Source organism: Brassica napus, chromosome A1, assembly GCF_020379485.1.
Source record: "Brassica napus cultivar Da-Ae chromosome A1, Da-Ae, whole genome shotgun sequence".
NCBI lineage: Eukaryota > Viridiplantae > Streptophyta > Magnoliopsida > Brassicales > Brassicaceae > Brassica > Brassica napus.
In genome coordinates this window covers 14,522,621-14,593,874 of record NC_063434.1, presented here as the reverse complement: position 1 = coordinate 14,593,874, position 71,254 = coordinate 14,522,621, and the positions used below count along the sequence as shown (strand labels likewise).

The 71,254-nt window shown below is 36.3% G+C and overlaps 6 protein-coding genes and 2 non-coding genes across 8 annotated transcripts; 5 read left to right on the top strand and 3 right to left on the bottom strand.

Annotated features, from left to right (window-relative positions):
• Positions 1-6,307: 6,307 nt before the first annotated feature.
• LOC111215524 (protein BUNDLE SHEATH DEFECTIVE 2, chloroplastic) lies at positions 6,308-7,260 on the top strand. The gene is made up of 4 exons (XM_022719071.2): positions 6,308-6,586; positions 6,690-6,753; positions 6,835-6,931; positions 7,013-7,260. The coding sequence occupies exons 1-4, from the start codon at positions 6,419-6,421 to the stop codon at positions 7,089-7,091; spliced, it is 408 nt and encodes a 135-aa protein (XP_022574792.1). The 5' UTR covers positions 6,308-6,418; the 3' UTR covers positions 7,092-7,260.
• Positions 7,261-25,668: 18,408 nt separating this feature from the next.
• Positions 25,669-31,485, bottom strand: LOC125607229. The gene has a single exon (XM_048777099.1). The coding sequence runs from the start codon at positions 31,428-31,430 to the stop codon at positions 25,770-25,772; it is 5,661 nt and encodes a 1,886-aa protein (XP_048633056.1). The 5' UTR covers positions 31,431-31,485; the 3' UTR covers positions 25,669-25,769.
• Positions 30,727-30,833, top strand: LOC125579442. Its single transcript, XR_007317472.1, has one exon. It is a non-coding gene; the product is annotated as a small nucleolar RNA R71 (small nucleolar RNA).
• A 1,803-nt stretch (positions 31,486-33,288) lies between the features above and the next one.
• On the top strand, positions 33,289-39,256 carry LOC106412449 (ABC transporter A family member 7). Its single transcript, XM_013853368.3, has 16 exons — positions 33,289-33,896; positions 33,978-34,365; positions 34,447-34,526; positions 34,623-34,767; positions 34,925-35,044; positions 35,148-35,272; positions 35,352-35,510; positions 35,701-35,863; positions 35,944-36,069; positions 36,157-36,240; positions 36,321-36,667; positions 36,748-36,948; positions 37,072-37,181; positions 37,323-37,407; positions 37,517-37,645; positions 37,912-39,256. The coding sequence occupies exons 1-16, from the start codon at positions 33,825-33,827 to the stop codon at positions 38,404-38,406; spliced, it is 2,829 nt and encodes a 942-aa protein (XP_013708822.1). The 5' UTR covers positions 33,289-33,824; the 3' UTR covers positions 38,407-39,256.
• A 3,816-nt stretch (positions 39,257-43,072) lies between these two features.
• LOC111215525 (putative DNA glycosylase At3g47830) lies at positions 43,073-44,599 on the top strand. Its single transcript, XM_022719090.2, has 4 exons — positions 43,073-43,567; positions 43,723-43,923; positions 44,078-44,134; positions 44,212-44,599. The coding sequence occupies exons 1-4, from the start codon at positions 43,205-43,207 to the stop codon at positions 44,446-44,448; spliced, it is 858 nt and encodes a 285-aa protein (XP_022574811.1). The 5' UTR covers positions 43,073-43,204; the 3' UTR covers positions 44,449-44,599.
• Positions 44,600-49,213: 4,614 nt separating this feature from the next.
• Positions 49,214-50,819, bottom strand: LOC106412025 (dnaJ homolog subfamily B member 1). The gene is made up of 2 exons (XM_013852915.3): positions 50,133-50,819; positions 49,214-49,949 (listed from the first exon to the last, which is right to left on the bottom strand). Exons 1-2 carry the CDS (start codon positions 50,672-50,674, stop codon positions 49,505-49,507), a joined length of 987 nt encoding a protein of 328 aa, XP_013708369.1. The 5' UTR covers positions 50,675-50,819; the 3' UTR covers positions 49,214-49,504.
• Positions 50,820-54,733: 3,914 nt separating this feature from the next.
• Positions 54,734-59,476, bottom strand: LOC106414122 (protein NRT1/ PTR FAMILY 2.10-like). The gene is made up of 4 exons (XM_013854831.3): positions 58,752-59,476; positions 58,175-58,392; positions 57,543-58,096; positions 54,734-57,474 (listed from the first exon to the last, which is right to left on the bottom strand). Exons 1-4 carry the CDS (start codon positions 58,903-58,905, stop codon positions 56,553-56,555), a joined length of 1,848 nt encoding a protein of 615 aa, XP_013710285.2. The 5' UTR covers positions 58,906-59,476; the 3' UTR covers positions 54,734-56,552.
• An 8,434-nt stretch (positions 59,477-67,910) lies between these two features.
• LOC125579313 lies at positions 67,911-68,017 on the top strand. The gene has a single exon (XR_007317299.1). It is a non-coding gene; the product is annotated as a small nucleolar RNA R71 (small nucleolar RNA).
• The last annotated feature ends 3,237 nt before the right edge of the window (positions 68,018-71,254 follow it).

Below are 71,254 nucleotides of genomic sequence, written 5' to 3'. Positions count from 1 at the left end.
GATCAGAAAGCTAATATGGAAAGAGCTTCGAGAGATGAAAACAGCTACATATGCCTTCCAAAACATGCTAGCTCATTCACACAAACCAAGATAGTACCAGAGATGTACACCAAGGACGAGATCAATGAAATGTTCTATGGAATCTGCAAAGAACAAGAGAAGAACAAATAAGACTTCCAGATGAAGTTTGATGGAGTCTACTATCCATTGAATGATTGTATCAGTTGGCTAACTACTTGCATGGAAGAGATGAGGCAAGGCATAGCCAGAATTCAGCGTGCGAACGACGTGTCTCGTTCTATATCGATCGACATACATAGACAGGTATCGATCGATAGTCGCTTACATGCATCGATCGACAACCGTGTACCAGCATTGGTCAACGATAACCCACCACACTCACATACGATGAAGTCTCAGCCAGATTTTCACACCAGGGGAGAGATAGATCAGTTGGGACAAGAGATCTACAGAGCTCTGGAAACTACAGAAGAGAGGCTTGGTAGGAGATGTGATGACATATATTTCCCAATAGATCTTAGCATTAGTGCTTTGACTTCCAAGATAGAAGTTATTCAAGGGGAATTAATGGAGATTCAGAGTTACATTGCCCGTTCACACCAGGGGAGAGATAGATCAGTTGGGACAAGAGATCTACAGAGCTCTGGAAACTACAGAAGAGAGGCTTGATAGGAGATGTGATGACATATATTTCCCAATAGATCTTAGTATTAGTGCTTTGACTTCCAAGATAGGATTTATTCAAGGGGAATTAATGGAGATTCAGAGTTACATTGCCCGTTGACCAAAGGCATCCGCATCGCTCGACAGAAGTAACAACATATCGACCAACATAAGTAGACAGACATCGGTCGACGACGGTACAAACCGAGGCCGGCTAGTACAAAAGGTGACATTATATATGTCTAATACAAACAAGCAGGGAGAGGAGATCTCAGCTGACACATACGCCACAGTTATGCGACATCAGTTCAATCTTGAGAGTCTTGGAGATATATTGCAGAAGATAGAAGATGCAATTACAATAACTAAGGACAAATAACGAAGAGGAGATGAAGCAATGCGAGACTTCACTGATATATGGTTCAACAAGCACATAGAAGAGATGTCCCAACAATTCGAGACTTCACTGGTATATAGTTCAATAATTTTTCAATCATTTATGGCAGTTATAAACGTTAGCACAGTTCTGTATATATATATTTTTTTGTTTTGAACAGTGAACCAAGTAAATGATAATCCTAAGTGAAAATTTAATGTTAGGCTGGACATATCTTACAATATTAAAAGGAGAATAAGCTCAAAGGAGAGCTATGCCACATAGGACTAAAAAATCGACCAATTATGAAGCTCTATTATGCCATGTCACTCATTTTGCAGTCGAAATAAAATGTTAACTCTCATATGGGCTGATAATAATGAAAATTGGCCCATTATTAAAGAATCCAGCTCTTCATCCAATTTCAATTTCCATCACCGTAATCTCCGACTCTTACAATTCATGGGCGACGTTTCCAATCGCTGCAATTAACCGTTTAATTACGACCCATTCGATGTCATTCAATTACATTGTTTAATCCTACCTTCATGACTCACTCGCTCTCATTCGGATTTTTCTCTTCGTCTCCCCAGAGTGCTTTGAGAGATGAAATATAAATATCAAAACTCTTCTACTTACAAAATAAAAATAAAAGTCGCATCCAAGAGGAAGAAATAAAGAAGTTCGAGTTTTAGGTCTTTTAGTTCTTTGATTCTTCTACTCTTCTGATTTTATTATTTTTTCATTCTTTGATTCTTTATTTCAATTAGGTTAAACCCTCGTGTCATTATGTTTATTTCTTTGAGAGGCTTTCAGGTGATTCTAAGACGAGGGATATGCTCTTATATCTTTGAGATCCTCTTCACCTGCTCAAAAATCTCTTCCCCTTCAGGTATGGATTTCCTTGGTCGTTTGTTTTCGTATTTAGCTATCACTGCTATCACAAAGATTGAAAATATATGTTCTCTCTGTGTGTCATAGATCATTTGATTTGATGTGTAATTTGAAATTGCTCAGACTTTTCTCAGTTTTACACTATTGCGAGGGAATCTCAAGACTCAGCAGATTACCCAAGTGTAAGCTTAATAATAATATTAAAAAGTTACCCTGTTTGATGTGTGTTTTGCTTCTCTGATCCATCTATGGTTTTTATGACGATATTTCAGGAAGTACGAGAATGCACCTGAACCTTTTCGATTATCTTCCCCTCATCAGGCGTAATTTTCAACTACACCATTTATCACCTTCTCCCTTTTTCCTGCCCAGGTCCTTAGTTCGGATTGAATTTGAATATGAGTTTTTGATGGGTCTCTCCCTCCTTCCGCTCTCAAGGTTCAAGTGCTAACTTCCAAATTACTATTAGGTTGTTTTCTCAAAAAGCAAAATAATAACTTATTGGTTATCTATTTGGAGTATGTCTAGGTGCAACACGAAGGACCAATTTGTGATTTATGGTATGGTCCCCTTGATCGATGTGGGTTATCTCCACTTGGTGATGGTTATTATTTGGACAGCTCGATTTCAGTGACAACAATGGACGCAGTCTCATAACATGAGCACATCAGCTTCTCATGGAAGGATTTAACTGGTGGCATGTCATGTATGCTCATCTCAATTGCTCAAGGCTCTGCCAAAGGCATGATTGGTCAGTCTATTTTATCAGGAACTGTGGATTGAATCACTGATCTTTCAAAAAAATTTATGGTAACAGGAAAAGAATGTGGTGACAGTGTTTAGTGCACCAAATTATTGCTACCGGTGTGGAAACTAAGCAACGATTCTAGAGATATGAGGAGCAGATTTAATCCAGTTTGATCCAGCTCCTCGACAAGCCGAGATACCGCTGATCCTAAAACCTACACAACGGCAACTGATCAGCATGGAAAAGAGAATCAGGCTGGGTTACTAAACACAACCGAGAGCTTTCCTTTATCTCCATCTGGTATGTTTCTAACATCAATATTCTCCAAGCGAACTAGCATGTCTTTAAAAAAACATAAGACTGAATTATAAACAATAAGAAACCCTGAAGAAACTAACTCAACAACTTTCACCTCTTGAAATTGAATTAGATGTAGGGAATTCTCTTTTGCGGTTGATTCTTTGGCAAAACATTAGAAGCATAAGGCAAAGTTGTGTCATGTGCAGGTATATTGCACCGGCTTTCCAGTAACTTCTACCAAATGTTTCCTCCCATTGTGCAGTTGTACTAAAAACTAAGTATCGAGGTTGTTACCTTTTCCTCGGTCAGAATCTTTGTAATCATGCTTCTCCAAATTATTACAGTAAGCTACCGGGTGGAGCTGATGTGTGTGCCAAATAAGATCAACATCATAAGTCGGAATGCAAAACCATTTCAAAAAATGTACCACAGAACCGTTCTCAGTTTTTTACATATAGAAACATCGTGGATTGTTTCTTTAGTCTCACTTATTTTAAAACAGAACCAAAACTGGAGAAAACAGCAAGTGATCAAAGCTCTGAGCTTTATTCAAAATGTCTCAATAAATTTACCATATTGAACTTAAATTGGATTTTTTTCCCGAAAATAAGAATTTTTTATAGAAGAGGAACTTCAGAGTTTGGCTTGGTTAATCTTCTGGTCTTTTTCTGTGCTGAGAAAACATAGACCAGACAGCAAAGAATGAGGACATATTGGCTTCTTGGGATGATGATGATGATGTGTAGGTCTGCCATTGCCATGAGGAGCACGACAAAGAGATCTAATAACCACAATTCTTTAAACTCTGATTAGTCTTAAAATTAGGCTAAATTGTTTTTACTGCGAAAAAAATAAACCACAAGAAACAGAGCAGAAGAAAAAGGAAGTATAGTAATAGAAAAGCTAGATTTTACACAGGGAAAAAGATTCAGGTATTCATTTCATGTATACAAACAAGGTTTTCATCAAATACGAGGAAACACAGAAATGATTAATTTAATTACATTGGAAGTGCATAACACAAAGGAAACGCGTCGTTACATCTAAATGTAGTTCCCTTTGTTAAATTATTTTTATATTTCAATGTAACTTTATATTTATTGGATATTGTATAAATTATGTAAATTACTGTGTAATTGATTAAATTTATATATTAAATGACAGTTTTCTAAAGTAATAACTTTTAAATATTACAGCTTTTAATTAAAATTAATTACATTTTGAAACAAGTAGAGTAATTTATAAACTAACTCTATATAGATATGAGGACAAAATTGTAAAGTGGTATCACCTTGAATTTTTCTCATTCTGTGCATTTTTAATTAGGAGGAGATAATCAACATCTAATTTTATGTTACTCTCAGCATATAAGAAATAGTCGAACCGTAAACCAATTAAAGATGATGTAAGGAAGACATAAAGATGTATTTCCAGTTATCACAAATATAGAATCAATTGATAACAACTTAATTATGTCCAACGTAGGATAACATAGAAGAATTTCCATACCTTCTAATATTATAATATCTCACTATATTAGTGGCTAAATCAGTTTCCTCTAGCACAAATACTCACTCCATTCTTGGAGTTTAAGTTTTTATATCTGATGATATTAGTAGTTTGATCCAAAAAAAAAGAAACGGTCGAACTGTACACTATAATTGGAGAAAGAAAACAAACAAAAATCAACCGAAGACTTTTAAGGTATATGAAACAAAAATTAGAAATATCAATTCTCTGCAATTAAAGAATAAGGCAATAAAATTGTAAAACTACAAAATAAAACAAAAAATATACATAGAAAGAAAGATTTAGTAAAATAAAATCATAATATAATTTCCATAATTGATAGTGCTCAATTACGCTAAAAAGACTAAATTTACAACATACACAGTTTTATTTACATCTTTAAACCTATTATCTAATTAAAATGATTCTAAAAAAGTGCCAGCATGAAGAGTTAAAAAATATACTATAAAATATAATGCATAACGTTCAAAATACATTATCAATGATCACTAAAAAATCATGTTAGTAGTAATAAAAATAAAATGACAACACATTTATTAAAACCATAGAACGACACGCAATAAGGTGTTATTAAATATACAAATTACAAATTAAATATGCTTAACGCAAACACACATAAAAATGAGACATCATATTTGGATATATTTAAATAAATAATTTTAAATATATTATATTCTTGATCATTTTAAAATTACTTAAAAAGAAACTAAATTATTTAAAAAATAATATACAAAAAAAAACTAAAACAAAATTTTGTAACGTCAAAATAATAAATGAATAAAAATATAGTATGTTAATAAAATAGATTTTAGATTTTAAGGACTTCTAATTCATGTAATATTACAAAATTCAAAATTTGTTAATTACAATTAATATTTTACCCTTAGATATATTAAAATAATATTCTAGATCGATATTAAATTGTCAGTTTTCAGCTATTACACGTAAAAAAATATTATTAAGTACGCTTTTTTTTTTGAAAAAGGAGTTTTATATTTAAGTAGGTTATTGGAGTATTTTTTCTTTTTGTGAATTTATTCGAGATGAGATTTCGATCTGTTAAACTAAGATAATTTGTGTTCTATACATAATTATTATTTTTACATAACTCTAAAATCTCGGACTTGATTCTTCATATTTTATTAGTTAATTGTGTTACATATAATAGAAATATTTACTTCAAACTAAAAATATAAAAAAAATCAAATATAAAAATTAGTTATATATAATTTAATATTGAAAAATTCACATACACATAAAAATAATAAATGTAACAAAATTTAAATATATTATCCGCGCGTTGCGCGGAGAAATGATCTAGTATATCATAAAAACTAAATATAGGCTATCAATGGGATTTAGTGGTATATTCTAAAAGTTGCTAAAAAAAGGGTATATTCTGAAGAAGTGCAACCTCAAACACAACTCCACATTTATTGTCTGGATAATAGTCAAGATATATTGTTTGGATATTATTTGGTTAATATGAAAATACAATTTAGTGAAAAATGTAGGTGTGTGGTTCAAGTAAAAAATTACACATAAAAAGGTTGTATATTTATGTTTTAATAGATAAGATAATTTGAATTTTTTAACAGATGTAAATTATATTAAGAATTTTAGAAAATTATTCCTTTTACATTTTGAAAAAGGAAATCAAAATGAAATAAATAAAGAAAATGAATTGTAAAGAAAAGGAAAATTGAGGAATGAACTTGGCAGTAAAATGTGAAATTGGGTTTAAAGGAAACCGATATAACAATTGATTCTGGTCTGGATCGGTTTAAGTGGGTAAGGAAACTGATATTTTGCAAAGGACCAAAAAAAAGGAGACATCTTATCTAATATCTCCCCTATCGAGTGGGTAAGAAGAAACTGAAACAGAAATGGCGAATTCACTATGCTTCTTCTCTTCTCCTCCTACCTTTTGCTTCCCGTCTCCCATCAAAACCCCTAAGCCTACTCACTTCTTCCCATTAGGTGATAAGAAGTCGTCGTTGGTTCAGAAAGGAGAAGTGTTTCAGACTTCCAAATCCAAAAGCTTCGAAATTCAGGTTAGGTTTTTCTAAAACTATGTTCTTCTCTACCAGCTCTGTTCTTATTCCATTCACCGTTTCATAACTAAGAAAAAAAATCATATTCTGGAATCAACAACAGGCCACAGACGGTACTCAGACCACTAAAACGAACAGCATAGTTTGTCAAAAATGTGAAGGGAATGGTAAGTGCATATCTTAGTTTCTACAACTGAATTCTTTGATAAACTTAACAAATATTTTGTGTAAAATGTGTTGTGTAATAGGTGCTGTGGCATGTTCTCAATGCAAAGGGGGTGGTGTGAATTTGATTGATCATTTTAATGGGCAGTTTAAAGCTGGTGGCCTCTGTTGGCTTTGCAGGTTTTGCTCTTCTTCGTCTTCTTCCTTCTCCACAATAAACAAACTCATATATTAATATCCTCTTTAATTAATCGTGGGCAGAGGTAAAAAGGAGGTTTTGTGTGGAGAGTGCAATGGAGCTGGTTTCCTTGGTGGTTTCTTGAGCACCTTCGACGAGTAATAGAGAAAAGCTTCTTACAAAATGAATTTTGTGCTATTATATCACTCATGAACACTCTTTATAAACCTTAGAAGAGGTTTCTCTCTATCAACGCTCTTCTTCTAAACCCATTATGTATTACTATTTGTTATTTGAACACCATGTTTTATTGTACTTTTTTGTTTCTTTAGATGCCTCCCTCACATTTCATGTTCTGCCTCTCTCATTTTTTCTTCTATAGATTGAAATATATACTGTTAGGTTTAACAACATATCTATATATCGATTAGATTTTAGATGGACATTTTCAAATGGTTTGTAGGATAAATAATTTCAGTTTTGTATCTAACCCAATGATAAATGTATTATGTAATTTTACAGAAATAGAGTTTCCCATTTCTTATCTTTCTTTTTGTCGTCTAGAAGATTATAATGAACATGAACCAAGTCAAAGAACTGATGAGATAAAGTTGGCGAGTTAAGCTGATCCCGAAGACTAAATCCAGTGGAAAGAACCCTGGAGACATAAACCAAATGAATAAAATGATTCTTTGGAAACAAACCAAGATAGATCAAATGCCACCTAAGAGTATAGAGTATACACAAAAAGCAGAACCATCATAATGAAACGAAACACCCTAGCAAGATAAACCACCAAGGATGGAAAAAAAGAGAGGGGGAAAGCGTCCAATGCCAAAACTATTGGAGATGAACCAAAAGCCACAACTCATTGCTCTGGAACACACTAAGAGCTACGATAAAATTATTATAATGGCCACATATAAATTATAAACTATTGTAAATTCAGTATGATATAAATAAATTAAGTTGGCTAGAATTAAAATAAATTGAATAAATAAAATTTTATCTATATTTTCGTCTTCGTCGGGTCACACCTCCATTGTTTTGTTTTTTTCTTTTCTCTGCACAAATCTGAGTGATTCTCGAGAAGGCCAAGCTAGAAACATCAACGAGTAAACTCAGGAAAGCAGTACCGTCTTAACCAATATAATAATTCTGGGCGAAACACGAAATATAGATTGTCTTATAAATATTTTCTATATTTTTTCTTCACTGCATTTTTTATAACTTGAGTTCTAGCATCTTCAATGCAATACTACATTTTTTTGCACTATAATGATACAACACCAAAATGGATTTAGATTTTACTGCAATATATTACTCCATTTTTTACACTAAAAAGAATATTTTAGATTGATCCTACTTTTTTTTGCAATCAATGATCCTACTTTTATTTAATTAATAATTGTTATTAATACTTTCTACTTATGAAAATTTTCAATTAACTCCAACTATCTATATTTACAGAACTTCCATAAAAAATAATTCATTTAAATTAAACATTTATTATTAAAAACTACAATAATATATATAAGATATCATATTTTGGTTCAATAGTGAGCATTGGAATATTTTTCACAATGAATAATGAGCTTCTTTATCTTTGATTTATCTAAATTGAAGAATAAAATTTTAAAATCGGTCATTTTCATCGTTTGGACGATACTTCACTGATCTTAGCGGTTCCAAAAATGATTTACTGGATTATTTTTATGATTACTTATTTTATGATTTTTTATTTTTTATGTTTAGTTTTGATATTTTATTAGTTTATGCATCATTATGTAAAATTATTAATTAATCTCTTATGAAAATCATAATTTTATGTTATTGTACTATTTTTAAATATTTAAGTATGAAATAAAAACATTCAAGATTTAAAAGATCATTCTCTAAAAAAAGGTTTCAATGGAGTAACCCTAGCCATTACTCCTTTTGGAGTTGAAAATAGAGTGGGGTTGGAATATATTTTACTCAAATATGATGTTTGCAATAGAAAATAGAATATGATTGGATATGACTTAAGACCTTAAATAAATAGAAAAAAATATATCAAAACTAATGGTGAAAGTATAAATTTCTTCTTATTTTATTTTTAATAAATAAATTAAATTTACTTAATTATATATCTTTTTTAATAATTTAACAAACCTATTTTTCTGGTACAAATTAAAACGACGCAAACAGATGTTGAGGGGGAGAGGAGCTCCGAGACACGAACTGATATTACAGCTATTATCCTTTACTTTTCTGCAGGGGCTCTTATCCATGGCAACATGGATATTTGCCATGGGTCCATAAATATTTTTTGTGTTGTTTTAAAGGTTTATTTCAATTTGGTTTCACATAAAAAAACAAATTGAAATAGACCTTTAAAACAACACAAAAAATATTTATGGACCCATGGTAAATATCCATGTTACCATGGGTAAGAGCCCCTGCAGGAAAGGAAAGGATAATAGCTGTAATATCAGTTCGTCTCTCGGAGCTCATCTCCCCCTGAACATCTGTTTGCATCGTTTTAATTTGTACCAGAAAAATAGGTTTCTGGAATTGTGGCGTGATGACCAAGGAACTAGGTGCGTCTCTATCTGGATCTTTGATTATTTATTATTGTCATTGTATTACCGATTGATAAATGATTGATTCCCTTTTTGTTTTATCTCTTGCTTCCTACTTTTTTTTCTTCAGTTTCTTTAAGTGTGTCTCTGATACAGAGAAATAAGAGTGACACGTGGCAGAAGAATAAAAGCGAAGGAGGTTTGTTACGGGTTGTTACAAAAGGACGGAGAAGAGGCCAAGTGTCAGCTCATTAGTTGTTGAGTTCATCTCCGTTGACTCAACTATAAACAAAAACGAAAGTTCATTTTGTTAGATTCATTCATGAAAATTGTATTATGATTCTCTTAATCTGGACTTATCTCTGTAATACGTATTTGGAGCTTATAATTGGAAAGGATCATTCTCTTTCGGGACTCTTTACAAATAAGCTACGATTTGGTGTTTGTAACGAACGTCAGATCGATTCTATATCGATAGATACTTTTATCGCTATCAAGTGGTATCAGAAGCCGTCGCATCCTCGACATTTTTTTTCTCGTGGTGTGATCGGAATCTATGGCGGGAACGAGGTTGCAGGCGTTATCAGACGGTTTGGCGGCGAAGGAGATGGAAGGCACGTTGGCAAATCGATTTGAGGCACTGGAAAAGGCGATCGCTTCTCAGATCGAGCAGAATGAGCGTCGTGATGGCAACGTGAGGGAGATGATTGAAGCTTTCAAAGTAATGACGAAACAAAATACGGCGAATGCTTCGGCGAGTGGTGAGCTGAATCGCGGCAAAGTTCAGGGTGTTGGTGCGATGAGAAATGAACCATACCGTTACAATCGTCACAATCAGGTACATACGTATCCAGGAAGAACGCGATTGACGAAGATTGATTTTCCAAGGTTTGATGGTGGTAAAATCAATGAGTGGTTTAGTAAGGCGGAGGAGTTCTTTGCTATTGATAATACACCGGAGGAGGCTAAAGTGGGGATTGCATCTATGCATTTTGATGGTGCTGCATCAACTTGGCATCAGGCTTTACGTCAAGAGGATGAAGAAGCAGTGGTATTGTGTAATTGGAGAGCTTACAAGAACAGACTCAAAGAAGGTTGTGCTAAATGGTTTGCGACCGGGGTCAGTGAGAGAAGTGAAGTTTAATAAGAAGGATAAGTGCGGTGATTCTACAATACAGTTGAATATGATTTATACATATAAGAATACTGAAGATAGTCCATTGTCCTTGAGGGTATTGAGTAGTGAAGCAGGACAGAAGAGTTTGAAAGGAGGTATTGAGAGACTAATACATGAGTATGGGGACATATTCACAGAACCTACATCCTTACCACCTTTCAGAACTAATCACAATCACAAGATAGTATTGAAGGAGGATCTGACCCGGTGAACCAAAGACCTTACAGATATGCGGTTCATTAGAAGAATGAAATTGATAAAATGGTGCAAGAGTTATTGAAGGCGGGAACAGTACAAGCTAGTTCAAGTCCTTATGCATCACCTGTTGTTCTTGTGAAGAAGAAAGACAACACTTGGAGACCGTTTTCCTATACCGTTGATCGAAGATTTGATGGACGAGCTCGGCGGTTCACGTGTGTACTCAAAGATTGATCTGAGAGCAGGCTATCATCAAGTCAGAATGGAGGAGAGTGACATTCATAAAACGGCTTTCAGAACACACAGTGGTCATTTTGAGTATTTGGTAATGCCCTTTGGCTTAACCAATCCACCAGCAACGTTTCAAGGCTTAATGAATCATGTTTTCAGTGAGTTCCTCAGAAAATTTGTGCTGATCTTCTTCGATGACATATTGATCTATAGCTCATCTAAGGAAGAACATGAATTACATTTGGAGAAGTTTTTAAGCTGATGAGAGCTAACAAGTTGTATGCTAAAAGGAATAAATATGAGTTTGCTACGGATCGTGTAGAATACCTTGGCCATTTCATTCAGGCAAGCGGAGTCTCTATTGATCCACACAAGGTTAAGGCAGTGGAGGAGTGGCCTCAACCGAAATCAGTGAAAATTCTTAGAGGGTTTTTGGGTTTAGCGGGGTACTACAGACGCTTTATGAAGGATTTTGGTATCATTGCTCGACCCTTGACTGCATTAATGAAGAAAGATGGATATGAATGGAATGGGGAAGCACAAGTAGCATTTGAAGAACTGAAGAAAACGCTATGTAATGCTCCTGTTCTAGCTTTACCTCAGTTTGATAAGCCTTTTGTAGTTGAGACAGATGCTTGTGGCAACGGTATTGGTGCAGTACTGATGCAAGAAAGGCACCCTTTGGCTTATATCAGTCGTCAACTAAAAGGAAAACAATTGCATTTATCAATCTATGAGAAGGAGTTGCTGGCAGTGGTATTTGCGGTTCAGAAGTGGCGCCACTACCTTCTCACAAAGCACTTTATGATTAGGACGGATCAAAGAAGTATTAAGTACTTGTTGGAACAACGATTAAACACTCTAGTGCAACAACAATGGCTTCCTAAGCTGTTAGAGTTTGACTATGAGATTCAGTACAAACAAGGGAAAAACAATGTAGCCGCAGATGCTTTAGCTCGAGTAGAATGATCTGAGATATACACATGGCTATGACTGTTTTACAATGTGATTTTCGCCAGAAGTTATGAGTGGTTATGAGCAAGATCAGTTGTTGCTGGAGATAATCGAGCAGTTACAGAAGGATCCGAAAGCTAAGAAGCATTTCTCTTGGTCTCAAGGAATCCTTAGGAGGAAGAATAAGATTGTGGTACAAAATGATGGAGAGTTACGAAATTCAATACTGGAGTGGTTACATTGTTCAAGTCAAGGGGGACATTCGGGAAGAGATGTGACGGTCCAATGAGTTCAGAGTTTGTTCTATTGGAAGGGATTGGCTAGGGATATTCAGGCTTACTTAAGAGGCTGTGGTGTGTGTCAGAGGTGAAAGTATGGTAATGCCGCATCACCGGGTCTCTTACAACCATTGCCTATTCCAGAGGCTGTGTGGGTGGATATATCAATGGATTTCATCGATGGTTTACCGGTTTCTTATGGGAAGTCGGTCATCTTTGTCGTCGTTGATAGATTGAGCAAAGCAGCTCACTTCATGGCGTTATCACACCCTTACAATGCTGCTTCTGTGGCTCAAGTCTTCTTGGATACAGTCTATCGTCAACATGGATTCCCTCGTTCAATTGTGAGTGACAGAGATGCTGTATTTCTCAGTGAGTTTTGGCAAGAGTTGTTCACACTACAGGGTTGTTCTCTTAACCTTTCTACGACTTATCACCCACAGAGTGATGGCCAAACGGAGGTGGTCAATTGTTGTGTGGAAACATATTTGAGGTGTATGACAAGTGATAAACCGCATCTCTGGAGCAAATGGTTGCCATTAGCCGAGTTTTGGTACAACACAAACTTTCACTCTGCTACACAAACTACTCCTTATGAAGCTGTTTATGGTCAACCACCACTAGTACATCTTCCATATATGGCTGGAGAATCCATGGTTCAAGTGGTTGCTAAGTGTTGGAGGATCGTGAGAAGATGATTTTAATCCTCAAGTTTCATTTGTTGTGGGCATAGCATCGCATGAAACATGAAGCTGACAAGCACCGCAGTGATAGGAGCTTCGAGATTGGAAATTTAGTCTTTGTCAAGCTGCAACCTTATCGTCAAAAATCTGTTGTCTTGCGTGGATCTCTGAAACTTGCCCCTAAGTTCTATGGTCCTTACAAGATCCTTGATAAAATGGGAAGTGTGGCATATAAGTTGGAGTTACCTAATTCCTCAAGAATTCATCCGGTGTTCCACGTTTCGCAGCTCAAAAGGGTGATTGGCACTGCGACATCAACAACACAGCTCCCTACTATCTTGACTGACACGGTGATCAAGGTTCCAAAGACTTGTTTGGGAAGGAAGTTTGTGAAGCGGCAAAACAGAGCAGCTACGATGATTCTTGTGAAGTGGAGGGATGAGAGTGAAGATACTGCAACATGGGAATTTCTTTATGACTTGCAGAAGAAGTTTCCAGATTTTTCACCATAACCTTGTGGTCAAGGTTCTTTCGGAGGGAAGGATTTGTTACAGAGACATAAGAGTGATCGATAAGATGTCTTCATCAGGAAAATGCCTTTTTTTCTTCTTGAAAAAACCTTTTGAGAAATTTCTTTCCCCACAAAGACCTAGTTTGCAAAACCAGGTCTCTACAGTTGCCGTGGAAATGGAGAAGCTAGATGTCATTCAGGAGGTATAAGTCACAACACATTCCATGTTCTTTAGTTCTCTACTTGTTTCTGATTATAACATTGTTGCAATCAGAGTGAAAAAGTTGAGAAACTGATGCTTGAGCAGAGCATAAGCCATACAATTGTATGCAACAAAATGAAGAAGGAGTATCCAGGTAGGGATGGAAACCCGCCAAAAATGGCGGTTCAAGGGTTGTCTTTTGCTGTTCCTTCGGGAGAGTGCTTTGGTATGTTAGGGCCCAATGGTTCCGGGAAGACCTCATTCATCAACATGGTCAGTACCCAAATGGACAGAAAATATTTTGAGCTTAGCCTCTGCCTAGAATAAGATAGTTTAGTATTGTTGTACTTTTGTGGCCAGATGACTGGGCTTGTGAAACCGACACCAGGGTCAGCGTTTGTACAAGGTTTGGACATATGCATGGATATGGACAGAGTATACACCAGCATGGGTGTATGTCCACAACACGAGTAATTGTTTAAAAATTTTTTTTTGTTATGTTCACTATAAAGAAAAAAAATCATCTTGTTGTTTTATGATTCCCTTATGCCTACTGTAAACCATCTTACTCTGGGAAACACTGTCAGGAAGGGAGCATCTGCTCTTCCATGGGAGACTTAAGAATCTCAAAGGCTCTGATCTAGACCAAGTATGTTATCAATCTGTTTTAGTCCAAAAATATCAAAGCCTAAATGATTGATATTCACCATATTAGGCTGTAGAAGAGTCCCTTAAGAGTGTAAACCTATTGCGTGGAGGAGTTTCTGACAACCCTGCTGGAAAATACAGCGGAGGTATGAAAAGACGGCTGAGTGTAGCCATTTCACTTATAGGGAGTCCTAAGTATGCATTTGGTTTACTCATGTTCGTGTCTTAAGTTTACAAGCTGTAACTATTCCTTTTTTCACGTAAAAGGTGGTTTACATGGATGAGCCGAGCACATGACTTGATCCAGCTTCAAGAATGAACCTATGGACAGTCATCAAATGCGCAAAAACAAACTCTGCGATAATCCTCACGACTCATTCTATGAAAGAGGCAGAGTTTCTATGTGACCGTTTGGGGATATTTGTAGATGGAAGGTTACAATGCATAGGAAACCCAAAAGAGCTAAAGGGAAGGTATGGTGGATCTTATGTGTTAACTATGACAACAGCACCAGAACATGCGAAAGATGTAGATGAAAGTGTATAAGACTTGATGTCTTTCTCATTGATCACAAGAGAATATATATACAACGTAATCATATCTACGTATCACAACTATACATAGAATATTCTGATTCTCTAAAGATTGGATATTATCATATCCTAACTAACACTCCCCCGCAGACTGAGCGGAGGTTGGCGAACGCTCAGGCTGGAGCGAAACTCTGTGAACAATGGTGTAGGGAGGCCCTTGGTGAAGATATCGGCATATTGGAGATGTGAAGGCACATGAAGAACTCGAACATGACCAAGGGAGACTCGTTCCCGAACAAAGTGAATGTCAATTTCAATGTGCTTAGTCCGTTGATGGTGAACCGGATTTGACGAGAGATAGACTGCAGAAATGTTATCGCAGTAGACAATGGTCGCCTTAGTTAGTGGACACCCAAGCTCAAGTAACAAATTACGTAGCCAAGTGGTTTCTGCAACAGCATTGGCAACACCACGATACTCTGCCTCAGCACTAGACCTTGACACTGTCTGTTGACGCTTGGCGGACCAGGCAATGCGACTGTCACCAAGAAAGACACAATATCCTGATGTGGAGCGTCTGGTGGAGGGGCAGCCTGCCCAGTCAGCGTCGGAGTATGCAACAAGATCTGTGGTGGAGGATTTGTTGAGCTGGAGACCGTGAGAAATAGTACCCTTGATGTACCTCAATATGCGCTTGAGTGCTGCGAAGTGAGGTTCGCGAGGATCATGCATGAACAAGCATACTTGTTGCACAGCGTATGAGATATCTGGCCGTGTAAATGTGAGATACTGAAGGGCACCAGCCAGGCTGCGATATAGGGAAGGATCAGATATGGGTTTGCCATCATTATCCGCAAGCTTCGTCTTTGTATCAACTGGTGTAGAACAGGGGTTGCAGTTCGTCATCGAGGCACGGTGGAGAATGTCAGCACTGTAATTCTGTTGACTGAGGAACAGTACCTTGTCATTGTGTGTTACCACAATCCCAAGGAAGTGATGCAGTTGTCCAAGATCTGTTATATCGAATGCAGAGCCGGGTTAGATGCCGTAAGGATGATGTCATCGACATATAATAAGAGATATGCCATATTAGAGCCCTGGTTAATGATGAACAATGAAGGATCGGATCTGCTTTGAACAAACCCCACTGTTTTAGCAACCGACGCAAACCTAGTGTACCAGGTCTGAGGTGCTTGTTTAAGTCCATAGATAGACCGACGAAGCAGACAGACATGGTTAGGTTTTGATTTGTCGACGAAACCAGGTGGCTGGTGCATGTACACAGTCTCTTCAAGGTCACCATGTAGGAAGGCGTTCTTGACGTCGAGTTGACGCAGTGGCCAACTACGAGCTAGCGCAAGGTGGAGGACTGTGCGAATGGAGGCCGGCTTAACAACCGGACTGAACGTTTCCAAGCAGTCAATCCCTAGCTGCTGTGATTTCCCATTAGCCACCAGTCGCGACTTGTGCCGTTTAATCGTGCCATCTGCATTAAACTTATGACAATACAACCACATAGACCAAATTATGTTAGTTCCCGGAGGGCGTGGTACTAAATCCCACGTTCCGCGTTTAATATGAGCATTGTATTCCTCAATCATAGATCCATTCCAACGATGGTCCTTTGCGGCCTGTATATGAGAAAGAGGAAGATGAGAAATGGAATCGGTATGAAGACAAAGAGGGATACGAGGTTTACTTATACCAGTTTTGCTCCGAGTGACCATAGGGTGATTGTTTTGAGTAGGAGCTGGCGGCATAGGAGGAGCCGTCAAGGTGATCGACAACCCCAAAGGTAAGACAGTGGGTTTCGAACAGTTCCCTCCACACATCATAATTCATCTTGTCAAGATCGAGCCTGATCGGAATGTAGGCTCGAATCTGACTTATGCCGAAAGGCTTCTCAGATGGATCTACAGCGAGTGTGGTGTTGGCCATCGAGAAATCTGCGAGAGAGAAATAGGTGGAGAGAAGAAATGAAAAGGAGAAAAGAAGAAAAGAAGAGAAATCGCAGATTAGGAAGCTAGGATCTTAGAGCTTCTGATACCATGAAAGTGTATAAGAATTGATGCCTTTCTCATTGATCACAAGAGAATATATATACAACGTAATCATATCTACGTATCACAACTATACATAGAATATTCTGATTCTCTAAAGATTGGATATTATCATATCCTAACTAACAGTAGAGATGTTGGTTCAAGATGTTTCTTGATGATAGGAGTTTCAAGGCTCCTAATCAAATGTTGTAATATAAAAGATTGTCGAACCAGTTCTAAGTGATCCTAAAGCAAAGGGAATGCAAGACCATGCTTAATCTAAGTGCTACCAAGTTGTGAGATGATTTTTGACTAGATTACTATCTAAATGCCAACAAAGGACAAAACTTTCTTTCTTATGATGAAACAAGAGGACTCATTGGGCTAGGCATTTGATCTTGGGTGATGTAGATCAAATCTAGAGGTGGCAAGCTATCAATCAAACACTTTCCTTATGTCTAGACACTAGCTAAACAAACTCTATCTCTAGATGAATGTTCTTTTGGTAAAGCAACTCAAGCATCTAATCTCTTAGGTTGAATGTTACTAAATCAAACATGGAGATCAAGTCTAATAGCAATCTTAACTCCTTTAACAACTAATCTCTTAGGTAAAGCAAGCTAAAAGCATTGAAGAGTTGGTTCAGGCATTTCAACATACACCTTGTGGGCAGGAAATGCCTAGGGATCTATTTTAGTGTGATCATGACTAAAATAGCATTGAGAACCCTCATCAAGCAAGGAAATAAGTAGATCTAACACTAAACACCCTAGATCTTCTCTAATCACCCTTTCTCACCCTAGCCCATGAATCCAAAGATGACTACTCACTACTCTTCATGATGAGCCCAAGAATCAAAGATGATTTGGTGCTAATCATGATTAGTGATCAAGATAATCAAGCAATCACAAGAGAAAAATGATCAAGATAGGATCTTTCACCTAAAAGTTCTTTTGTGATTAGATAGAAAACAAGATAAGATCCTACAATTAGGTCTGGAGGACCTTTATAGTAGCTTAAAGTCGAACCTGGTTTAACCCAACAAACCTGGGTTAACCAAAACACAAATTGGTAATTATCTGGTCAAATACGAAATATGTTGACTTTTTTGACTCGCAGCGGCCTCGTGAAACCGCTCCGCCTAGCCGCTGGGACGCTCGCAGCGGCTTCTTTGCTTCGTCATCACACCGCTGCGACAAGTACGAACGCGGCAGGGGATGAGGTATTTTCACAGCGGCTTCGGTTAACCGCTGCGTTAGGCCGCTCCCATACTTAGACTCCATTTCTCAACGCTTGCAGCGGCTTCTTGAGGGGCCAAAAGGCCGCTGGGACGTCACAAGGCCGCTGGGACACTTAGCCTCTGCGTCTCTTCTCCGAGAATCACCAATTTTGCCTCTAAATCATCTCTAGATACTCCAAAGTCACCATGTGAAATCTCCATCACCTGATAAGGACATATGAATGCAACCTAAACATATCTAAATGCTATCCTAAATGATCAACATGTGCAAAAATGAATGGTTAAAACAATGCAAATTGAGAAGATATCAACTCCCCCAAACTTGTATCTTACTTGTCCTCAAGTGACCTTGTAAGAACTCATAAGAGAGAGAGGTTTGAAGGTGGGAACTCATAGCCAAAAGTAACACTTCCTAGCACTCAACTTAACATCCTAAAGAAACATAGCAAATAGCATGAGCAATCTCTTTATTATACTCTAGCTTCTCTAGGCCTATCCATACTCTTTTTCCTCTACTCAAGTCGCAATACTCTCTACCAACAAGTCCTTTCAATCAGCTCTCACATTGATTCACACACACACACAAGGTGAAGTCTCACAAATGGGCACATGATCTCAATCATTTGGCTAGGTATGCAATGGTCTAATATGAATGAAGAGATGGGTTCAAATGTTTTTATTTAAGGGTGGTTATCACTCAAAATAAGGAGCTTGATCATTATGCAAAATTTATCTAAGATTAGAAGCAACTCATGCATACATAGATTCATTCTCATCATTCTACCCTATTTTGTTGTAAATGATCACAAGTGTTGGGGTCAAAAACGGTTACAACGGAATTACCACTCGAAAATCCTCAGAGATCGTATTTCCGAAAGAGTTAGTAAAAGAAGGGATATAATTTTCGTAAAAATAACCTATACGAGGTTATTTCTACGAAGAAGTATTCTTTGGGATTCAAACCAAACGATCGTCCCGCTCGGTCGCTACGTAGCGACCGAGCTCGAGCCAAAGCTCGGTCGCTACGTAGCGACCGAGCGATCGTCCCGCTCGGTCGCTACGTAGCGACCGAGCTCAGCCAAGCTCGGTCGCTACGTAGCGACCGAGCGATCGTCCCGCTCGGTCGCTACGTAGCGACCGAGCTCGAGCCAAAGCTCGGTCGCTACGTAGCGACCGAGCGATCGTCCCGCTCGGTCGCTACGTAGCGACCGAGCTCAGCCAAGCTCGGTCGCTACGTAGCGACCGAGCGATCGTCCCGCTCGGTCGCTACGTAGCGACCGAGCTCGAGCCAAAGCTCGGTCGCTACGTAGCGACCGAGCGATCGTCCCGCTCGGTCGCTACGTAGCGACCGAGCTCAGCCAAGCTCGGTCGCTACGTAGCGACCGAGCGATCGTCCCGCTCGGTCGCTACGTAGCGACCGAGCTCGAGCCAAAGCTCGGTCGCTACGTAGCGACCGAGCGATCGTCCCGCTCGGTCGCTACGTAGCGACCGAGCTCGAGCCAAAGCTCGGTCGCTACGTAGCGACCGAGCGATCGTCCCGCTCGGTCACTACGTAGCGACCGAGCTCAGCCAAGCTCGGTCGCTACGTAGCGACCGAGCGATCGTCCCGCTCGGTCGCTACGTAGCGACCGAGCTCGAGCCAAAGCTCGGTCGCTACGTAGCGACCGAGCGATCGTCCCGCTCGGTCGCTACGTAGCGACCGAGCGATCGTCCCGCTCGGTCGCTACGTAGCGACCGAGCTCAGCCAAGCTCGGTCGCTACGTAGCGACCGAGCGATCGTCCCGCTCGGTCGCTACGTAGCGACCGAGCTCGAGCCAAAGCTCGGTCGCTGCGTAGCGACCGAGCGATCGTCCCGCTCGGTCGCTACGTAGCGACCGAGCTCAGCCAAGCTCGGTCGCTACGTAGCGACCGAGCGATCGTCCCGCTCGGTCGCTACGTAGCGACCGAGCTCGAGCCAAAGCTCGGTCGCTACGTAGCGAGCGAGCGATCGTCCCGCTCGGTCGCTACGTAGCGACCGAGCTCGGGCCAAAAGCTCGGTCGCTACGCAGCGACCGAGCGATCGTCCCGCTCGGTCGCTACGTAGCGACCGAGCTTAAGCCGAAGCTCGGTCGCTACGTAGCGACCGAGCACTCGTTTCGCTCGATCGCTACATAGCGACCGGGCTCGAGCCAAAGATCGGTCGCTGTATAGCGATTGAACCTTTCCGAACATCGATACGACACCAGTCCTTGCATTCTCGTCAAACCTTCGAATGCTATCTCCCGAAGACCGTAGCAAGCTCAGTCTATGTTTCCCGCTATTCTAATTCATCGATCAAACTTCGCGGATTAGAAACCGCGGAAAACTCGTAGTAAACGTGTCGAGTCGGAAGACGGCCCAAAGGGACCTAAAACACGACTCGAGGCCCATCCTACGATTTTTCCTAACCAAAAGCCCGTGAACCACAGCATGGTTCGCGCTTGGCCCGCGAGGAAGGATAAATGTCAAGTTTCCGCGGATAAATACGGAAGTTTTGAAGATAATTGTGAAGATCGGGAAAAATAGAATATCTCCATTTTTATGCTATGACGGCTTAAGGGCAGAAGAGTAAAAGCGTAAACCGACCTTGGAGCTAGTATATAAGGAGTCCTAGGCGAGGAGCAGAAGGAGGAACTTTTTTCAGAGCAAACTTAGCACTTAGAGCGATTTAGGCAACTTTCCGTTTTTGTTATTTCGAGCTGCGACTCAATTAGGTTTAGCCGTCTTAGGGTTGCTAGAACTAGGAATCTCGCCGACAGCTCTCGAGCCCAGGCTTATACCTTGTTGTAACGCTCATACGCAGATTCGGAATAAGATCTACTTTGCTCTCTTTTCTATTTCTTATTTTTATCGTTGTTATTCTCGTGTTCTGATTGCTTGACGTGTGGTAATTAACAGATATCCGGGTCCTCTGGGAAACTAGGGTTTTCTTAGTTTCCTTATTTAAACGGAAATCGACAGTGCGAATTTCGGTTCCCACAACAAGTTCTACCCTCTTTATCATCATCTCAAAATCAATCTAAACCCCCTCACATCACTCACCCAATGTACAACTCTCTTCTTTTTTTTTTTTTTTGACCCACTCACTAGGAATTTTAATCCAATTTCCACAAGCTCTAACCCTTTTTTATTTCATTCCCCAACTTCTTTTTGATCTTTTTTTTTTATTTAGGGGGAAGGTTCTTTGTTACATAATCAAGAGCTTCTTATATATATATATATATATATATATATATATATATATATATATATATATATATATATATTTTTTATATATATCCCTAGGAGCTTTATTTTCATATCTCTCATCTTTCTCACTCTCCAAACCCAAGATATTGAAATTTAAAACACACAAACCCCTCTCACCATCCCCAAATGCTAACTCATTGTGCTAGCAAGAGATAATAATAAACCTATGTCGCCTCCAATACTCTCAAGATTTTGCACATGACAAGCTATCAAAAGAGGCCTCACTCATGCAACTAAATGTTTGGTCTCAAGGAATGGTTAGGGTTTTAGGTAGAGCTGGGTTGCGGGTCAAACCCGCCCCGCTGACCCGCCAACCCGCGGGTAAACTGATTTTTTTTACTCAAAATATTTGACCCGCTTGACCCGCAAGAAGAAAATATGAAATCCGCACCCGCCCCGCTAAAACCCGCGGGTGATCCGCTAGACCCGCGGATAATATTAATAATATTAAAAATTATTAATTTAAATATTCTTTATTAAAATAACAATAAAATTTAATATTTTAAATATTTTTTATTAAAAATAACAATAAAATTTAATATTTTAAATATTTTTTATTAAAAATAATAAATATTAATCTATTTATAATTAAAATTAATTAAAAATTTTCTATTTAAAAATAATATTTTTTTAAAAAATCTTTTTTTTTAGTTTTTGCGGGTTGGCGGGTACCCGCGCTGAATTTTGGCTGACCCACACCCGCCCCGCATAAAAATCACTCAACCCGCACCCGCACCCGCGAACCAAATTTTTCAAATCACTCGACCCGCACCCGCCCCGCAGCGGATCAAATGGAACGGGGCCCGCGGATAATGATTCATATTCCCAGCACTAGTTTTAGGGTAAGGAATGCCATTTGGGTTAACAAAGATAGGTATTAAGGAATAAGATAACCCAAATGTGTATGAGATCCATGATCCAGTATGCAAATGCCCATATGCAAGAGAAATTAAGTTCATTCAAGCCAAGTTTAGATTGGAGCTGATCTTAAGAACAATGCTAACATCAAGCAAGCAAACAAGTTTCAAGAAGAGTTTTCAAGGCTCGAAGCGTACAAGGTTTTCAAGAGATGCTTAAGCTACTTGATATGTTTAACTAGGGTGTCATTTTGAGTTCTAGACAAGGGTTCTTTGCAAGGCAATTTAAATCATTGTTCCCAATGCAAGTGAATGCAACCTATATGCTTTAGACTCTATCTTAAAAGTGCAAGTGATGCAACTACATGTTTCTTTTTGTGTTTTTCAAATTTTTTAATTTTTTTGGTTTTTTCTATGCATATATATATGTACAATGCAATGCATGAGACTCAAATCATCAAAGAAAACATGATCAAATATTTGATACCTCCCCCAAACTTTGTTCACACAGTCTCTGTGTTAGAAAGTAGGAGGAGATACCGAAAAGAGAAATAAATGCAAAGAAAAACTGGTATATACAATGGAAGGGTGATGATGATACCTGGCTAAGCAAAGGAGGATGCTCCCTCCGTGTCATCGTCGTCGTCGGTAGCGACTGAAGGAGATTCGTTGGAGGAGGCTCGAAGTGGAGGGGCTGTGTTCCTGCGTCTACGACGGAGTCGGTACTCCGGGGAACGAGGAGGTCCATAGAAGACAGGGTATGGGAGAGTAGATGGACCAGCACCAGCCGACACGTCGTCCCGTTGACAACCAGAACCGATAGACACTTGAGAGAGAAGTGCAGTGACCTTTTTCATCTGTCTCTTAAGCGCTTTCACTGAATTCTTCAGCTTGTAGATGGTGGAATCTTGCATCTTGTTCCACCGAAGCAACTTGGCGTTTTGAGAGAGAGCTTGGCGCAATGCAATGTTCGGTGTAACTCCACCATAAGGCTGAAAGTGGTATTTCTCCGTCCCATACACCGGGGCTGGTGTGGTCGGTCCTTCGTCATCAGCATCACTAGGACGAGCTGCCCGAGAAGAACTGGCCCTGGTCTTCTTCTTGCGCACTTTGGTGATGGTCTCAAGTTCACCAAAATCTGCGGGAATGAGCTCATGAGCAGCTGGAGCGAAGAGTACATGCCGAGGATCAGATAGCGTCGTCAACCTCTCACAAGGGAGGAATATCTGTAGCTGCTCAGGGTTGAGATCAGTGGACCAAAAGGGGTAACCATACCGATCGCCGGATTGGCCGCTAAGGAAGTGGGTTTTCTTCAAGTAAGCAAGATCAATGGAGGCTGGAGCATGATCCCGAGGTCCCAAATCTATCCCAAATGCTTCCAAGATCGGAGTAATGAAGCTTCCGATGAACAGCGTTGGTTTTTCATTCGGAGTTGTCCAAGCCCAATCTCGATAGTACTCAAACCGCTTCATCAACAATCCCACAAGTCCCAAATCCTCAAAATCTTCTGGATCGGTGTGGAGTAGCGTTCCTTCCTCAAGAATTGGGAGAAGTCCAAGAGCTAGAAGTTTGAGCTCATCATCGTTTGCTCCGTCCGGTTCCCTCCGTGAGTAAAAGGTGTGAGTAAGAACCTTGTGGGCATATCTCACTCCCGGGTTGGAGATGTCATTGCTCTTGTCCTCTCCCGCTGTACGCGACTACCCGGTAATCACTGCCCATATATCATCCACAATTGCCGACCTAGCAGGTAGAAACGACCCACGGTTGTCCGAGAAACCGAGAATGGAGCTTAGCTTCTTGAAACCCACCTTGTAGGTTTTCTCATTGATCTCAAAGCTGATGCGCCCAAACCCCTCGGTCCTATGTGCGTCGCAATGGTATCGAACTGAGAATGTAGACATGAACTCACAAGAGACATCCTTATGAACTCCGTAGCTCATACCAAGTAGTGACTCCATGCCCATGTTCCGGAGAATCATCCTTACATCTTCATAGATCCCAAGTGCATGAAGAGCTTCAGCATCCGGAAATCTCATGGGATTCCATTTGACATCATTATAAAGGCGCTCATAGAGTTGTGCTGAGGTCGGTTTGCTGGTTGGGGGCACTCTCTTCCGCTTCTTAGCTGGCTTGGGAGCAGGTGCTTCTTCCTCCTCATCTTCAGTCTCAGCTCTAAGACCCTCTTCTATCATCTCTTCGATCTCTGCCTCCAATGTCGCTCTGTCAGCTGGCGACTTTTCTTTTTGCTGTGGAGCTCTGCGCCGGGAAACCTGAGCTGGTGGGTTTGGCGTTGGTCGGCCTGCTCGTGGTGGATTGGTTCTTGTTCCAGCTCGAGACGAAGTGCCTACATCCATCATGTGATCAGTTCCGGGTCCGCGATCTTTCCCCATGTCCTGCTATCAACAAGCTCGAAATTGTATAAGTGACATGATCAATAAGAAACAAATTAAAGCTTGGAAAGAGTTAATGAGTTCAAAAACAGCATGGGGCGTTCATACTCATCTTATATAACTCAATAGACCCGATTCTAACATCAATCAATCACTCCCATCTCAATTTTCGAAAACCCCCAATATGAACCCTAACTTTTTCAAATCCTAATTCAGCTCAATTAGAGTCGTTTTTCATCTACCCAACTCATCAATCAAGCCTAAAAGGACATAATTAACGAGTATTGAACAAGAAATCAACCATGCAACCACTTCGAAAAGTTGGAAATTTTTGAATACGAAAATTAGATGGCGATTTCTCTATACCTTAGCTTGTTTCAGATAAACAAGAGTAGGGAAATGAAAAGTCGAAGTGAAATCAAGGAGATAGCAACTTGAATCAACGAATTTGGTGTAGAATTGAGAAAGTTATGAGTTTTTATGCTTGAGAGAATGAAAGTATGGAGTTTTGTGATAAGGGAGAAGAGAGATACGATTTTCGGGGGAGAAGGAGTTGCTCGCGACCGGTTTGGTGATTTCGATCCGGTTCAGTTGAATTGAACCGGAAATCGACGCTGGTACGCACAATTGAGACACGCAGCGGCCACGCTACACCGCTCCACTAGGCCGCTGCAATGCTCACAGCGGCTTCCTCCCTTCGATGTCTTCAAACCGCTGCGACAAGTACGTATCGGGCAGGGAGTGTAGTATTTTCACAGCGGCTAGAACTGACCGCTCCGGATGGCCGCTGTGAAACTTAAGCGTATGGCTTATCTACTTTTTGGTCGCAGTGGTATGCCTTGGCCGCTCCGGATGGCCGCTGTGAGCGTTTTGAACCTCACCACACCTCGTTTAATGGCATAATCTCTCCTCTTGGACCTGAAGATCTGATAAACACAGAAAAATAGCCAAAGACATACTAGAAATAGAAAAATTAAAAGATAAAAATATGTACAAGGATAGACATGGAACTTCCTCCCAAGTGAGCTTGTTTTAAGTCTCTAGCTTGACTTCCTTTCTTTTTGGTTAGGCGGGAATGGGATCGGAGAGAGGAACCGACGTTCTCTCATCCTCTGTTGTGGCTCCCATGTAGAGCTTAACTTTTTGTCCATTGACTGTGAAGTCTCCTCCATGCTTGTCCCACAACACAATTGCTCCATATGGCCTAACTTCTTTGATCTTGAAAGGACCGGACCATCTTGACTTGAGCTTCCCGGGAAACAACTTCAGTCTAGAGTTGTAGAGAAGCACTTGATCTCCAGCATTGAATTCTCTCCTCAAGATCTTCTTGTCATGAAAAGCTTTGGTTTTCTCCTTATAAATCCTTGAGTTCTCAAAAGCATCAAGTCGGATCTCCTCAAGCTCATTGAGCTGGAGAAGTCTCTTCTCCTTGGCGCTCTTGATGTCAAAGTTCAGCAACTTAACAGCCCACAATGCCTTGTACTCAAGTTCAAACGGTAGATGACAAGCCTTCCCATACACAAGGTTGAAAGGTGTGGTTCCTAAAGGAGTCTTGTAAGCAGTCCTATAGGCCCAAAGTGCGTCATCTAGCTTGATAGACCAATCTTTCCTTGTAGTCCCCACAGTCTTCTCTAGAATAGATTTGATTTCTCTGTTAGAGATCTCAACTTGACCACTTGTCTGAGGATGGTAGGGAGTTGCAACCTTATGCTTCACACCATTCTTCTTGAGAAGACTTTCAAACAGCTTGTTGATGAAGTGAGAACCTCCATCACTGATGACAGCTCTTGGAACTCCAAACCTTGGAAATATGGTGCTTTTGAACATCTTTATCACCACTCTAGAATCATTGGTGGGACTTGCCACAGCTTCTACCCACTTGGAGACATAGTCAACAGCTACAAGGATGTATTTGTTGCCAAAAGATGATGGGAATGGACCCATGAAGTCAATACCCCACACATCAAACACCTCCACTTCTAGAATTGGGTTTTGAGGCATCTCATTCCTTTTGGTGATGTTCCCTCTCCTTTGGCATGAATCACACCTAGAGACAAAGTCTTGAGTGTCTTTGAACATATGAGGCCACCAAAACCCAGCTTGTAACACCTTTGAGACAGTCTTGAAAGTGGCAAAGTGCCCTCTATAAGATGATCCATGACAGTGTGTGAGGATCCCTTCAACTTCTTCATCAGCTACTGCTCTTCTATAGAGCTGATCCCTACAAAAGATGTAGAGGTAAGGCTCATCCCAATAGTATCTCTTCACATCTTTGTAGAACTTCTTCTTGGCATATCCCTCAAGATCAAGTGGCTCTCTTCCACAAGCTAAGTAGTTCACCAAATCAGCATACCAAGGCCCTTTCTCTTCAGTTGCCTTCACCTCTTCAAGCTTCTTTCCAGTTTCACAAACTGCCACCACTGCTCCAATTGCCATGATCTGCTCTTCTGGAAGCCCTTCATCAATAGGGATCCCACTCTCAATCTTCAGTCTAGACAAGTGATCAGCTACACCATTCTCAACTCCTGGCTTGTCTCTAATCTCAAGGTCAAACTCTTGTAGCAGCAAGATCCACCTCAACAGCCTTGGCTTAGCATCCTTCTTGGCCATGAGGTGTCTCAATGCAGCATGATCAGTGTAGACTATGACCTTTGACCCAACTAAGTAGCTTCTGAACTTCTCAAAGGCATAGACAATGGCTAGCAACTCCTTCTCAGTTGTAGCATACTTCATTTGGGCTTCATCAAGAGTTTTACTCGCATAGTAGATCACATGAGTTTTCTTATCCTTCTTTTGACCAAGGACAGCTCCCACAGCATAGTCACTAGCATCACACATGATCTCAAAGGGGAGATCCCAATCTGGTGGCTGCACAATGGGGGCGCTAACCAGCTTCTCCTTCAACTTCTTGAAGGCTTGTAGACATTCCCAATCAAAGACGAATGCAGCCTCCTTGCATAGAAGCTTAGTCATTGGCCTTGCTATCATCGAGAAGTCTTGGATGAACCTTCTATAGAATCCAGCATGACCGAGGAAGCTTCTAATGTCTTTAACCGTCTTTGGTGCAGCTAACCCAACCATCACTTCAATCTTGGCCTTGTCTACCTCAATCCCCCTCTCTGAAATCTTGTGTCCAAGCACAATCCCTTCCTTAACCATGAAGTGACACTTCTCCCAGTTCAGCACAAGGTTTGTCTCTTCACATCTCTTGAGGACCCTGCTAAGATTTGACAAACAAGCAGAAAACGAAGATCCGTAGACAGAGAAATCATCCATAAACACCTCCACAACATCCTCTATAAGATCAGAGAAAATAGACATCATGCATCTTTGGAAAGTGGCTGGAGCATTACATAGCCCAAATGGCATCATTCGATAAGCAAAGGTACCATAGGGGCATGTGAAAGTCGTTTTCTCTTGATCATTTGGATGTATGGGGATTTGGAAGAACCCTGAATACCCATCAAGAAAGCAATAATAGGGATGATTTGCAAGTCTCTCAAGCATTTGATCAATGAATGGCAATGGAAAATGATCCTTTCTAGATGCTTTGTTAAGTTTTCGATAGTCTATGCACATCCTATGTCCTGTTATTGTTCTTGTTGGTATTAGTTCATCCTTATCATTTTTAACCACAGTCATTCCTCCTTTCTTTGGAACAACATGCACAGGAGACACCCATTTGCTATCCGAAATAGGATAGATGATTCCTGCATCTAAGAGTTTTAAAATCTCTTTCTTAACAACATCCTTCAAGTTGGGGTTCAACCGTCTTTGATGTTCTATAGAAGTCATAGATTCATCCTCTAGATGTATCCTATGCATGCATAAAGAAGGTGATAACCCTTTAATATCATCTAGTGAGTAGCCTATTGCCTTTCTATACTTTCTAAGTTCATTCAAAAGTTTAGACAATTCATCTTCACTAAGCTCACTACTCACTATGACAGGGTAAGTTTCATTAGGGCCAAGGAAAGCATACCTTACACCATGGGGAAGAGGTTTAAGCTCCACTTTTGGTGCTTTGAGTTCACTCCAATCATCCTCTTGGAGATTCTCTTGTTGAGTAGCTGAGGAAGCATGGTGATCCGCATATGAAAGCTCCTCATTCTGTTCTTCATCACTAATCTCCTTGTGAGAGTCCAGCATCTTCACATAGGCATCACTTTCCTTGTTCTCAATCATTTGGACCTCTCTCTCAATTGTTAAGGCATGTTGTAGAGAGTCTTCAAGTGCCAACTCCTCTAGAAGTTCATCAGCTAAAACCTCCATCTCCTCAATGTAGAATGCTTGGCTTTGAGTAATAGGCTTCTTCATCACTTCCTTGATGTCAAAGTGAAGAATGTTTTCCTTTCCAAGGTGAAGATCAATCTTCCCTTCCTTAATATTCACAACTGCTCCTGCTGTAGCCAAGAAAGGTCTCCCCAATATCAAAGGATCTGTTGGTCCTTCATCCATCTCCAACACCACAAAATCTGTAGGAATCTCACAATTTCCAACCATAACAGGGAGATCTTCTAGGATACCAATGGGAATCTTCACTGAGCGATCAGCTAGCACAAGAGAGAGTCTACACTTCTTGTATTGTGTAAAGCCAAGCCTTTTAGCAATGGAGAGAGGCATAAGGCTCACACTTGCTCCCAAATCGCATAGACACCTCTCAAAAGCAAATTGCCCAATGGCACAAGGTAGAGTGAAGCTTCCTGGATCTTCAAGCTTCTTAGGGATGGTTAGCCTTTGGATAATAGCACTACACTCATGAGTAAGAACCACCATGCCTTCCATCTCTTTCTTCTTCTTAGTTACAGCATCCTTGAGGAACTTGCTGTATTGAGGCACTAGCATGAAGGCATCAATTATGGGCATAGTAATCTGAACTTCACTCATTTGCTTCTCAAATAAGGCCTTGTATTGCTCCAAAAGTTGTCTCTTGAATCTACCGGGAAAGGGAAGTTTTGGTTCATATGGAGGAGGAATGAATAGAGCTCCTTTTGATGAAGTAGCAGCCTCGTTCTTGTTCTCCACCTTCTTTTCTTCTCCAATTTTACCCTTTCCTTTTGCTTCAACTATTTTCTCCAAGATCTCCTCATTGGTTTTCTCATCCATAATAACCACATCATCATCCACATTGATGACCACCTCCCCATCTTGCTTCTCATTATCCCTAATGAGAGTTCTTGGTGGTAGCTGTTTTCCACTCCTAAGGGTGATGGCTTTCATTGTCTCCTTAGGATTTTGCTCTGGCTTTCCAGGTAATGCCCCTTGTTGGCGACTTGGCTGAGAGTTCATTGAAGCAAACTGATTCTCCAAATGTCGGATTTTGTTGTTGAGCTCATTGTAGCTTCCATCAATCTTGGAGTGAATTTTTGTGAATTCATAACCCATTGTCTTCTCATTCTTGGCCTGAAAATCCAAAAGTTTCTTGAACATTGGATCCACACTTGTATCTGAAGCTGAAGCTTGTGAAGAACTTCCTTGAGCTTGAGTAGACTGATTGTTGGTATTATTGAAACCAGGAGGGGTGTTTTGCCTAGGCTGATAGCTCCCTTTCTGAGTGTTTTGCCTCTGCTGGTATCCTCCTTGCTGGTTGTTTGAGTAGGACTTTTGCTGGTAGTTGTTGTACTGAAAGTTAGGCTCCTTCCTGTACCAAGAACCATTGTTATTGATGAAGCACAGCTCTTCTTGTCCTTCCAAACCATCAACCTCATTAATCTTAGGAGGAATCTCTTGAATAGGACCACCCACAAAGTTGACCTGCTCTTGTTTAGCTTGGTTAGAAAGAAGCAAGTCCATCTTCTCTTGTAAGGACTTGATCTCCTTCTTTGTTTGTTGATCATCATTTCTGTTGACCCTATCATGCTCCTCGCTGTAGACTGAGTCACTCTTAGCCATGTTCTCCACCAGTTCCTCTGCTTCTTCTTCAGTTCTTCCCAAGAAGAAACCATTGCTGGCAGTGTCAAGCCTGTTTCTGCACTGTGGTAAGGCTCCTCTATAGAAGGTGCTAAGCAAGCTCTCCTTGCTGAAACCATGATGAGGGCATTGAGACCAATAACCCTTGAACCTCTCCCATGCTTCACTGAAGCTCTCTAGACCTTTTTGTTGAAACCCGGAGATTTCGTTCCTGATCTTAGCTGTCCTTGAAGTAGAGAAGAACTTTTCTAGGAAAGCTCTCTTGCAATCTTCCCAAGTAGTGACAGTGTCACTTGGAAGAGTCTTCTCCCATTGGTGTGCCTTGTCTCCCAAAGAGAAAGGAAATAGCTTCAGCTTGAAGGCATCTTCAGAAACACCATTTGTCTTGGACAAGCCACAGTACTGATCAAACTTGTACAAGTGATCAAAAGGGTCTTCAGCAGCAAGACCATGATACTTGTTGTTCTCTATAGTGTTGAGCAGCCCTGACTTTATCTCGAAGTTGTTGTTCTCCACAGCTGGTGCTCTGATTCCCAACCTATGACCATGAATGTGAGGTTGATCATAGGCTCCAATGGCACGAGCTTGGCGCTGTGGATGTTGTGGCTGGCGCTGTGGTCTAAAAGGATCATCTCTTGGACCATTGCCTCCTTGGGCTTCACCATCTTGAGGCAGATTTTCCATATCAAACCCCAACCTTTGCAAGTGAGCCTGTTGCTCTACTTCTCTTCTTTGTCTTGCTATCTCCCTCTCAAGTGCTCTAATGTCTTCAACTCTTGGAACTAGGTTTGTTGGACCTCTGCTCCTTGTGTTCATACACCTGAAATGCAAAGAGAGAAGAACAAAGAGAAGCAATAACACAATTAAATAAAAATTGACTTAGTCTCAAGCAAATGACTAAATCCCAATGTCACAATCAACTTAGAATTTGGCAACGGCGCCAATTTGATGATAGGAGTTTCAAGGCTCCTAATCAAATGTTGTAATATAAAAGATTGTCGAACCAGTTCTAAGTGATCCTAAAACAAAGGGAATGCAAGACCATGCTTAATCTAAGTGCTACCAAGTTGTGAGATGATTTTTGACTAGATTACTATCTAAATGCGAACAAAGGACAAAACTTTCTTTCTTATGATGAAACAAGAGGACTCATTGGGCTAGGCATTTGATCTTGGGTGATGTAGATCAAATCTAGAGGTGGCAAGCTATCAATCAAACACTTTCCTTATGCCTAGACACTAAGCTAAACAAACTCTATCTCTAGATGAATGTTCTTTTGGTAAAGCAACTCAAGCATCTAATCTCTTAGGTTGAATGTTACTAAATCAAACATGGAGATCAAGTCTAATAGCAATCTTAACTCCTTTAACAACTAATCTCTTAGGTAAAGCAAGCTAAAAGCATTGAAGAGTTGGTTCAGGCATTTCAACATACACCTTGTGGGCAGGAAATGCCTAGGATCTATTTTAGTGTGGTCATGACTAAAATAGCATTGAGAACCCTCATCAAGCAAGGAAATAAGTAGATCTAACACTAAACACCCTAGACCTTCTCTAATCACCCTTTCTCACCCTAGCCCATGAATCCAAAGATGACTACTCACTACTCTTCATGATGAGCCCAAGAATCAAAGATGATTTGGTGCTAATCATGATTAGTGATCAAGATAATCAAGCAATCACAAGAGAAAAATAATCAAGATAGGATCTTTCGCCTAAAAGTTCTTTTGTGATTAGATAGAAAACAAGATAAGATCCTACAATTAGGTCTGAAGGACCTTTATAGTAGCTTAAAGTCGAACCTGGTTTAACCCAACAAACCTGGGTTAACCAAAACACAAATTGGTAATTATCTGGTCAAATACGAAATATGTTGACTTTTTTGACTCGCAGCGGCCTCGTGAAACCGCTCCGCCTAGCCGCTGGGACGCTCGCAGCGGCTTCCTTGCTTCGTCATCACACCGCTGCGACAAGTACGAACGCGGCAGGGGATGAGGTATTTTCACAGCGGCTTCGGTTAACCGCTGCGTTAGGCCGCTCCCATACTTAGACTCCATTTCTCAACGCTTGCAGCGGCTTCTTGAGGGGCCAAAAGGCCGCTGGGACGTCACAAGGCCGCTGGGACACTTAGCCTCTGCGTCTCTTCTCCGAGAATCACCAATTTTGCCTCTAAATCATCTCTAGATACTCCAAAGTCACCATGTGAAATCTCCATCACCTGATAAGGACATATGTAATGCAATGCAACCTAAACATATCTAAATGCTATCCTAAATGATCAACATGTGCAAAAATGAATGGTTAAAACAATGCAAATTGAGAAGATATCATTTCTCCAAACGCCAGGAAGCTATATCACATCGCTGGGACACAGAAATTTGAGATCCCAAAAGAAGAAGTTCGGATCTCACAAGTGTTTCAGGCGGTGGAGAAGGCCAAACGCAGTTTCAAGGTGTTTGCTTGGGGACTTGCGGACACAACTCTTGAAGATGTCTTCATTAAGGTTGCTAGAAGTGGTCAGGCCTATAATGTCTTCTCCTGAAATATTCTTAAGATCATTATCGTTATTGTCTGTTTAACATCAATAACTGTTCTCGTTTGTGGAATTGGTCAGGTCATGACATGTAGAGAGGTTTGGAAATATTCATGTATACTACTGGAAATTTGGCTGCATGTTTGTGAAAGAATAACTGGCAACTAATTAGCTAAATATCGAGAAAATGTCAAAATGATATTGAATAATGAAGACTGTTTCGTTACAGAGACTTTCATTTTCTACTCTTTTTTAATTCAGATCGTTCATTGCTTCTTGTCCAAATAGAGCTTCCACACAGGAAAATTGGTTTGAATTTGATCAAAGATATATATACTTCTTAAACGGTGGTAATAGCACAGTCAACCAAATAACCCCGACATTTACGTGAGACGTTAAAAATATTACGTCTGAGGTGAAGTCATTAACAATATTATATTCCTTTATTCAGTAATAAAATAATAATAATAATTAAAACTCTTCCTCTTGCACTAGTTATGGGATCATTAGCAGCTTCCTACTAGAAATTTTCACATGGTCGCTTTCTTGATTTCGTTGACCAAAAGAAAAAGAATTAACAAAAATAATCAGAATCCTATTTTATTGAATGAGGAAGAAGAGTAAGATATAAGAAACAGACAAGGAGACGAAGATTCGGTAAGTCTTCTTTCTTCATCAATGGCGGATCCTGGTACTGCCAGTTTCTTGACGAGAGCCAATGCCTTGCTTAGGAAAAACTTAACCTATCAGGTATCCATTTTCATTTACTCTCTTTATAGCAGTTTCCTATAGTTCTAATACGACTCTTTGTATGTATGTGTGTTGGTATAGAAACGGAACATATGGAGCAACGTTCGGCTCATCATGATCCCTTTCCTCCTCTGCGTAATGCTAGTGGCTTTACAAATCGTTTTCGATACAGTGGTTAATAACGCGGACAATAATCGTTGTGGTTGTCAATGTATTGTCACCAATCAAAATGGTAACTGCTTAAACGAGACTTGCGGTATAGAATTTTCGAGTTCAGATCAAGCATTCTTTTGTCCCATATCTAGTCCTCCGAGATGGCCTCCATTGTTACAAGTCCCGCGTCCTGAAAGCCGTGCTGTTAATACTACTTTCCTTCCGGACATGGGCCTACCTGATGAAACTTGCAGAAGAACAAGAACTTGTCCTGTTACCATACTTTTTACTGGGAATAACCGTTCCCTTGGAACAAGTGCGTACGCCTCTCTTCTTCTTTGGGCGTAGTCTATATTAATTTTCTCTGGAACTAATAACCTTCATGTGTTTTCTCTAGGTTTATTTGGGAATCTGCTACCTAGTTCTGTAACAGTGAACATCTCTGATCCTTTGCAGGGTTTAGCCTATAATGTTTTGGTAAGTTCTCTGTTCGAATCATGTTTGCTTCCACTATGAAGTGTATACCTCTGTGTCTTAATTAGCTCTTCTTTTTTTCGGAAATCATTTTATCAGGGTACTGAGGCAGAGTCAGAACTCACCAATTATCTTGATCCAGGGATTGCGTCAAATCTTTCAATCTACAATATCCAATCTGGGTGCATTTCAAACGCTGCGTTTCCGTTCTCATTCGAAGAAGAAACTCTCAAGTTTAAGAAAGGTATTAAGTTTCCGATACTGTTGATGTTAAGAGGTGCCTATTAGCCTGCCTGGAAACTAGTGCTCTATGAAGTGACTAATTACTTCCCAATTTCTTGAACATTGGATACTATTTTCTATGTGAGGAGACGATTAACTTAATGGTTTGTGTTAAACAGAGCTGAGATGTGCTCAAGGATTGAATCTCTGGCGAAATAACTCCAGAGAGGTCAATGATGTGATATTCAAAGGTTATCGGAAAGGAAATCCCGAGGGGAAGATAAATGAGATTGCTGCAGGTTGTTGCTCAGCTTTTCTGTTATATATATATAACCCCATGTTTAATAAGTTATGCGTACCTGAGACTTCTGACTCGTCCTGTCTGTTTTCTTGTTTCCTTAGCGTACGATCTTTTGAACACGGATAGGAACAACTTCAATGTGCACATCTGGTACAACTCAACATACAGAAACGGCACAAATGATAGGCCTTCAACGTTGCTTCGAGTTCCTGGCTTAGTCAATTTGGTAAGAAGAAATTAAACATGTACTCAAGAAAATAAATATACAACATTTTCCACGGACTTAGGGCTTTGCCAAACTGCAGGTGTCAAATGCTTACCTTCACTTTCTGCAAGGCCCTGGAACAAAAATGTTGTTCGAATATGTCAAAGAAGTGCCTAAACTAGAAAGTAAACTTCGTCTAGACATCGCATCTCTAATTGGCCCTCTTTTCTTCACATGGGTTATTCTTCTTCTGTTCCCGGTACGTTTGCTTTTAAATTTTAATAGATAATCCATACATATATATTTTTGGATGGTTTAGGGGCCGATGATCCATACATATTAAACACTTAAATTCTGGGGGGGGGGGGGGGGGGGGGGGGGGGGGGGGGGTGGTGGCAAAATCCATCACAAGATATGCACTTACAAACTAAGAGCCATTGTGTGTGCAGGTGATCTTGTCGTCATTGGTGTATGAGAAACAGGAGCGTCTAAGAATCATAATGAAAATGCATGGGCTAGGAGATGGTCCTTATTGGATGATTTCCTACGCTTATTTTCTTTCCATATCCATGCTCTACTTTATAGCCCTGATGATATTTGGGTCAGCAATAGGTAATACTGCTTTATAAATGTTTTCTTAACTAGAAAATTTTCCACTCTCTAGGCTTATGATAGTTTCTGGTTCCTCACAGGACTCAAGTTCTTTCGGATTAATGATTACAGTATCCAGTTCACGTTCTATTTTCTCTATGTAAATCTGCAAATTGCTCTTTGCTTTCTAGTTTCTTCAATATTTTCAAAGGTCAAGACATCAACAGGTACAAAAACCGTAGTTCTTGAATTATGTTCAACAACATATTGGAACTAAAGGAATTAATGGGCTTCCTCTTATCTCTAACTTGTAGTTTCTTCTTACATATACGTGTTCTTATCTGGACTTGTGGGCTCGTTTTTACTCCAGTTTCTGATTGAAGACTCATCATTTCCTAGTAAGCTATTACAAGAAAGTTATAACTGCACTCGTTTATGTGTTTTTCTCACGATTGCATATCATTTAATACTTTTCCAGGAGGCTGGATCATTGTCCTCGAGTTGTATCCTGCCTTCTCCTTATTCCGTGGACTCTATGAATTCTCACAATTTTCTTTCCGCGGAAACTTGAGAGGGGCAGATGGGATGAAATGGAAAGATTTTGGTGATAGTGCAATGGATGAAGTGTTCATCATCATTATCGTTGAGTGGTTTCTAGCACTCATTGCAGCATACTATATCGACAAGATTGTTTCATCTGGAAAAGACCCGTTGTTCTTCTTGACCAACCCTTTCCAGAAATCCCCTTCTATGAGAAGGCCTAGTTTGCAGAGGCAAGGCTCCAAAGTCGTAGTTGAAATGGAAAAACCAGATGTCACTCAGGAGGTATAATAAATGGAACACCATATATTTCATTTTCTTGATTCTTTAGGCTCTGAAATAAAGAAAACAATTGTGTAAATCAGATAGAAAAAGTTGAGAAGTTGATGCTTGAGCCGAGCACAAGCCATGCGATTGTTTGTGAGAACCTGAAGAAGGTGTATCCAGGTAGGGATGGGAACCCGCCGAAGTTGGCAGTGCGTGGGTTATCCCTCGCTGTGCCTTCAGGAGAATGCTTTGGCATGTTGGGACCTAATGGTGCTGGCAAAACATCTTTCATCAATATGGTTAGTACCAAAATGGGAAAAACATTTTGTGATTTGTTAAGTTTAGCTTATAATACCACAGAAGTGTATGATAGATTATATATCTTGTAACTATAGTAATATATACTGTCTTTTCCTGACCAGATGACTGGGCTCCTGAAACCAACATCCGGAACAGGGCTTGTTCGAGGTTTGGATATATGCAATGATATGGACAGAGTATACACCAGCATGGGCGTCTGCCCGCAGCACGAGTAATTGAACTCTTAACTTCCATTTCATTTTTTAGCCAACAAAAAGCCTTCCATTTCATTTGTTCTTCCCAAAAAAATGGCAAAAGAGCACATAGAGAGTATAGTTGTTGTCTTGTTCCCTTATTGTCTGCTGTGTATCAGTTTACTGTGGGAAACGCTGACAGGAAGAGAACATCTGCTGTTTTATGGGAGACTTAAGAATCTCAAAGGCTCTGAGCTCATCCAAGTATGTTATCAATCTTACTTGTCTAGACTCTGCTTTACTACAAAAGTTATTAAAATCTCAAATTCTGGGATCATCAATCGATCTCTGATCCTTATTTTCCTTTCATTAGGCCGTGGAAGAGTCTCTTAAGAGTGTCAACCTTTTCCACGGAGGAGTTGCTGATAAACCTGCTGGGAAATACAGCGGAGGTATGAAAAGGCGGCTGAGTGTTGCCATTTCACTTATCGGAAACCCTAAGGTACACTATTGTCTGATTATTATCTGACTGAAGCGTTAGAAGAAGTATACCTAGAGCTAGAGCTGTCAAATAATCCGTCCAGCAGCCAATTGAACTTGTCCAGACAAACCATTTTCTTATGTTGGGCTATAATTTTTCGGTCTATAATGGACAATGATAAAAAAAATCATCCATGCCCAATAAAGAACATGGCTGTGGACTGCACACTTCATAATGTGCCGGAGAGTTGAGCTCTATGAATCTTAACAAACTCCTTTTTTTTTCAGGTTGTTTACATGGATGAGCCAAGCACAGGACTTGATCCCGCCTCAAGAAAGAACCTATGGACAGTCATCAAGCGTGCAAAGCAAAACACTGCCATCATCCTTACAACTCACTCAATGGAAGAAGCAGAATTTCTTTGTGACCGTCTAGGGATATTCGTAGACGGAAGCTTGCAATGCATAGGCAACCCAAAAGAGCTGAAAGGAAGGTATGGTGGATCTTATGTGTTTACAATGACAACCTCATCAGAACACGAGGGAAACGTGGAAAGGCTGATTCAAGATGTCTCCCCAAACGCCAAGAAGATATATCACATCGCAGGGACCCAGAAGTTTGAGCTCCCAAAGGAAGAGGTTCGGATCTCAGAGGTGTTTCAGGCGGTTGAGAAGGCTAAGAGCAATTTTACCGTCTTTGCTTGGGGACTCGCAGACACAACTCTTGAAGATGTCTTCATTAAGGTTGCTAGAACGGGTCAAGCTTTTAATGTCTTCTCTTGATGAGATTCATAAGACGTCAATATTTGTTTGTGCATTTAAAAATGCTACTATATGATACAAAGTTAGCGATTGTAAGATTTTATATATATATGTATATTATTACTGGAAATATATGTCACATTTTTGTGGATTACACTGAGATTTCAAAACAATTGGTTTTAATCTGTTGATTCATAGATCCACGATCAACTTTGGGATTAGTTTTACCAGTAGTCTTGTTATTTCTTTTGTTTGTAACAAAAAAATACTCACCATTAATTAATAGCTGCGATTAGTGTTAAGAAAATTGGATCTCGCATGAGAATTAAGTGTGATTTTTAAAAAAATAATATGTTTGAGACATAAATATTAGCATCTTATTAGGGGAATTTTCATCTTTACTATTTTCTTAATACTATTATATATGTTTACCACTACTAAAGAAATATTTTCAAAAAAAGAAAACTTTTTTCATTAAGTGACAAAAGACTCTTATACCCTTGTTCTATAAATATATGTAATAAATAACTTTTTAATAAAACAAAATAAAAATAATAATTTTTTTATGTTTTCGAATTATACTTTTTCAAATTCGAACTTTCTTATAAATTTTTTTTCTAAAAATTGTTTTTTCAAAATTTATGTTTCAAACTATTTTTAAAATTTCTTTTAATATTTTTTAAGTATTTATTTGATATTTATTAGAATTCTAAGTTTCAGATTCCAAAAACTATACCACACATCTCAACTCTAAACTCTAAGTCTAGATTAGTTAACTATAGGGGTATAAATTTTTTTACCCTTTATTAAAAGCGAGAATAAAAATAGTTAGTGTAAACAAAAAAAATTGTAACTATGAATGTGGTATTTGTGATAATTTTCCATCTTATTAAAAATGAGAAAATGTTTGCTTATTTTAAACATCTAATACGTGATTCCAGTATCCCTTTATTATTAAAGGAGGAGCATCATTAGAGACTAAACTTAAGCTCATGTGTTAATAACAAGAATGCCATTTCCTATGTGGCAACACCATATTCACTCTCACCATCTCTAATTAATTATCTTCTCTTTATTAGACTTATTACATTTTTTGCCATTATTCATTAATTGTAATTTAACATAATATTATATTCACATTTACATAACATGTTTGTTAGTGTGTATGCAATGTGATCTCTAACTTAGTTTACACTCAATTTGTTTGATTGGTCCAAGCAAAACCAATGCATTTCACGATTTTGTTTAGTAGACGTGATTTTATTTATATTCTTTAAAATGATATTCTATAAGCACAAAATCTATTCGACAATTTTAATAATAAAAAAAATCATTTCTCCTGAAGAACAATTTACAAAAGTTAGCCAATTGAACAAAAATGGTTTTCTTTAGAAACAAAAAATGTGTTTTCTATGAAATTTGAATCATAAATTCTACTTTTACTTTAATATTAAAAAACCATATCTGTTAAGAAGATTTTTTTTAAACTTATTATATAATGTTTAGAAGCAAAAATATGTTTTCTATGATATTAGAATCACACATATGATTTTTTACTTTAATATTGAAAAAACCATATTTGTTAATAAGATTTTACTTAAACCACATCTTTAGACGCGAAAATGTGTTTTCTATGATATTTGAATCATAAAATCTATTTTTTACTTTAATATTGAAAAAACCATATATGTTAAGAGGATTTTATTCAAATTAATATATTTTGCTCAGAAGATTTTATTTAAACTTAATATATAATATTTACACCGTTAAATATGAAATACTGAAGAATACATCTTCAAAAGTTATAAAGAGGAGGACCCCATATATAATGTGTATGAATCAGAGCAAATTTTAAAGTTCATATAGTTCTTATGGTTCAAGATTTGTTTTATGCAGGTAATTTTAAGCTGTCCACTGTACATCGGATGTTTAAATTACGCTAGATACATTTTTTCTAAAATGGTATAAAATACAGTGCACTTCATAATAATGTCATTTCCTCTTGAACCCTATCAAGAATGCCTTCCAAGCGCTCTGCAATTATAGCATTTATTCCCGCTCCCTGAACATTTCAAAAATCAATTATACATTGTCAATTAGCATTATTTGTGTGCAAATGACTGATCTTCATATTTTTTGAAACACAAGGAATGATCTTCATAATATTCAAAATTAGGAATGATGACACATATTCCTGTTTTAAACGTACTCATTAATGTAATTGATTTTGGTAATAGAAAATTACTGTCGAATTAGGAATGTTTTGAGCTAAATATAACATTAATTCCTATTTTAAACATACTCATTAATATTATACGATTTTTAATGGAAAATTACAGTCAAATCCGAATCATACATTCGTTTATTCATCGACATTGATTGAGTTTTAATTTATTTGCATTGACCAATATATGTAATTGTTTTTATTATAGACTAATAGTCCATCGAATCCGACGTGAATTTGAATTACGAACATGCTTATGGCAAGTGATGGACAATCAATATTAATTTTCATTACGCAAATAAAGATGACGATTAGTTATCATTATTTACCCTAGCACCACACCTTTTGTATATATATATACAAGGCTTTCTATCTACATTTCCTCACCATATTGACCTTCTCAATACATCCTTACGACAAACATTCTTGCAAGCAAACACTCATGGCGGACCTTCTCAATACATCCTCACCATATTATTTTCTTATATTTTGTTTCTTTCATATATTATTACTCTATTGCTTATCCTATGTTTTATTTTATATTTATAATTTATTTATGAAAACAATAATTCTATTGCCACTATTGCCAATGTTTTGTTTAACTTTACTTCATAATTTATTTTATATAAGCTTTTTTTACTCCTAGAAATTTACTTCCAGGACCTATACTTCAAAGTAACAAAACAAATATACAAGTTTAAAAAACAAATCGAAGCTTAATTTATATAGACATACACAATTTCGTGAAATCTTTTACCATATAAAATGTAATATTTCTTTCTATGATTTTTATTTTTCTAATACCTATATATTTTAAGTGATAAACTATAAGTCTCTTAACTCTGCGCAGGGCGCGGGTTATCACCTAGTTTTCTTATTAATTATGTTCGTAACATGTATTCACCACTGATATTAATTGCGGTTTAAAGAAAATTTTATTGAATACTTAAAGAAAATTTAATTGTCTTTTTTTTTTGTTAAAAGCATCAGATTTTATTGAGTACTTAAAGAAAACTTAATTGCCATTCAAGATTTGATTTTCATGTGCATATTATCAAATATTAGTACTTTAACAAACTTCAGCAAATATAGGATAGTCAAATAAATATAAAAAAAATAATTGTTAAGACTAAATTATGTGGATATTTATTTAGAAATTGCCAAAAATACCACATTCATATTACCATTTTTCATATTTACACTAACTATTTTTACCCTCACTTTTAATGAATGATAAAAAAACATTTATAACCCTAGGGTTAACTAATCTAGATTTCGAATAAAAATGGAAATAAGTCAAAAATTTAAATGACAACTCTTTAAGTAGATAAAAATAGAACTCTATATTAATAGATGGACAATTCTCTCAACTAGCTATTTTTAAATTTTTGTTACAAAAATAACCTTTAATATGGAAAATGACCATAATATAAATATATTTTTCTTTTTCAGTAAAATATTTTGGTCATTTTTCTCTTTTTTTTTTTGGACAACATGTCATTTTTCTCATTAACTGTTATTTTTATGAAAAAATTAAAAAAAAAAAGCTATCAGAGGGAATTATTCTTAATATTGATTAGATTAGATTATACAAAACTAGGGCTGTTCAATATGGTAAAACCGAACCGTACCGAACCGAACCGAACCGAAATAGACAATATGGTTTGGTTTTGGTATATACCATATAAACCGAATGGATATAATTTTATAAAAACCGTAGGATTTGGATATGGTTTGGTATATAACCGATTAAACCGAATAAACCGAACAAAACCGATTAAAAGTAGAAACATGTAAATATGTATCTATTTTATAACAATACATGAAAATATATTTGTTACATAAGTTAAATTTGTGTTAATAACCATTACCATAATTTTATAGTAATAAAAAACCTTAATTTGTAGAACACTTGAACTATAACTAAATAACAATACATCGCAATTTAGATATCTTATTTTTTAAGTCTTTTTTTATTTTTTTGCTTTATTTTAGTCTTCACTAAATTAATATGAAGATTATAAATTTGATGGACAATAATTAATGGAAAATTTTCAATTGAAAAAGCATGACTTTAATGAATACATTTTTAATAAATGACGGTGTTCACTTATTTGAACATTTTAAATTTTAGTCTTTTTTTTAATTTTTTTGTTCATTTATTTGAACATGTAATATATTTTTAATAAATGACGGTGTTCACAATATGACTCTAAAATTCATATAATATGATCTCAAACAAAATAATTATGTTTTTTGGTATAAAACCGAATAAACCGAAAACCGACGGTATATAAACCGAACCGAACCGAAGTAAATATGGATTTAGAATGATAGTTATATTTTACTAACCGGAATACCGAAAACCAAAAATAACCGAACCGAAACCGAACCGATATCCGGATTGAACACCCCTATACAAAACTTAACCTGTAAAGTTGATCCAATTCCTATTTCCATTTCCATTTCGCAAAAAAAAAAAAAAAAAAAAAGAAGCTGATCCAGTTTCCATGATATATCCCGGTACAAAAACCAGTCGATTCAAAAGGAGTAAACCGATCCGAATGTTGCACCGGTCCGTGATTTTCGAACAAGATGAGCAAATCCCTGAAAAGGAAACGCTTACTCCAAGACGACGGCGGCGACTCAAAATCTCCGGCTTGTAATGAATCCACCATCTCCGGCGGCGATCCTTATCCGGAACTCCTTAGACCTAGCGCTGACGAATGTAGAGACGTAAGGGATGCTTTGTTGTCGCTCCACGGGTTCCCTGCCGAGTTCGCCAGTTACCGCCGTCAGAGACTCCGATCACTTGATGGTCACGATACACAGTGTTCGGTGGACTCAGAAAGTGTGCTTGATGGGCTTGTTAAAATTCTTCTTTCGCAGAATACCACTGAGGCCAATTCTCAAAGGGCTTTTGCATCTCTTAAGGCTGCGTTTCCGAAATGGGAAGATGTAAGTGAGGTTGTCTTGATGCTGTCTAGTTGAAAAGCTTTGTGTTAGTCATTGGATTGTATATAATGTCAAGGTTCAATCACTTAGATACGTAAAGTGTTACATTTTTGCATTGTTTGTTGGTTAGAAAAGTTATTTTGTTGCATCCCTTGTAGGTTTTGGTTGCTGAGCCAAACTCCGTTGAGAATGCTATAAGATGTGGAGGATTGGCCCCGAAAAAGACCGTCTGTATCAAAAACATTTTGAGCCGTTTGCAGAGAGAAAGAGGCAGTTTGTGTTTGGAGTATCTGCGCGGTTTGACGGTAGAAGAAGTAAAAACTGAGCTCTCTCATTTTAAGGGAATTGGACCCAAAACTGTAAGAGTCCTCTCTCACTCTGGCTTTTCTTTTGTCACTCGAAAGGAACAATTTTTAACAACCTTCTTATGCTCAGAACTCTTGGTATCAATGTCACATTAAGATAAAGATCGTTTTTGGAAATTGACATTGGAGGTGTATTGATGAATGACAGGTTTCTTGTGTTCTGATGTTCAACCTCCAGCACAATGATTTCCCAGTCGACACACATGTGAGTAGTTTCAGTAGTTCTAATGTTTGGTATTTGTTTTCTTTCAAAGATGAGAGTTATAAAACCAACTTAAACAGGTGTTTGAGATCTCCAAGGCGTTAGGTTGGGTCCCGAAAACCGCAGACAGGAACAGAACCTATGTTCACCTCAACCATAGGATTCCGGATGAGCTCAAGTTTGATCTGAACTGTCTGCTATATACACATGGTAAGCTCTGCAGCAACTGCAAGAAGAATGCTGCTAAACCAAAAGCAAAAGCCAAAGCTAAAGTAGCGTCCCCTGATGATTGCCCGCTTCTGGGGTTTCTGGTTTAGTCTAGATAACCAGGATTATAACTAGTTTATTTTGGTAATTTTTTTCTGGTATCCTTTCTCGACTTGTTGCTTAAAAAAATTTGTCTACCATCAGTTTGATATATTTCGTTGTATCAGTTTGAGGAGCCTATTCAATTGTTGTTTCCTGTCACTATTATCTGTTCGTGTATATGAATGCGACAATAACTGTGGGGTCAAAATTGAATAATGCTAGTTAACAAAAAAAAATTGAATAATGCTTTAAGGTTTGGAGCAAAAAGCGAAACAGTCAAAATTACAATATTACTAGGATAAAGACTTGCACAAGGTAAATTTATATGAAAATTATTTAAGAAATATCGTATGAAAAATAAAATTTATATTATTGATCGAATTAATATTTTTGGCCCTTAAACAATTTTTTTTAAACTTTTTTTTGTTAATTACATAATTTCTTTACTAATGAACTGATCTCATTTTTAAAAATATTTTAGGTCAAAAAATTATTTATCGCAGAAAAATCTAACGTTTAGGCCGAAGAATCTCATGTCTACTATTTGGTTACAAAGAAACTATGCCAGCTCGGTTTTATATCATGATTTAGCAATTCAAAAGTTAATTAAGGTTTCACGTGTCAATCCTATCTATTTTTGATATTTTTCTCCTTTTTGTGTCATTTTGGTTATTGCTCGATATAAATATTGATTTTTGAGTTTATTCTCATCTCTTTCTTTTATTTTGGCTTGAGATTCAGAAAATGTTTAAGATTCAAAATTATTAAAGAGATACATGCTTAGTTTAAGAACTGCGCTTTGTGCATAATAAATATTTTATATTAATTACTTATTTTATAATTTTCTGCATATTATGAAATAATAAAATAATAATTATATATTAAATAACTAAGAAATCAATTATTATTACATATTAAATTGGCACGTATCAATCAAATGAGCGCTCTTGTTTATTCACAATCATTTTAGGATAAATAAATCAAAACAATCAATCTTATCTATCGTATATGATATAAAATTAAATTTAAACAATATGGAGTATATATATATATATTAACATAAACACCTATTAAAATAAAATAATTTATTTATATGATTTTATCATCATTGTATCTTATTATAGAAAATAATTTAAACATTGATCACAAAAGTTTATGTGAGACTTTTAATAGTTTAAGTAATTTATACTCGTTTTTAAAAATTTAAAATACAACATATACAAAAAAATCAAAATTTTTAATATATGATTAATGTAATTGTGTAATTTATTTTAATAATACAGAATTAAAAAAATGATAGAAAATATACAGATTATTAGCAGATCTTCATTATTTAAAATCATTAATTACTATATATATATTATAATAGGTAGTTTCGTACATTTTATTTAAGGAAATAATATATAATATATTTCAATTTGATAAATGAATGGTCCATAATAAACATACTATACAATATAATATTTCCTAGCAATTTAATTTTGGACTAACAAAATTTTCAATTGATTTTCAAGCCGCAACGTAAACAAATTAACATTTCAATTACGTGACAACTCAGCATGATACTTTTTTAATTAGTACAAACTGCATGTTCTAAACTTTTTAAATGTTTCTCTAATAATATATAGGGAATGCTAAACCATTGATCATTAATTTTTAACATAATAATTTTAACAGCTTTAGTTAATTTTAAATTCAAAATATAACAACTACGAAAAAATCTATATTTTAATTTTATAGCTAATTTGATTGTTTAGTTTATTTGAATAATATAAAATTAAATAAAAATGATGGATGGAATATAAATTGTTATCAAATCTTTATTATTAGAATCATTAATTGTCTTATATATTAGTCATATTTGGTAATTTCGTAGCTTTTATTTAACGAAAGAAAATAATATAGTAATTGTACAGTTTAATTAATTTTATGATTAATTTAATGAAAAGTATAATATATACTTAATTGGACCAACATATTTTCTAAGGATTCTGAATTTTATTCTGGTGATGACACGTGGCTATACTTAAAGGTCGTAATGTTTCTCAATTAATATATAAGTGATTAGTTTACTTTACAGAAATCCGATAAATTAATGCTTTATAAATTAAACACGGTAAATTAATAAATTCTTCCGATCTCAAGTTGGACCTGTATAAAATATGACACAATTTCATAAAATTATAATATTTTAAAAATTCCTATCTATATATATGGTCTTATCGAAATCATAAATTAATAATTACGATATATATATATACCTAGCATTTTATTGTTTATACAAAAACTCCAGGTTAAATTTATAAATTATACAAAAACCAAGACCACCTTCATGTTCTTGGGCTCCAAAGTTTCTCCTATTTTACCCAATGGATCGAATCCCCTTTTTGGAGGATTTGAGTTCTACCAGAACCGTACAATGGCACTGCAAGCTTTTTACAAATATCTAACAGAAGTAGGAAGCTGTACATAACATAATTGGGAAACCTAATGCGATAATTTATCCAAACTTCCTTTCATCATTTTTAACAACCATCGTGTCGACCACTCAAAGTGATTTTTCGCGTTCGAGCTTTCACGTGAAGAGTTAGAGTAGTTAATATCATTTATACCCATAATAAATAAAATATATTAATTAGCTAAAAATAAAAACAAATTTGATTTTTTTTATAAGATAAGTGATTAAAATTAATAATAATTAGAATGATCCAAAGTCTAAAAATAATAATTCATGTATATATATGTATATATATTGTGTTGTTATCCAAAAATATCTTTTAATAAAAATTTTTAAAAATTAAGAAACAGAAAACACATAACTAAATAGTAATCAAGTAATAAATAAATTCTTATTATATAATTGGAAAGATAATGTTGAGTGATTTCTAAGATTTATTTATAAATGATGAGTATAGTATAAAAAGAAGTTGTTGAAAAATTTATAATACGTAAGAATTTTAATTAGTAATTCATATATTAATAAATAATTATAAAATAATTAATAAATAATTATAAAATTTAACTTGCACTTACCAGAGACGAGAATTATGTGTTCCATTATTCTCCGATTAATATGAAATCAAAAAAGCCGCTGTAAATCACCATGAAAGGGGACCACGTGTTGCTGAATGAAACGTAAAAAGAAGAAGACGACAAAGACGGTATACCTAATTAGAGAACATTGTGCAATGACTAGCTTAAACCAAGGTTAGAAATTGTTTAAACCAGTGGTTTAAATTAAATAAATTGGAAATAAATTGGAAATAAATTGATTTAGACCAATTTTACAAATTAATTAAAACCAAAAATAATTTAAACCGAAACCTATTTAAACTAAACCGAAATCTATGTGAATTTAACCAGAAATTCGAGTGGATATGTCTGCTACAAGTTGTTTGTCCCAATCTAGTAATTAAAATTTAATTTAAAAGTCTGACGTCAAAGGTGGCAATTTTAAAAGTCTGCCACCAAATAAAAACAAAAGTCGATCAGAAATTTAAATCTGATAAACATATTTGTCATAAAAATTTATATCTATTTCCCATTGAAAGTCGGTCGTACGTACTTTTAAATCGATCTTAAAAATCTAACAATTCTGAAATAAAACTGACAATTTTAAAAAATCGGTTACTTCATGCGACAGACTTAAACATATAAATTTGGTGACAACGTTAAATCGGCCAGATAAAGTAGCCACCTCTAAAATATCTGTCGTGACTTAAAAAATCTTCCACCATATACATGGCAGATGTTAATATAATGACAGTTTTAATTAACAGATTTATATCCGGAAAAATATATTTTCTGTGAAACAAATCTGTCGTCGACGATTTCTTTCAAAATTTAAATGGCATTTTCGTAATATTAGATTTGGGCACAACTGTTAATAAAGGTATTTTCGTCCATTAAAATATTTTAGTAATTTAAAACTTTTATGCTATACTCTAGTAATAACTGAACTAATTTGAATTATTTTAGTAAACTTCCCTAAAAAAAACCATTTCCACTTTCATTTAGCTCTTGACTTGGCCTTCTCAGCACAGATTCATAACTTTCATGGGTAAACTCTGCTGAAGCCTCCTCTCTCTTCCAGCCTTCTTCAAGACAAAGGTCCTCAACAGTCTGCAGTGCTCCCTTGTAGCTTAAGTTCTCGCGTTTTTTTTCTCGCAGAGGTTTTGTCTTCTCGAACCCAATTTGTTCCTCGCTAGAGGATCGTGTGAAAATCCATGAAAGAACTCCATCCGCAACAGAAGACACATTCCTGCCATTAGCTATCTCCCCAGACCTTGATATAGCTCCATTGTTCAATGCTGCGCCCATATACTTTTCTTGGATGCCTGAATATCGACTCAACCCAAAAGTCGCTGACAAGTGTTGCAGGAATCTAAGAATTTTACTGAGCTGGGTAGCTTCCAAGAAGCGAATGCATGTAGGTGACTGACCCAAACCACGAGTTAAGAACTGTGAACCCGACGGTAGATTTCGGAGTTCATCCACAGTAAATTGTATCACCTTATCTTAATCTCGTTCGGTTCGGCCTCCTGGTCTGAATCAAGTTACTCTCAATAGGGTTTTCGGTTATCTGCCTCGTAAAGCAGATTAGCATAGAAATGGCCGAACTCAATAGATAGAGAGTTTGGTGATACCTCCTCCACTGATTTTCTAGTAGATTCAATTTGTGCTATGGAAACACCTCTGCTTCGTAGCTTGATCCTCGTAGAAGAGACCTTCACGCACACTGTGAATTAGGGCCGAGTGTTGGTGGCGAGAGCATGAGCTTATCAGACCTCAGTTATAAATAGATTACAAAGCATTCTCCAATATTTGGAGTACACTTGCATATTAAAAGGCCTCCAACCACATCAAATAAATAGAATTTAGAAAAGGGAAAAAAAATGTCTAATTCCAAACAAGAGAAGTAAAAAAAAAAAAAAAAAAAAGACCAGAGCCAAGCTTGAATCTGTTCTTCGGCTTTCAAATCCAAGCCCCCTTAGAAGAATCCATCCATCCTACCATTCACAATCTATCATCTCCTCTACTTTTGCTATCTACATTTCATCATCATCATGAGACCCCACCAAGAACTCTCTTCAGCTCGGACTTCTGTTCTGCTGTCAGCTTCGACGGATATCTCACGTTAAGCTTCAACCTCAGGTTACCTTTCTTTCCAGCTTCTTTAGAGATTGGCATCCCTTCGTTCGGAACAACAACCTCGTGATCGGGGTTGATGATATCGGTTAGTGGGACCATGAGATTCCTTCCATCAAGCGTTATCAGATCAAGGGTCTTACCGGTCAGTGCTTCAAGAAGAGTGATCTCCTTACTGACCAAAAGGTCGTTTCCGTCTCTCTTGTAAACAGGATGCGGCTTCTCCTCAACCACGAAGATGATATCTGCAGGTATGATTCCAGGCTCTTGGTTGCCTTTCTTAGGGAAAGTGAGCTTTGTGCCTTTCTTCCACCCGGGTTTTATCTCTATGGGCAATATCTCATCAACCACCCTCATTTTACTACAAGACCAAACAACACAGAGTCATAACAAGTCTTAAGAGACATCAGCCGCTTCCCAGTCATATTCAATGGTATATAAACTCAAATTCATCTCTATATATGCAGACATTGGCATCTTTTAGCTCATTGTATTAAATGTATAACCTAGTCATTTACAATAGCGATGCATGAAGGAAGCATACCCAGAAGCATCGTAGACATTTCTAGATAACCGCATCTTCTTCTTCACGCCTTTGTAGAGATCCTCCAAAGTACAAGGCAATGGATTCTCCACGGCTGGAGCTTTCCTCAGCTCACTGTAATGACTGTTCCTGAAACTCCCATCCCGAAACGTTCTGTGTCCTCCTCCGCCGCCTTCAGGTCCAAAGATCTCGGCGTAGATGTCATCCGCGTCTCTAGGGCTGAAACGGAACGAGGCGGCGTCAGGGGGATGCTGGTGGTGGTAGAAGTGCGGCGTCCTCGAGGAGTAAGCCTCCGAATCGGGGATTTTGCCGGATTTGAGGCCTTCCTCGCCGTAAAGATCGTAGATCTGGCGCTTCGGAGGGTCGGAGAGGACGTCGTAGGCCTCGGAGATCCGTTTGAATTTGGCCTCCGCTTCGTCTCGCCTTGTGGAAGGGTTCTTGTCGGGATGCCAGATCATGGCGAGACGCTTGTAAGCTTTCTTTAGATCATCCTCCGTCGCGTTGTGATTTACCTTCAGTATGTTGTAGTAATCCACACCCATCTCTCTCACGATGGTTGGCCGTCGCCGGAGAAAGAAGTGGAAACAGAATCAGAGACAGATGCGTGGAGACTAGGAAAGAAGGAGGTTAGTTTCCACGTTTCCCTTTTCATTAAAACTCCTTTTTTTCTTTCTTGTTAACAACTTTTTTTTTATTTTTCACATCACTTAATTGAAACTAACTAAAACTTCCAACCAGTCTAGCTAGCCAGATCGGTGGAGTTGAATCAACATAAAGCAAAGTTAAAAGAAAATTCCTCACACCACATACAAGCTTATCCACCAAGGTATTTTGTGCTCTAAGAATATATCTGATCCAGAAGTGAAGGAAGAAAATCTTGCTACAGTTGCATTCTTCCATGTACGTAGAGAAAGCGGGTCATTCTTTAGGTATCGACACCATCTTTACCAACTGGAAAAAATCTGTCGTAAAAACTACATCAGAATATTGGAGAATTTTCATGCATTCCATTGCCTAAATTAGTGCTTCACATTCAACATGCAAAAGTGACAAACTTCTGCGAAGATTAAGAGAAGACAAATAATGTATTTTAGCAAACATCAAAATGAAAAAAGTTTTTTTTCTCAAAAAATATTTTTTATTAATTATTTATTTATATTCATATATAACTATAGAATAAAGCTATAAGATGCTTTCAGTGACAAAAAAAACTATAAGAAGCTTTTACCTTCTAATTAAATCTATTTTAATCATTTTTCCTTTTTGTGTGTTATTTTAGTAAAAAAAACTAAAGTGAATTTTAATTTTACCATAAATTTGGTACACCTTTTCAAATTTACCTTCAAAGAATGATGATTTTCATAAAAATCTTAAGTTTGTAATTAAAAACAACAAAACTAAATCTTTAAATCATTAAGAATAATTAATAAAACATTTATATAAGTTTATAAGCCCAATCCTATCCCCTAAATAATAATCACCAAACTCTAAATTCAAATGCTAAAATATTTTTGATTGAACGTATTTTAGAAAAATAACAGTCGAACTATGGTATGCAACCAATTTCTCCAAAAACTATTTTTATGATCTTCTCAGAATTTTTCTTTTTGTTTATTAAACATATATTGCCTTTGAAGATTGTTAAATGGCCTAATTTTGTTTGGTACCTAATGTCTTATTTTAATTTTTATTCCTGGAAAACTACATATATATTACACAACACAAATTTATTCTATCCCAATAATTAGGATTGATTTGTACTAAGTTAAAAGCACCAAATTCAAGTAATAGACAGAAAATTAAGAGAAGACAAATAATGTATTTTAATAAAGAATTAATTAGTACAATGTAAACATAATTTTTTTGAGGCAAAGGGAAATAAATTAAAAATAGATTATGATACTGATTTAGACAAAACAATGTTGTAAAAACGCGAGTTATATGTTTTATTTACAATACTTATAAAACAAAAAAATTGCAAGCGTTAAGCTATTAGATTAGATGTTCAATTATTTTATATTTTTCATATTAATAAAATAGATATATATTGATTTGGTTAGGTATAATGTAAATGTTAATAATGGCTAAGTACAATTGTTAAAATACCACCAAAATATGACAATAAACAATGAGTCAGTGAAAAAATAGAAATATGACATATTAATAGTCTATATTATATTATTTAATTTGTTAACTTACTAATGAATGAGTACAATAATAATATAAATTTTTGTAAGACTCTATTTTAATAGACTAGATATACAGTTGAAACTTTATAAATTAAATATTCGATAAATTAACAAACGCGATAAATTAATATTCAAAATATGACATAAATTAATAAAATAATAAGATAACTTTTTTTTAGAAAATCATGTGTAAATCTATGGTCTCATTAAAATCGTTAATGAATAATTTATATATATTATATATGTAAAAATAAAATATTGTATGGTTTTCTATATTCACAATGATATTACCTCTATTTTCTTAAAAAAATAATATATTTTGATAATATTTATCAAAACTATATCTAAAACACCATTTAAATTTTATAAAACATATTTCATATACATGAAGCAATATAAGAAAAATATTATTAAAGTCAAATTTCAAAAACATAATTAATGTATATATATAGTAAAATTAATTATTTTGTTATTTTATATAAAAGATAAACTCTAAATAGAAAAATCTAAAAATGAAACTTTTGTAAATTAATAACTTCATAAACTAATAACCAAAATTATTAATTTATAGAGTTTTAACTGTAATAATTCGTGTGAGAGCTAAATTCCGCAATGAGAATTTTAATGTGAATAGAATAAGGTTTAGGAAAACGATGGGAAATGGTCTCAAGATAGTTTGCTCGAATTGGAGTAATATTATTGACAATGAATATGATGAATTCAAAGAACAAAACACAAAATAATACGGATCAAAAAGAATTTTCTAGGTCTCAAGTGAGTAAGTCAAAAAATGTGTCTCAAATAATGATCTTGGCTCGTTCCTTAGACTGCTCAGCTCGCTTCAACTACTCCGTATATCTAAGACGTGACATTCCTTGCTCCGAAGATCTTGGCCTTTTGTGTAACCGATTGACTGTGAAATGACATGGTCTTGGTTGTTATCTGTACTTGAGCTCGCTACCTCGAGCTATGAGATAAACCTTTGGGCTGAAATAATTGGGTTCCACCGATAGATCATGTCTTCTGCCTGTCTATTCCGCTTCGATTGGGTTTATAGTGGACCAGATTTGTGTAATAAATCCTGCTCCAACACCTCAACAAGAGAGTTCATTAACATGTTGTTAATCATCTAATCTATTAATTTAGGGTCATATTTTTATCTACCATTAACAAGTCATAGTAGGACTACTTTTTTTTTGTCATCCATAGTAGGACTACTTAAAGAATTATTTAACATGAAATATTTGATTATTTACATTAATAATAAACCAACTATATATTTTATTTTTATTTTTTTAATTATAACAAAACCTGTTGAGAAATAATCTAACAAAATCTTATTTAAACATTTAAATATTTTATAAAATAACATATTAATTAATTTCGTTATTAGGAATATAATATTGTTATAAATCAATGTTAACTAAAATTTTATTATAAAACAAGCAAATAAAAATTATATACTATTTTTAATAAATTCTATAATTATATTTTGTATTATATAAAAATAGAAGTGGTATATGAATTAAATATGACAAAATTATATTAAATAGGTAAGTAAAAAAAAATTATAATTTTTTTTCATCTAAATAAATTATCACTCATCATTAAAATGGGTTAAATTGTAAACTATATAATATTTTGATAAAAAAAAAATATTATAAACTATAAAAAAAAAAAAAAAAAAAAAAAAAAAAAAAAAAAAAAATGTAAACTATATAATATTTTGATAAAAAAACAAATTTATTAACATAGATTAAACTTTTATATCTACAACTATATATTATCATTTTAAACTCTCAATAGTATATTTAAAAAAAACATTATACACACAAATATAATTGTATATAATAACATTTAGTTCATATACTATTTAAAATATATGTTATTAAAAACTATAAAATTTTAGTGATTCATTTAAAATATTAATGACAAATCAAATTTTAATTATAATTATTTATATTGTAATTATAATAAAATCTGTTGAGAAAAATTTAGAAAATATTACCAAAATCTCAGTTACTTTTCATAAAATTATTTATTAATGTAGTAACAAAAAAAATTCAAAATTCATGTAATCTTCCAAATTTAAAAATAGTAGTGTAATTTCAAAGTTTTTTTGACAAAATATAAAATTTTAAAATAAATATTCAACTCAAAATGATAATACTTCAAATTTTATAAAAGTAAAATCTTAGATAATAAAAAAATAACTTTTTTAAATGCATCACGGAAATACAAACTATATATGTTGTAAAAATTAAAACAATCTAATTTTTTTTAAAAATAATTAAAAATAAAAGAAGACTTAAATATCATATATCAATATAATACCTAAATATAAATTATATATTTAAAAATATGTAATGATATCAAATATATTTATAAAATGAAAAAAATATCCACACGGAAGTGCGGGTTAAAATCAAGTCTAATCTATTTAAAGAGAGTCCTATTTTTTATCTATTGTTAACATGTCATACTAGGACCATCTAAAAAATTACTTAATATGACATATTTTATTAAGTACATTAATAATAAAACAAATATAAATATAAATTGATTTTTAAGTATAACAAATTCTGTTGAAAAAGAATCTAACAAAATCTTACCAACCTTCTAAATATTTTTATAAAATAACACTTAATTAATTTTGTAAATACTAATATAACTTTATAATTCAATGTTAATTAAAAATTTACTATAAAACAAGAAAATAAAATTCTATACTATTTTATATATTTTTTAGTTTTATTATGTATTATATTAAAATAGAAGTACTATATGAATTAAATATGGGTAAATTTATCTATTTTATTTTTAAAATAGTTTCATTTAAATAAATTATCACTCATCATCAAAATGTGTTAAAATTCCTAAACTATATTATATTTTTTAGAAAAATAAATTTATAAACATAAATTCATTAACATAGGTTAAACTTTTATATCTACAACTACATATTATTTTATTTTTTTATTTTAAAACTCTCAACAATATATTGTTTAAAAAATAATAATATACAAAATATAATAGTTTATAACTAACCTTTAGTTCATATACTATTTAAAAATATGTTATTAGAAAACTATGAAATTTTAATTATTAATTCAAAATATTAAAGACAAATCAATTTTTTAATTATAAATTTAATATTTATATTATAAAAATAATCTGAGAGATGTATAAAAATCTTACCGAAATTAAAATTATTTATATAAAATAATGTATTAATTTAGTAACAAAACAATTTCGAAAATCATATAATCTCCCACCTCAAATATAGTTGTGTAATTTTCCAAACAATTTTGACAAAATTTAAAATTTAAAAAATAAGTATGCAAACTTAAAATGATAATGTTTTAAATTTTTCAAAAGGTATAATCATAGATAATAAAGAATAACTTCTTGAAATGTTACACGGAAAAACAAACTATGTTATAAAAATTAAAGTAATCTAATATTTTGAAGTCTTAATTTAATAACAAAAAACTTAATATCATAACATCCAAAAAAATATTTTATATCAATAAAATTTACTAAAGTAATATAATGGATGCTACCATATATACAATTTACTAAAATAATAGGTTTATATTCACAATATATAACACTAAAATTAAAATTATATACTTAAATGTTTATAATAAATCAAAAGTATACATTCATAAAATAAAAAATATCCGCACGAATATGCGGGTCAAAATCTAGTTAACTTAATTAGAGGCAAGTTCTATCGGATTGTTTACTAATAATTACAAATTTAAAATCAAAAGAAATTAATTATAATACTATGCAATATCTCTGTTGTAAAGCTGAGTAAGAAACAATAAACTTTGGAAGAAAACTTATACCCAAATAAATTTGAATATATTTTTGTTAAATCAGATTGGATTTACATTGACCAAATTGGAAAGTCTCTAATGAAACCTTTCAACAAGCTTAGACTATCTGATACAGAGATAGCAAGCTTATCTCAGTTCCTTCATGAAGTTTTCTCTATTAGTCTGAATTACATATGTTCCGAATCCTTGTAGTGGTTTGTTCTGCTATGTTGTGGTGAAGGACTGAAGGACGAAAGACAATCTTCCTACACTGTATGATACTATCAACAAAAATCTTCTTGTACAATACATGTTTAGAAAGATGAAGTGGTTTATCTTATATCTATGAGGTACAACAACAAAGAGGAGACTAGAATATAAGAAAAAATAGAATTAAAGTCTCAAGATCAGACATAGCTCTTGTCGTGTTGCTGATTCTCCTTGGTCTCTTCTTCATTGGTCTTAATCACAGAATTTGCTTCATCGTTAGTGACTTTGTATCTATAAAATTTAGCCATTAACAAGAAGTAAACCATGTTAACAAACATGAGGCCAGTGAGCATGAAATAAAAGTAATCCAGCTTCCCTTTGTTCAAATCCTCAGCTAGCCAATTCCCGGAGCGTGAATGCTCAGTTGTTTTATGAACAGTCGAGATCAAGAAGCTAGCGAGGTAGCTAGAAACTCCTGCACCAACATAGAAGATAGAACCCGCAAAGCTCTTCATGTTTTCAGGAAACTGCTTGTAGTAAAACTCCATTTGTCCAACGGCTGCAAAAGCTTCAGCTATCCCTGCAAGCACGAGCTGCGGTATCAGCCACATCGCCGACATTGATGAGATTTCTCCAGCTCGAGGCTCAATCCCGAGAGTAGGTTTTGTCAGTGCAATGGCTCTTCGCCGTTCCTCAACGAACCCAGAAACCAACAAACTCAAAAGCGCGAAGAAAATGCCAGATCCGATTCTTTGTAAGAGAGTTATACCATTGTCTAGCCCTGTCACTCTTCTGAGCGACGGGACAAGGACACGGTCGTAGAATATGATGAAAACCGTCATACCGGACATCAAGAACACTACATAGGTGGCGCCGGGAATCTTGAAGCCACCTGAACCCAATCTCCGGTCGCTCTGGAGCGCTTGGAAGACCGGATAAGTCATTTGCAATGTTATTGCCAGGTAGTAAACTGCGCAAGCTAACCAGATTGGAATCACTCTTACAATGCATTTCACTTCTTCCACCTGCTGCATTGTACATAGATTCCATGGATCTGAAGCCGTTCCATCGGGTTTCAACTTGTCCTCAGGGGTCATCACCGCTGCCTTGTCGAGAAATCTAGAAACATAAACATGTTAAAAGACAGAAACATAAAGCAACAGAGAGAGAAACTCTTAGAGTTTTACCTAAACTGGTCCGAGTATTTGAGTGTAGAGTTTGCATAGTTAGGCGGGATGTGATTGTAAAGATCGGAGCAAGGCTTCTTAACAGGCTTCAACCCTCGTTTCTTGATCGCTGCGGCTATAACACGAGCGATGCCAGCCAAGGGACTACCCGAGGCTTTCACTTTTACGTAGACATTATGGCCAGCAAAGTAAATGACGCAGGCCAAGAACATTAGACCCACAGGGATACTCAAACCGATGGTCCAGCTCACGTTTGACTGGATATACACAACTAGCGTGAGCGAGATGATCTGCGCAAACGTGAAAGTGAAGAAGTACCAGTTGAAGAAACTGTTGATTCCTTTCCTTCCAGATTCTGACTTGGGGTTGAACTGATCAGCTCCAAAGGCCAAATTACACGGCCTGATACCACCAGCACCGACTACGAGAAGCGCTAAACCCAACAGCAGAAACAAAACCTGCCCCCCATTTGGCCCTTGGCACGAACTTTTAGTTCCACAAGGAGTCGGGTGCAATCCCGGAACTGCAGCCGTCATTAGTATAAAAAGCGATCCCTACACAGACCAAAAATGATCAGCATTAAGAGTCTTGGCGTAAGAAAAAAAACCCATTAAGATCAGCAGCATTAGTACCAGAAAACAAGCGATGACAGCCACACTGAGAGTCTTGTAGCGACCAAAGTAAGTGTCACACAGAAAAGCAGCGAAGAAAGTGCCGAAGTTGATAGTGCCACTAAAGGCACTGATAATAGTTGCAGCTGTGTATTTCTTCAGGTTGAATACTTGAGTTAGGTACACTAGAAGGTTTGATAATGTCCCTATGATCCCAATCTTCTCAAATGTCTCATTACCTATCAAGATACAAATTCTTTTCGTTAATGAATAGTCAAACCAACATGGGTTTCTCATAAAGTAACACAGTTTGGAACCAAGATTGGACTTCCAGTGATTCAAAGTCCTTTTCACGGACATTTAAAAACGTTACTAAAGAACACAACGTAACATTTCTTTCTATACACTACACCTGGTAGATTATCTAGAATACTGACACAGTCAAGCCAACGTGACAAGATAAAAATAAACAAATTATTAAATGACAAAAAAACCATCACGGGGAAAAGTGTTCTGTTACACGAAAAAACAGAGTTAGTTGACAAAAAGAAAACAGAGTTTAAAAATAACGGTCTAGAGAGAGAGAGAAAAGCGTTACCAATGATATAAGGCATGACTTTCCAACCTCTATAAACGAGCTTTTTCTGCTCGTCGCCAGATGAATCAACCGTCGACGTTAAATCAGAAGCACCGCCATCGGAGTAGGGTTTGTGATCCTCCGTCGTCTCAACCTCAAAGGGCTTTCTCTCCATTGTCTCAATCTGTGTGTAATTATTACACGAGATGTCTTGCTTGTTGTTCTTGTCTCTTCTCTCCCTATGGCTGAGGAATGATTCTACTCTTCATCTCAAGCTTCTTCCGCATCTTATATGGAGGAGGATCCAGAGAGTGGAATTATCGGAATCTGGAAAGAAATAAATAATACATAATCTTGAATCTGGATAGAAAGATATGTGAACCTTTTAATGTAATTGATTTGCTCTTTATTAATTTACCTTAATAATCTATCGATGCTAAAATCTTAGAGAATAGTCTGGGCTGAGTTACTGTGGTAAATGTAAGCCCATTTTTACATTCCGTCAACTTTTCTTTTAGAGCCCTTTGGAATTCATCCTCCAATTAAGTCTAAGTACAAAATATTATCCAATCAAATGTTTGTCTGATTAATGGTAAAATTAGTCATTTTCTATCTAGTTTAGTTATAAGTACAATTTTAGACGACAATCTTTTGTTATTAGTTATACTAGGTAAATAACCCGTACGATATTGCATGAGAACTCATTTTGTATTAAAAAATATGCTACCTTTTATATAATTGCATTTGGGAAAATACATATATTTGCACGACTTTCTTACATACAGCTATATTTCTTTATTGATAATATTAAAAATCTATAGTGTTATCTATAGATTAGTTGTAATAAAATTACCAATATATCAATACCAAATAAGATATTTGCCTAATCATTTATTAAATTTATAATGTAATTTTTCAAGTTAAAAGATTTTCTTTGGTAATGATTTGGTTAAAACCATATAAAATATATGTACAGTCGGTAAATGATTGCATGGTATAGTTAGAATGCTTAGATTTAGGGAAAAAAATCATAGTTATAGTTAGGAATGAATCTTTATAAATGAAAAAGATAAGTCATATTCCAAAATGTAGAGTTGTGTTAGTTCGGTAGTATAAATTATATTTTCATTAAAATTAATTTGTGAAAGTTGGTTGATTAAGTAGTAGAAGCTATTCTTTTTAGATTTCTTAAAAATATAGTATATAAAACTGAACCAAAAAAAAAGAAGAAAAATATACATTCATAGATCATTTTTCAAAAGAATATATATATATATATATATATATCTTTAGATATTTATTTGGACTATTTAAAAGTACAATAAATAGAAATAACTAACTAACAAATTTAACATCCATTAAAACCTATAAAATTTTAAAGATGAAAAGATACACTTTCAATAAAATATTTTTTAGTATTATTAGTAATTATATTATTTATTTTGGAGTTGATAATGATGGAATCACGCGAGAATACACTTTATTGAAAAAGTATCTGACAATTAATTTTTCCGTGTTTTAGGATAAGATACATAAATAACAATAAGGTTTCTCGTGTTTATATATGTTTCTTCGAGATATTTGATGATTGTTTTAAAAGATGGATCTTTCTCTTTATTTCTACGACTTATTTGTTTCTAATTATTATTTTTCCAATACCTACAACTTCTATATAAAGAGTTGAACGTTACAATGGTTAACAAGCAAACATTGCAATGCTTAACCAATAGTTAAAATTGTTACCAGATTATCTCAAAAGTGTTGTGTCAAAGGTTAAAGGTTTACCTCCCACAACTAATATCCGAGACACAATCGGCGTTTGTGGAAGGAAGGTTAATATCGGACAATATTCTTATAGCGCAGGAAATGTTCCATGGACTGAGAACCAATAAGTCATGTCAGAATAAGTTTATGGCGATCAAAACGGATATGAGCAAGGCGTATGATAGAATAGAGTGGAATTTTATTGAGGCTCTTCTTCACAAAATGGGATTTGATCCTCGTTGGATCAATTTAATGGTGGGATGTATCTCTTCGGTTCAATATAGGGTACTTCTCAATGGTCAGCCGCGAGGTCTTATAATTCCCCAGCGGGGCTTACGTCAAGGAGATCCTTTGTCTCCTTACTTATTTATTATGTGTACTGTGGCTTTAATTGTGAATATTAAGAGGGCGGAAAGGGAGAAACATTTAACCGGCATGAAGGTTGCAAGGGCGTGTCCGACAATCTCTCATTTGTTATTTGCTGATGATAGCCTCTTCTTTTGCAAGGCAAACAAAAAAGAATGTCAAACTATTCTCAGGATTTTAAAGGAATACGAGGCTGTTTCAGGGCAACAAATTAATTTCCAGAAATCCTCAATTCAATTTGGACATAAGATTGAAGAATCCAGCCGTCAAGAATTGAGAGACATTTTGGGAATCCAGAATTTAGGAGGAATGGGATCTTATTTAGGATTACCCGAAAGTCTTGGGGGATCTAAGGTACATGTGTTTGGTTTTGTTCAAGATCGCTTGAATAATAGAGTCAATGGATGGACCTTCCGTTTCTTTACTAAAGGAGGGAAAGAGGTGATTATTAAATCGGTGGTCACGGCTCTGCCAAACCATGTGATGTCGGTCTACCGATTACCGAAAACTACAATGAAAAAGCTAACGAGTGCGGTAGCTCAGTTTTGGTGGAGTCCAGGAGGAAGTACTAAAGGCATGCACTGGAAATCATGGGACAAGTTATGTGTACCTAAAGAAGATGGTGGACTAGGATTTAAGGATCTTATGGATTTTAATACGGCAATGCTTGGAAAGCAACTGTGGAGGTTGATCGAGAAGCCAAATACTCTTTTTTCTAGAGTTTTTAAAGGACGGTATTATAGGAATGCTTCACCCCTAGAACCGCTCCGATCTTACTCTCCGTCATATGGCTGGAGAAGTATTACTTCTGCTAGATCTCTGGTTTGTAAAGGACTAATTAAAAGGGTGAGTACAGGTTCATCTATTTCGGTATGGAATGATCCTTGGATCCCAGCCACTCGCCCGAGACCAGTAAACAAAAACCTTCAAAATAGTTCACCGGATCTCACAGTGGATTCCTTCATTAACTCGGAATCCCGAACTTGGAACCTTGAGGCAATGAGGGCTTTGGTGGATCCTCAGGATGTAAAAATTATTGCAAGTATTCCGTTAAGCAGACATCTGATGGAGGATAAGAATGGATGGCATTTTACTAACAATGGAAAATATTCGGTTAAATCAGGGTATCAAGTAGAACGGGTCTATCCTGATAAGGAGAAACCACCTCATTTTTATGGACCAACAGTGGATATACTAAAAGCATTTTGTTGGGAAGTGCGGTGCCCGCCAAAGATAAGACACTTTTTATGGCAAATTCTTTCAGGTTGTATTGCGGTACTAAAGAACCTTAGTGTGAGAGGATTACAAGGAGATATACGCTGTACGCGATGTGGCTATCCGGAAGAAACAATAAACCATGTGTTTTTTGAATGCCCTCCAGCACGTCAAGTATGGGCTTTATCTAAAATACCATTGAATCCTGATTTTTTTCCTACCTCTTCTATTTTTGGTAACATGGATCATCTTTTTTGGAGAGTCCATCCAACGATGGAGGACCACCAATTTGCATGGATATTATGGTATATATGGAAAGCTAGGAACAACAAAGTATTTAGTAATCTGGATATTGATCCCAGGGATACACTTCAATTAGCAGAATTAGAATCATCACTTTGGGCTGAAGCAAATGTAGTTACTGATCAGCAGGGGGAAAGACAGGCGCAATCCAGACCCCCACTGGTAACTTCAGGACGATGCTGTTTTATAGATGGTTCGTGGAAAGAGAAGGAATTATTTTTGGGACAGGGATGGTATAGTACATTACCGGGTTTTGATGGATTATTAGGAGCAAGGAATGTAAGAGCAAGTCTATCACCTCTACACTTGGAGGCAGAGGCTTTGATTTGAGCAATGGAATGTATGAAGAACTTACGACAGTTTCAGGTTACATTTGTAACAGATTGTTCTCAATTGGTGAAGATGGTTTCAGAACCAGCAGAATGGCCAGCTTTTGAAAGTTATCTGGAAGATATCAAGCTTCTTCGGAGACGTTTCCTCAACTCAAATATTGTTCATGTACCTCGGGCGGAGAATCAACGGGCGGACAGCTTAGCACGTAGTGCTAGAAAGCAACCGTCTTTCGTCGTTCACATGGATGCAGAGTTACCCAATTGGTTTACAGAGTCAATATGAGTCTGTAAATGTCTTGCTGTAAAAAAAAAAAAAGTTAAAATTGTTACCATAAAAGTTTACAATGGTTAATCATTAAAGTCTACCATTGCCAAGAGTTACAAGGATTCACATTAAAAATTGCAATGGTTCATCACTAGAAAGTCTACTATTACCCGTAATTGCAATGAGTTATCATAGTTGCAATGGTTAATCACCAAAGAACATCATCACCAATAATTACAATGATTTATAAATATAAAATAAAATAACTAAATTACCGAAGAAATCAACTTACCTGAATATTTTTAGACAAATTTAAGATTCTTTAAATGTATATGAAATAGATATGAAATGAATGAAAAGACAATTCCTTATAAACTTGTGCAATTTATAGGATCTAATACACATCTTTAAACATGTTAATAATCCTTTAAAAGTCACTGCAATTTTTAAAATGAAAAGCATATACTTAGAGGAAAAGATAACTCTTTAAGAATCTATGCAATTTTAAAGATAAAATGACACATTTTAGGCATTTTTACAATATTAAAAAATAAATTTATTTTTAAGATGAAAAGATACATCCTAATGAAAACACATATCATTGGACATTTTGACAAAACCTCTTAAAACTAATAAAAATTATAGGATGAAACAACACATTCTTTCACATTTTATTTTTATTTCTATTTCTAAACCTAGATAAATTTCAGATTTTGACAAAGTGAAAGCACATAAATTAGTCCTTAAGAATACAAAGAATTAGAAAACACATAATCATAACTAAGTGTGATTCTTTATAAATGAAAATGATAAGTTATATTCCAAAACGTAAAGTTGTGTTGGTTTGGTATCATGAATCATATTTTCATTAAAATTTATTTGTGAAAGTTGGTTGGATAGGTAGTACATCTTTAGAAATTTACAAGAAAATACATCTTTAGAAATTTATCTGGATTTTTATTTGTATTTCTTTAAGGTATAATAAATAGATATAAACAACTAATATAATTATCATTCATAAAATAAGTGAAATTATAAATTGTAGTTAAAATATCTCAGTAAGCGTTTTTCAATTATTATTTTTAAAATTATGCCTTCTCACTATAAAAAACAAATTATTTTTAAGAGTTGTGTTTTTCCGACAAGCAACTATTGGAAATTTTTTGATAGTTAAACTATCTCAATATATGTGTATTTCTACAGTTATTATTTTTAGGAGTTATGTCTTCTCATTATAAAAGACAAATTATTTTTAACATATCTCAGTTTGTGTCCCCTCTATAGTTGTGTTTTTTTCATATGCAATAGAGTGTTATTTTTTGTATGATATGTTTATTTATAATATTGTATAGGTACTATCATAAGGAATCTCATTTAATGTTAAGAATTGTGTCTTTAAAAATGAGATTATTTTGCTTATCTAACATACAACTATCGGATTATATTTTAATAAGTATTTATAATATCTCAATACGTGTCTTGTACAATTATTTGTTTTAATAGTTGTGTATTCTCATTATAAAATATAAATTATATTTTTTAAATTTGTTAAAATATTTCAATAAGTATATTTTCTATAATATTATGTATTTTCATATGCAGTAAAATGTCTTTTCGTAATGATGTATATATTCATACTATGTTGTAAACGTACTATCTCTCAATAATTTTCTAAAGTCTAAAAGTTATGACTTTTCATATAGATTTATGAAAATTATAAATCATCCATATTAATAAGTTTTTCATTTTAAATCTTTCACAAATTTATTAAAATGGTGAAAAAATATTGTACGCAATTAGTTGCCTTCTTATAAATTCTAAGAAGATATCCAAATAAAAAACTTGCGTGCAGTTAAATAGCCACAGTTTTTAACATTTGAGATAAAAAAATATTTTATGATATATTTAAAATATATTTTGAAAAGACATATTAGTATGAAATGAAACATCGTAAGACATTATGACAACATCTTTGAAACTAAAACAATTTTAAAAATGGAAAAAATATCCTTACACTTTGTCGTAAAGTAACGAGTATTTTATATCGTCGTAAAATAGAAGTAGTTTTACGAGAAATTTACGAGGAAATATTTTTTTTTCCGTAAAGTAGAGGTAGAATTAGCTTCTACTCGACACAATATTTTACGTCTCTTTAACGATGATGACTCGAGTATATCTACTTTTTAGTTGTAAATGTTTTTTTTTGGTTTAGCTTACCAACAATGTTTCCTCGTAAATTCCTAGTAAAATTTCACCTACCAATTTCAAAATTTCCTATATATATATGTCATTTGTCTTTCAAATGAAAAACACAAAAAAAACACATAAAACGTGAAAGAAAAAAAGATGTTCAGTGATGGGAATATTTTCGAGTTACGAAGTTGGATGTATATGCACAGAGATTCTAACAGGAGAGTGACGAAGAATTTCTCGACAGCCTCGAGACATTTATAAATCAAGCAGATTCCACACCGCACACGCATGAAAGCGGTAAGATGTTATGTCCTTGTCGGAAATGCAACAATACAAAATTTGCCACTTGTGAAAATGTGTGGACGCATTTAGTAAATAGAAGTTTCACGTCACATTACTATATATTTGGTTTCAACATGGAGAAGGTTATAATCGTGGGAATGAATCTAGTAGTAGTAATAGCAATTTTCAGAGTGAACCGGTTGATCATTTGCATAATGAAAATAGTTATCATCAGGAGGAGCAGATGGTAGATTATGATAGGGTTCATGATATGGTAGTCGATGTATTTGTAGCTGATGAAGTTGAAGAATCTAACATAGATGTAAAAAGGTTTTATGAAATGTTAGCTACTGCGAATCAGCCAATCTACCGTGATTGTAGAGAAGTGATATTACGTGTATACGCACACCAAATAACCTAATGTGCACACTACCACAATCGAATGGTATGTCGATGTAGCACTTTAGGATCGAATCCACAGAGACCAACTGCTTGCTCCAGTCAAGGGTCTCAGATTTTCTGATTTATGACCTGAGACTCAACAAACTAAAAACAAAAATAAGTAAAAAGAAAATCCTAATGTTAATGACACTCACCAGTGGGTTGCCTCCCACCAAGCGCTTGGTTTAAGTCTCTAGCTTGACTTGGTGACTGGATCATTTGGGTTGAGCATGAGGGCTTGTTCCAAAACAAGCTCCACAATCAGACATGTTCAGCTCCAGAACTCTGCTTAACAACCCTTTCACAGCAGCTTTCCCTTTCTCCTTCAGCTCATGTGTGAGAATAGCTCTGACTTTAGAGAAAGGTTTAGAGGTACCCTTGCACTTTACCTCATACTCAATGGAGTTCTCATCACACTTGAGAGGTATCAAAGTCATTGTTGGATCTCCCTTGACCCTTTTCTTCTGGACTTTCTGTTTCACCCTTGGATTCCCTCTGAATTTAGTAGGATCAGTGCTAGGATCTTCATCAAAGAACAGTCTGCTCTCACCCTTATCACCATGCTCCTTCTCTGGAACAACCTTCAGCTTTTCTACATCAAACACTGAGATGCAAGAGGCGTGTGATGAGGAAGATCTGGTGGGTACAGCCTTGTAGAAAATTTTCTTGTTGATGTTGGAGAAGCAGACTCTCTTGTTGGGCATATCGATGGTTGCTCCAACAGTAGCCATGAATGTCCTTCCAAATATCAAAGGCATCTCATGATCCTTGTTCATCTCAACAACTTGAAACTCAGCAGAAACAATGCATTCCCCTACTTGAACATGAAGGCTGCGGATGGTTCCATATGGGACTGCTCTGGAAGAGTTTGCAAAGGTCAGAGTCAGCTGAGAACACTCAACATCAGCAATACCCAAATCGTCTACAATAGCCTTTGAGACGAGATTCACACAAGAACCAGAGTCACATATAGCATCCTTGAAGGTTGTTCCTGCGATGGAGCATGGGAAAACAAACTTTCCAGGATCATCAACCTTAGGCAATACCTTCAATGCTGGTGTAGACAGTGCTTTGATATAGAGGACCTTGATCTCCTCTTGAGTCTCTCTACAGTGTTTAAAGAACTGGAGCAATGGACGAATCTGCAGAGCATCTTCAAATGCAAGTTCTTTAGGAAGCCTTCTCACCACCTTGTTAAAACCTATCAGCTGCTCTTCACTAATGGGATCCATAAGATGTCTAGGTGGAATTGGATAGGGAACCTTGGGAACATAGACTCGAGATGGTGGAGTCTCGGCAAGTTTGTCGGGAGCAGTTACTGCAGAGCTAGTAGGTTGCTCTGCTCTCTCTTCTGCGCCTGGAACAGTCTCAGCAAACGGCTGTTCTATTGCATTACAGTGTTCAGTCCTAGGATTTTTATCAGTTCTTCCAGGGAGCGTCTCTTGTTGCCTCTTGACACTCTCAACTGTTTGAGCAAGCTGAACATCGATCTTTCTCATATGGATTGCAAGATTGTCATACTTGTTATTCAGCTCAGTGAACATGTTGCCCATCCTGGTATCCATTTCTGTGGTTACCTGATTCAACGCCTTGGCCTGAACCTGCTGACCCTGCAACAATTGTTGCATCATCATACCCAGACCCTTCAGCTCATCTGGTTGATTGTTCCCGTTAGCTGGAACAGCTTGCTGATTGCTCTGCGGTTGTCGCTTGTTCTGGTTCTGAATATGCCCAGCTGTAGCTTGCTCCATGCTGAAAACGTGCCCTTGGTTGTTTTTCAGTAGCTGATCAACCTTGGCAGTCAGCTCATCCATTTTCTGGGCGTCAGAACTGTTCTTTTTCATGGAGCAATCACTCTCCTCTTTCTTATTAGCTGAGCTAGCAGCCATGTTCTCAATCAGCTTAAATGCTCCAGCAGTGGTTTGAGTCATGAAATCTCTATTGCTCGCAGAGTTTAGAGCACCTTGGTATTTCAAGTCCACTCCATCATAGAAAATATCCACGAGGTAATCATCATCAAATCCATGGTGAGGACATTCTCTGCGATAGTCATTGAAGCGCTCCCATGCGTCGCAGAAAGGCTCATCAGTGAGCTGTCTGAAGGAGGTGAGCTTGCTCCTCAATGCAGCTGTTCTCGCCTTAGAGTAGAAATGGCTTAGGAAAGCTGATCGGACCTGTTCCCATGAAGTGTTAGAGCCAGTAGGGAGAGAGTTCAACCACCGTGCAGCTTTTCCGTCAAGAGAGAATGGGAATAACATGCACCTGATGTAATCTGGTGGAACACCATTCGCGCGAGTGAAACTGCAGACTTTTTCGAAGCTCTCAATATGCTCCATTGGAATTTCTGTAGAGAGACCAGAGAACACCTTTCTCTGTACTAGACCAATCAAAGAAGGCTTGATCTCGAAGTCCTGCCTGGTGCAGAGTGGAGGAACAATGGCAGAGCGCGTAGTAGGGATGTTACGCGGAAGGTTTCTCTGCCCGATTGGAACAGTCTGCGCCTGTTGTTCCTGCCGCGCGAGAGCAGCCTGTTCAGCAGCATCCTGCTGAGCCTGGATGGTCTGCTGCATTTGTTGCATCTGCTGCTGCATGAGTGCCATAGCCGCAGCGAGATCATCCTGATTGGCATGATCACCCATAGTGGTGTCAGTTTGCCTTGGCTGTTGACGATTTGTTCTTTCTAACCTTGCTAGCTCCTGGTTGGTAAATGTAACTAACTCTCCTTGTGCGTTTCTCCGAGTATGTCTACTGGTCATGCACCTGAAACATTAGCTGAAACAAAAAGGATAAGGAAAGTTAGAGGTCTTAGACTAAATAAATAACCGAAAAATAAAGGTAAAAAGATGGTCCCCGGCAACGGCGCCAATTTGATATTACGTGTATACACACACCAAATAACCTAATGTGCACACTACCACAATCGAATGGTATGTCGATGTAGCACTTTAGGATCGAATCCACAGAGACCAACTATTACACTTTATCTTTATGAGATCAATATCAAGCTAAAACAATATGGGGGTTTTAAAGTTGAGGAATCGTAACAAGAAAGTAATAGATTGAATTAAAGTTTTCAGATGATTAAAAATGCTAGCCTAGGGTGGTTTGATCGGGTGTTAAACAAGTGTGAGCCAAACAATTATTCAAGTTTGATTAAAGACCAGTCTAGAACTCGGATCACTCAAGTAGAACAGCCCACTGTCGTGGAACTGCCCACTATGCTGATCGATCTTGATACCTAAACTCTCGTTTGGATCAAGATGCGACAGCAAGCAATAGAGATCAAGTCCGATATGTTCACAAAACACCCTAATATCTACTTTCGCTGATTAGGGATGCAATGCTCATTCAAGTTATGTCTAGCAACCTATAACACTTTTGATGAATAGATTAAACCTAAAATCAGGCACTAAGTGGTTAACTTGATGCAAGCCTTAAGAACAACAGTGAATGAAGACAATCGATTTATAACTTATTTATGTCAAGCTCACAGATCTAACACCCTAACACCCTAGACTAAGTAAGCTGACTACTCAGCCATGGAGCAAGAAAACACAGAGATAACAGATGAAGAAAACATGCTGAATCACTAAAATAAAAGAGATAGGGTTCAGGATTCTTCTCAAGAGTGTAGAGATCCTTCTCCCTTTACAATAAGCAAATCCAACAATGGAGTTTTTGGGTCTGGTTCCTCTCTGTAAACTAGCGTAGCATGATAAAGAGAAACAGAAAATATGATATATCAAAGCCACAGGCGGCTGGGAGAGAAAATAGGGATAATTAGGGCAAATCCTGTAATGATTGTAGTTTCCTTAAAAATCTCTGCCGCTGGAACACTCACTCGGAACAATCACTCGGGTTGCTCCGCTATCCGGAACAGTCATCAATACTGTTCTGCGTGAAAACCACCAAATTGCACTGTTTGCTGCCTCTTTTGTTCCAGCTGGTCCATCTCCCATCCAATGCAACTCCAGACCTGTAATGACTCGAAAAGGACTAGAAAGACACGATAAAGACTTGAAAACCAATTTAAAAGCATATATACAAGATGTATAAAACATCATATATCAAGAAGGTATCTCTAAATTGTCGTTCGAAGCTAGGATGATGAATATTAAAACTAATCACAATCTACCTGAAAATTGCATGGATGTATAGGCAGACTTGTTTAAAGAGTATTTGCCGGAAGGCAACATGTCAGCTGATTCTTGTTATGAGATTCAAAAATTGGTTTATAGTCTTGAGTTTTCTTCGGAGATGATATATGTTTTCATCGACAGTTGCATGATCTACTGGGGAGATGATGAGAAGTTAGAAGAATGTCGATTCTGCAAGAATCTACGATTCAAGATGGAAGGACGAGGGCATAATAAGATACCGTATCAAAAGATGTGGTACCTACAAATTACAGACAGGTTGAAAAGATTGTACCAATATGAGAAGACTGTTGGAGGGATGAGATTGCATGCCGAACATACTCAGACGGATGGTGAAATCACTCATCCACCATATGCAAGAGCTTAGAAATTTTTTAATACGGTACATCCATATTTCGCTAGAAATATTCAGAATATGTATCTTGGATTATGCATATATGGATTTAGTCCATTTGGAATGTCAGGGAGACAAAATTCATCGCGGCCAGTCATTCTTACGCCATTTAATCTGCCACCGGATTTGTGCATGCAACGGGAGTTTCTATTCTCGACCATATTAATCCCTGGTCCAAAGCATCAAAAAAGTCTCTAGATGTTTTTCTACAACCACTGATAAAAGAGTTGAAAGATTTGTGGTCAACAGGGGTGAGGACGTATGATTGTTCGACAAAAACAAATTTTACGATGCGAGTAATGCTGTTGTGGACCATAAGTGACTTTAATGCTTATGGGATGTTGTCTAGATGGACTACATATGAGAGATTATCTTGTCCACATTGTAATGGAATGATATATGCATTTCAATTGAAGAATGGTAGGAAGACATGTTGGGTATTCAAACTAGTGAGATAGACAAAAGGAAATATCAACATTTTATTAAGTGCTTGAGGAGTCAGGTAGTCACCCAAATTTTTATGGCATATATACATCTATTCTAGATTAATATGAATAATTTTAACGTTGTTTTATTTTTGTAGGTTGAATATGATGATTCATCTTACCCTCCTCCCCATGGTTTCACGAATTAGTTCAACATCCAGTTGCAAAGGTCACCACATCACCAATGTATTTTACACGAAGCTTTACTTTTCATGCATATGAATATGGTAGACGGTGGGCGAAAATTAATTATGGAATATGTAAGAAAGGCTCAACAGATTTATACAGGATCTTGTAGGAGATTATTGAAGTGGAATTCTCAGGGCT

What these genes read in the sequence shown, in the direction of transcription:
- LOC106412449 (XM_013853368.3), top strand. Translation starts at nt 33,825, where the DNA reads ATGGCGGATCCTGGTACTGCCAGTTTCTTGACGAGAGCCAATGCCTTG. An exon ending in AACCAGATGTCACTCAGGAG is followed by an intron (nt 36,668 to 36,747) that starts GTATAATAAATG and finishes TGTGTAAATCAG; the next exon opens with ATAGAAAAAGTTGAGAAGTT. An exon ending in AAACATCTTTCATCAATATG is followed by an intron (nt 36,949 to 37,071) that starts GTTAGTACCAAA and finishes TTTCCTGACCAG; the next exon opens with ATGACTGGGCTCCTGAAACC.
- LOC125607229 (XM_048777099.1), bottom strand. Translation starts at nt 31,430, where the DNA reads ATGAACACAAGGAGCAGAGGTCCAACAAACCTAGTTCCAAGAGTTGAA.
- LOC111215524 (XM_022719071.2), top strand. Translation starts at nt 6,419, where the DNA reads ATGGCGAATTCACTATGCTTCTTCTCTTCTCCTCCTACCTTTTGCTTC. An exon ending in CCAAAAGCTTCGAAATTCAG is followed by an intron (nt 6,587 to 6,689) that starts GTTAGGTTTTTC and finishes AATCAACAACAG; the next exon opens with GCCACAGACGGTACTCAGAC. An exon ending in TCAAAAATGTGAAGGGAATG is followed by an intron (nt 6,754 to 6,834) that starts GTAAGTGCATAT and finishes GTTGTGTAATAG; the next exon opens with GTGCTGTGGCATGTTCTCAA.
- LOC106412025 (XM_013852915.3), bottom strand. Translation starts at nt 50,674, where the DNA reads ATGGGTGTGGATTACTACAACATACTGAAGGTAAATCACAACGCGACG. An exon ending in AATGTCTACGATGCTTCTGG is followed by an intron (nt 49,950 to 50,132) that starts GTATGCTTCCTT and finishes TTGGTCTTGTAG; the next exon opens with TAAAATGAGGGTGGTTGATG.
- LOC106414122 (XM_013854831.3), bottom strand. Translation starts at nt 58,905, where the DNA reads ATGGAGAGAAAGCCCTTTGAGGTTGAGACGACGGAGGATCACAAACCC. An exon ending in AGTCATGCCTTATATCATTG is followed by an intron (nt 58,393 to 58,751) that starts GTAACGCTTTTC and finishes GTATCTTGATAG; the next exon opens with GTAATGAGACATTTGAGAAG. An exon ending in CTGTCATCGCTTGTTTTCTG is followed by an intron (nt 58,097 to 58,174) that starts GTACTAATGCTG and finishes TGGTCTGTGTAG; the next exon opens with GGATCGCTTTTTATACTAAT.
- LOC111215525 (XM_022719090.2), top strand. Translation starts at nt 43,205, where the DNA reads ATGAGCAAATCCCTGAAAAGGAAACGCTTACTCCAAGACGACGGCGGC. An exon ending in CGTTTCCGAAATGGGAAGAT is followed by an intron (nt 43,568 to 43,722) that starts GTAAGTGAGGTT and finishes CATCCCTTGTAG; the next exon opens with GTTTTGGTTGCTGAGCCAAA. An exon ending in ATTTCCCAGTCGACACACAT is followed by an intron (nt 44,135 to 44,211) that starts GTGAGTAGTTTC and finishes CAACTTAAACAG; the next exon opens with GTGTTTGAGATCTCCAAGGC.